Source organism: Cryptomeria japonica, chromosome 11 (assembly GCF_030272615.1).
Source record: "Cryptomeria japonica chromosome 11, Sugi_1.0, whole genome shotgun sequence".
Lineage (NCBI taxonomy): Eukaryota > Viridiplantae > Streptophyta > Pinopsida > Cupressales > Cupressaceae > Cryptomeria > Cryptomeria japonica.
In genome coordinates, this window is record NC_081415.1 from 530,527,667 (window position 1) to 530,599,755 (window position 72,089).

Genomic DNA, 72,089 nt, shown 5'->3' on the forward strand with positions numbered 1-72,089 from the left:
TGTATTAAAGTCCTTAGATGTAAATTCACCTCCTTGATCTGATCTTCAGCATTTGATTTTCTTACCGGTTTCATTTTCTACCATTGCTTTGAATAATTTGAACATTCCAAGTGCTTCTGATTTCTCTCTAAGAAAAGTAACCCAACACATTCTAAAATAGTCATCAATGATTAGCATGAAATATCTATCACCTTGTAAGCTTTTAGTTCTAGCTGGACCACATATATCAGTGTGAATCAAATCAAAAGCATTATTTGATTTTTCTGGAATACTTTTGAAACTAGCTCTAACTTGTTTTCCAAATTGACATTCCTTACATACTGTATTCTGAGGTTTGATAATTTTAGGTAAATCTCTAACTGCCTTAGTAGTACTGATCTTTACCATGCAATCAAAGTTTACATGATAGAGTCTCTTATGCCATAACCAACTTTCATCTATATGTGTAATCAAGTATGTCTTTTCACTATTATTCAAATGAAAGATATTACCTCTAGTCTGATTACCGGTTGCAATTTCCAAACCAGTTCTATTCATGATTTTGCATTTTCCATTTTTAAATTGTAACTGAAATCCTTTCTCAACTAATTGACCAACACTTAAAAGATTATGCTTTAATCCTTCAACATAGTAAACATTGTCAGTGTTATGTGTACCATCAAGAGATATTGTACCCTTACCTTTGATTGAATAGGCTTTGTCATCTCCAAATCTTACTAAACCTCCATTGTATTCTTTAAAGTTCAAGAATTTACCTTTGTCTCTTGTCATATGATGTGAGCATCCTGAGTTGATGATCGATTCATCCTTTACTTCTACTTTAGCTGTTGGGGCTTGTTCTACCGGTTGAACAGTAGGTGTCGGTTGATCTTCTGTTATAGAAACAAAACCCATCCATTGTCTGTCGGATCCTCATCAGAATCATCAGCCACACCTTCATCAGCAATGTAACAAGGTTTGTCTTTATTCTTCTTAAATATGTATCTCTGATATTCAGGGTTAGGCTTGTATGTTCTTCTAGCTTCTTCTCTTAGTCTAGCATGTCTATCAAGGCATCTTGAAGCCATATGACCAATCTTATTGCAGTTAAAACATTTAAAAGGTGCTTTACCTTCATACTTACTTCCAACTGGACCTTTAGGCATTTTCCTTGCAAATAGCGCTTCAAGTTCTTCAAGTTCTTCATTTTCTTTCCTACTTTCTTAAAGTTCTCTTGCATAAAAGGCTTTCCAATCAGATTTGTCAAATGATGGAGCAGATGATGTTGATGCTTTAAAGGCCAAATCAGTCTTTATAGTAGCAACAAGACCAAATTCTTCAATTTCAAAAGCTGAAAGTTTCCCAATCAATGTATCCCTAGTAACTGATGTATTAGGAATTGTTCTTAACTCATTTATAGTAGTAACTTTTATTTTGTATGCCAGTGGCAATCCTCTTAAAACTTTTGAAACAATTTCATCCTCACTCAAGGTTCCTCCACAACATTTAATACCCAAAACAATTTCATTTACTCTTTCCATAAAAGCAGAAATCCTTTCATGTTCTTCCATTTTTAGATGTTCATACCTGACTTGGAAGCTTTCTAATGCAGAGGATGGAGGATCTAGTTGCAAACTTGTAAACTAAAGTGCAATATGGACCCAAACCCCAACACTCCTATGGTGTTTCAAATGCTCAAAGTGCCTCAATAGGGTCAAAACTTGTCTTCACCTTAATCAGGTGTTTCCTCCACCTCCACATACATAAAATAACTTCACCTAACATGTCTCTAAGGTTTTCAAACCCTCAACTCATCAACTGATACAAAAACCCAAATCTAGCCCTTCACTAGGCCTAGTTTCCTAGTAGCCGGCTGGACTGTTTTTGGCTCTTTTCACACACATTTCCCAAAACACCAACCAATGTTATGACTTATTTAGATACAAAATATCAAACTCTATCAACACCCAAAATATTTCCTATTATTGTTTTGGAATAAAGTCTTCAAAAAACTGTTGTCCCTAGTCATCGTGAGGGCTAATTAGGTCACTTTTGTGAAGGAAGTACCCTCCAAACTCACTTCCAAACTTAACCCTTCTATAGAGTCTCTTTTTATGGTCTCAATCCAAGGATTTTCTAGGTTTTAAGTTTTAGTTGCATTCGTAGATACCCAAACTCCAAAAACCTCACTAAATCCACCTTACAACTAGGGCTTTCTCAAAATCCCACCTCCAGTCACTTCTGAGGCTCAACCAAAGTTCAAAAACCTCAAAATGGTGTGTATAGACACTTCAATGCATAAAATACCCTCCTTTTTCAATTAGATTCTCTGCTGCTACACTCTAGCCTTCATTTTCACTCATTTTCAGTCACTTTTCTTGTATTTTCAGTCACTTTGCTTGGTGTACACCTACACTCACATTAATTCCTATCAATAATAGGTTAGGAAATTATTTTAAATGTCAACATGAATCCATCCCATGAGAATCAGAGGCATCATTCATGGAATGGATCCATACATCCTTCAAACTTCACAAAGTTAAAGAGGAAATCACTGTCTTTTTTGGGACAGTCAGCAATAAATACAAATATGATACTTCCAAGACTTCAAAATTCACTTAATACATAAAATAAATGATAAATAAACCCCCAATGTACAAAAAAGATGATCCCTTAACCAAACAATGCTAAGAAAGCATGAATAACACAAAAGTTTGATAGGAAACAAAGTGTTTTTATTGCTTTTCTGGAACAATCCGTACAAATCCATACCAGCATCATCCAACCACACAAAAATGAAGTTAGGGACTTTATAAGACCTTCCCCAACCAACTCCAACTGATCCCCAACTAATTGGATTGATTAAAATGCTAAAATGACTCCTAAACTCATTTCCCACCAAAACTGGAACTAGCCGTTGGAAATCCAATTTTTGAATTTAAACTTCATTTTTAATGCATTCAATCAACTAAACCTATCAAATCAATGGGTTTTAATCATGATCTGATCATTTAAAGCATATTAGACCCTTATTCAACCTATCTAGACTCCTAGGCATCATTAACCCAATTACATAGCATTTTGGTCCTAGGGCCTTTATCAAGACCTTTAGGACTTTTACACATTACATATGATTTATTGCTTTCAAAAGCCATTATTGGCTCTAAAACTCTCCAATCGACTTGATTTTCTTCATAAAACCTTCCTGGCATCTTCATTGTCTTCATGGTTTTGTAGGTTGGCCTGGGTGCTCCTGCACCACTTTCAAGTTTTGCAATCTTTAGTGTGGAATCTCCTTCATTCAATGTTTCCAAATGATCCCAAATAGCTTTAGCAATAGACCTATCTGATAGTCCCATGATTTGTTGATCTGATAATGCACTCAAAAGTGTTTCTCTTGCTTTGCAATCATTTTCCTCATCTTTTGTCAAGTTAGCTAGACTGGGCTGACCTGGTACAACAGCAGTATAACCATTCTTTGTAACTTCCCAGATGTCTTTTCCAATGCAATTTAGATGTGTCTCCATTCTGATCTTCCATATGCCATAGTTGGTTCCATCAAGTTTAGGATTGTCCTTCCTGAAATAATTAGTAGACATTGGATCTCCTCAAGCTGTTAAACTTCTGCAAAAGAGGACTAAGCTCTGATACCAATTGTTAGGTCCCAGAGACAACTGAGACGGGGGGGGTGAATCAGTTGTCAAATAAATTTAAAGCAAAAATAATTTAACCAACTTAATGCTTAATACTGGTAAACCAGTTAAGTATGTCAATAGACAGTTATAATAGTTAATTGCTATACCGGTATGGATTAGTGCATGAAATGTAAAAACAAAGTCATCCACAACACATAACACCAATATTTGTACGTGGAAACCCTATAAGGGGAAGAACCATGGTGGGAAACCTTACCCACAATTAGATGATACTACTGTAGATAGTAAGTGTACATAAATGGGGTCTACACATGTAGAAAGGCCAACAACCTAGAGCTCACTGCTCAATCACAAAATGGGAGTCACACTGACTACAGTTGGATGGTTAAATCCAATAAGAATGTACTGCACAAAATAGCATCTTCATATGTTGAATTTAGTACCGGTGTAATGTTGATATGCTTCCACAAAAACCTAGCTTCACCTTCAAATGATGTCTTTGTGTATAGCTATGCTTAATCTCGCATATACCTTCACACAATCCTTTTTCGCATTCCACATTTGATCTTACAAATAAGATCTTACATTTATACCATAACCTAAGACCAATTTTAGTAGGCCAGCTCTACAAGATATTACAGTAAAAACATTTTACAAACAATATAATATCCGATGCAATAACCGATTGAACATGTCACCTTAATGCATTTACAATAATAATTAATCATCTCCATAGCGTGCCATGTTGATCTGGAACAGATAAATCTGTCAGTGTAACCCTAGACCTATTTGCCGGTAACAGCAAATATGCAACTGTGAATATACCAATGAACAAAACTCCAGGACAAGATGTCCAGACCATGTCTTTGACATTACCAAGTGTTTTCCATGCCATTCCAAGTGTCGATGATCATTATATCTTGTCGGTGTGCCATATACCAATAACTGTGCAATAGTTACTTGCTTGTCGGTGAATGTTGCTAGATCTCCAAAGTGCTAGTGTTTTAGTAGGTGTTGACATCAATGACAAAACCATACCAAAATACCAATAGTATCAATGACCACGGTCTCGAAAATCGCTCACACGAATGCACTACTCCAAGATGCTCCTATCAAACACAACGCAAGTCCAAATATCAGTTCCCTCATCAACATATGGATATAAAAATCAAAATAATCTCAAAAACTTGAAAACTTTGAACAAATCTAAATCAAGTTTCACATCATATCACTCCATCAAATCATATCAACTTGTAATACAACTCAAGTTTCACAAACATATCAACTTGTAACACAACTCAAGTTCCATATCAACTTGTAACACAACTCAAGTTCCATATCAGCTTGTAACACAACTCAAGCTCTACAAATTCATATCAATCATATTCATATCCAAAACTTGAAAAACTTTGAACTAATTTAAATCAAGTTCCACAAAGTATCCAAAATCATATCAAAATCACTATCAACTTACAACATCGCAAAACAAATCAAGTTGTATCAGAACTCATATTGGACATATCAAAGACAACAGACACAGAAACTGGCAAAAATTCACTTATCCCAGCGAACCTGACATTACCTACAAAATTTTCTCATTCACAAAATCCCACTTTATCAACAAATTTTCCTGTATGCACTAACCTATTCTATCCAAGCACCAAACTGCATCTCATGCACTATCCTATTTTGTCTACGCGCTACCTGACCAACCCTATGCGCTAAGAAAACCCTATGCGCTATCATTTTCTTCGCAGGCGCCCTCTAAAAAACCCTATGCGCTAAGACCCTCTATGCGCTATTATATCCCCTCCACACAATACACATTTAAGCCCATGCGCTAGGTTACACCTACGCGCTATCTAACCCTCCCCATGCGACCTCCTACAAGCCCCATGCGCTAAGTTTACCCTACATGCTACCTGTTTTACCCTCTGCGCTAGCCTATGCACCCGGTGCGCTAATCTAACCCGAAGCGCTACCCTAACCTAACTATGTGCTAGCCTAATAATTTCGGACACTACCCTATTCATTAAACCCTATGTGCTACGAAAATTTTTGTATGCGCTACGCTTTAGATGCGATGCGCTAAAACGTAAAATCCGCATGGAAAATTCAAAAAAAGTACCAAAAATGACAAAATCAAATATCCAAAAATGGTCAAAAGGTTGACTTATCAGTGGTCCATATGCGGCGGGCCTCCGATACCTTCGCACGCGCTCGAATCGATGAGTAGAATATGGAATTGGCATGTTGACTCTTCTCCAAAAATCACTCTCTCCAAAGTCAACAAAGCACAAATGAGACAAAACAATGCATTTTTCCCCTTTTATAGGGTGAATTGAAATTAGGGTTTGGAGATGGGGCATGTAGCTTGCTCGCGGTCTCCGTCTAACCCTAACAAACATTATCTATCGGGAGATGAATCAACTTTTCACATTCCACATTGACAAGATTTTAAAATGGAAATAAAATTATCAAATTAAATTAAATTTTCAAAAAAATTGATTCATCTCCCGAGGGGGCATTATCAACATCACTTATCAAATCTGGGGCATGACATGAAAATCTTACAAACAACATCACACTGATCATAATCAAATTTTGACGACACATCATTTTCTTTGAATTAACATGTGCACACATGTCACTTCAAAGAGGGGCAAAATGTAGACATATAAAAATGACCATATTCCTAAATGAATATTTTATGTTCATTCCTCTATTTAATTAAATCCAATTTAATTGAATCACTCACATTCCTCTATTTAAATTAAGTAAATTACTCAATTTATTTAAATTAAATTCACTAAGCCTCTTTTACCATTTAATGGGATAAATCATTTTATTCAATTAAATCCCTTCTATCCACTTTTTAATTAAATAGTTTACCCTAAATTGAATAAATCTAATTTATTCAATTTCCCAAATTGCAACCAAATTGAATTAAATTAAATTTATTTCAATTAAATCCTATTATTCCTCATCCACTTGCAAAATCCTACATCTCCCACTTGCCTTCTAAACCCCCTTCTAGATTCTTCTAATCAATTCTAAATTAGCCTAACCCATCTACTAAATATTGTCACATCCCTAAGCAAGGGGAAGTCACTTCTCAAACCCTCAAAGTCTTTGAAAACCATTAAAGGCTTCAACAACTTAACTTTGAAAGTCTTCCAAACCATTACTGGTTAACTCAACCCTCCAACATGATTAAAGACTTTCTCTAAACTCAACCTCCATGTAACCCAAGGGTCTCATCGAGCATTTATTGTTTTGACCATGGTTATTCCTTAGTCCTTTGCACAAGAGTTCATCCTTTGGATAAAAGATTTATCCATTGGATAATCCTAACCTGACCTTAACCCTTACCACTTAGGGTAACCATGAGGTCTTCTCAGGCATTTAATGTTTCCACCCTCCCCTCTCAACCAGTCATATGCTGACAATTGTCACCATTTCATTGGTGCAAATTGCAAACACTGATTGAAAACTTTCAATCTTGACCTTTGATAAACTCCTTCAATCCTAGCCATCCATTGCCCTATTTTCACTATAAATAGAGCTCTCCCTCCAAAAAAAAAAACACATGCAAGCTCTTAGTATCATACTTATGTTTAATTTTATCACATTTAGTCTCTCTCTTTGCAAATAAGAATTAATCTAATAAACATCTTAGAATAATTCCTTTATCATTAGCTTAAATCATACAACTAATGTAGCATGTTAGGATAGTATTTATACTAATCTTGTCATCTTATAATCTAGTTTGTTGCATTTATAGAATCATGCATAGATAGGATGCATTCTCATGTTAAAATCAACCAAAGCGTCCCTCGTTCTTGCATTTGTCATCCCTAGACCACTTTCCTCAGTGATCTGAGAGCAAAGACATTGGTTTGAGGGACCTTGTGAGATAGAGAACCATGGAACCAACCTTGGGAAGCTGAGTCATCCTTAATGACTCCATAGCTTGCACCAAGAAGTCATGTGGGTGTGTGGACAAGTCCCTTTGAGACCACTTTTTCACATTTTGAGTTTCATAGACCCACTTTTCCTGCACACAAATATTAATACCAGTAAAGCTTAATGCATAAAAGAGAAAGAGAAACAACATCCACAAAACATAAAACAAAGATTTGTATGTGGAAACCTTGTAAGGGGAAAAACCATGGTGGGAAACCTTACCCACAATCAAATGATACTACTACAAATAGTATGTGTATACAAATGGGTTTTGTACATGCAGAAAGGCCAACCACCTAGAGCTCACTGCTCAATCACAAAATAGGAGTCACATTGACTACAATTGGATGGTTAAATCTAATGATAATGTACTGCTCAAAGTAGCATCTTCAATGTTGGATTCAGTACCGGTTAAGCTCTAATAATCACCTTCAAACCTTCCTTGAAGCTTCTTTATGGTCTGCTCATATGATCTTCAATATTCGCACATACCATGTTACAACGCCATAACCTTTTTTCTTCTCGCTCATACTATTACACATCTCACAAATGAGACCTTACATATATACCAAAGCCTAAGACCAAATGTGTAGGTCGGCTTACTAAGAATATTACAATAAAATCAATTACAAACAAGTCAAGATGTGATGCATCATGTCAGCTCAATGCATTTACAATAATATCCAATTAATAAATCATCTCCATAATGTGTCATGCTGATCTAGAATAGATAATGCATGTCGGTGAATAACCTAGACCAATTTGCTGGCAGCAGAAAATATGTCAACTCAATTAGACCAATAACCAAAACCATGTCTTCGACATAACTAGGTGATTTCTAAATGATAACAAGTCATCCTTAGTGTTGGTGAACAATTTAACCTATCGGTGAACAGTATACCGGTGACTGTGCATAAGTCACTGAACTTGTTGGTGAACATAACCAAAGATCTCCAGAAGGATAAGTGTTGACATCAATGACAAAACTAATGCAACACATCTATAATACCAACAATCTCCCCCTTTAGCATTGATGGCAACACAAGATGGAAAAACATCTAAGTGCCAAAGACAAAATGCCAAAAACTAAAAACCAACAATCTCCAAAATAGATTAATACCAGAAATTAAAATACAAATGCAAAGAGTAAATGTCTCTCCCCCAATGAATAATCTCTCCCCAAACAATAATGTTAGTGTTTTTCCATAGATATCTCTCCCCCTTTGACATCAAATGCCAAAGCAATACAAATACTAGAACATACAACCAATTCATATAACCAACTAATATAACCAACTACTCCCCCTAAGAAGTAGCTCTCCTCCATCAAAGTCGGAAAAATATTTCTCTATTAATTATGTTGGTTTGATGTCAAACTTCAACTGTCTAAGTCTCTACCAGTGAGGGTATTACCCCAAGCTGCTCTCTGAGATATTTAAAAGTTTCCTTAGGCAAAGGCTTAGTAAAGATATCTACAATCTACTCTTTAGTATTCACATAAACCAATCTCACTTCTTTTGCTTCAACATTCTCTTTCAGAAAATTATATTTCATAGAAACATGTTTAGTCTTAGAGTGAAATACCAGATTCTTTGATATATCAATTGTTGTTGAATTATCACAATAAATGATTATAAGTTCTTTGCATTTTACCTTTATGTCCTTCAACATTTGCTTAATCCATAATACCTGAGTACAATTAGTTGTTGTTGCAAAATATTCTAATTCTGTTATTGATAATGATGTACAACTTTGTTTCTTGCTCAACCATGAAATCAATCTGCTACCAAGAAATAATGCCCCGTCGATGGTGCTCTTTCTTTCATCTACATCTCTTGCCCAATTTACATCGGTTTATGCACATAAATCAAAATTTTCATCTTTAAGATACCATAAACCAAGATTTGTTGTGCCTTGTAGATACCGAAAAATCATTTTCACTATTGATTCATGATTTTCTTTAGGATTACTCTGAAATCTTGAAACAATACATACTGCATTCATTATATCAGGTCTTGTTTGTGTCAAATATAGTAAACCTCCAATCATAGATTTATATCTTGTCGGATTAACAGGAGTTGAGTCATCCTTCAATGTCATTTTATCAATTGTAGTCATAGGAGTAGTTACCGGTTTAGAGTTTTCTATACCAAATTTCTTCAGTAGCTCTTTTAAGTACTTTGTTTGACATATCAATATACCTTTATCAGTCTATGAAATCTGCAATCCTAAAAAGAATTGTATCTCCCCAATCATAGACATTTCAAATTCTTCCTACATCTTATTAGCAAAGTCTTTACATAATCCATATTTTCCTCCAAAAATGATATCATCAACAAAAACTTAAATAACCAAGATGTCAGCATTAGTCACTTTGAAATATAAGTTGATGTCAGCATTACCTTTAGTGTAACCAAGTTTCAAAAGATATTTGTCCAATCTAGCATACCAAGCTCTAGGAGCTTGCTTCAATCCATACAAAGCTTTCCTTAATCTGCAAACCATATCTTTATCATTTGTTAATGAAAATCCATCAGGTTGTTCAATGTTAACTTCCTTTGTAAGATCACCATTCAGAAATGCACATTTCACATCCATTTGATATACTTTATAGTTCTTGTGTGCTGCAAATGCAAGAAATAATCTGACTGCCTCAATTCTAGCTACCGGTGCAAAGGTTTCATTGTAATCAATTCCCTTTTTCTATGAATATCCTTTACACATTAGTCTTGCTTTGTTTCTGATTACCTTACCATCTTCATTAAGTTTATTTTTGAATACCCATTTAGTTCCAATTACATTTTTGTCTTTAGGTCGGGGAGCCAATGTCCATGTATTATTCTTTTCAATTTGTTCTAATTCATCTTCCATAGCTTTAATCCAATGTTTGTCTCCAAATGCCTATATAACAGATGCTGGTTCAATTTGATAAATTAAACATACCTCTTCATTTGCCAGTCTCCCTCTTGTCATAACACCTTGATACTTATTCCCAATTATCTGACTTTCAGAGTGATTCTATCTTACATACCTGGGTTTGTTCACTTCTTGTTGTTCTTTAGTCACTGTGGAATTCTCTGATGATGTCGGTGTGATTGGATCCACATTCTGTATCGGTGCACTCTGTATAGGTTCATTTATGATCATCTCAACTATCGGTTCAAAATCCATAGACCTTGAATTTCCTCTAAAGTGTTCATCTATCTTCACATTTGCACTCTCAATGATTTTCTGCAATCCTTTATTAAAACATCTATATGCCTTGCTCTTAGATGAATAACCAAGAAATATTCCTTCATCACTTCTAAGATCAAACTTACCAATATACTCATCTCTCCTAATATAACATTTCCTTCCAAATATTCTGAAGTATTTAAGAGTAGGAGTATTACCAAACCATAGTTCATAGGGGGTCTTACCGGTTTCACCTTTGATGTGAACTTTGTTGAAAGTATAAACTATTGTATTCACTACTTCTCTATACACGTGGTAGATTTGCTTCCAATATGATGCTTTTGGATGCATCCAGAATAGTTATGTTCTTCCTTTCCATAATTCCATTCTATTGAGGTGTCCGAGGTGCTAATAATTGTCTTTTGATTCCATTCACTTCATAGAATGTATTAAACTCCTTAGATGTAAATTCACCTCCTTGATCGGATCTTAAACATTTGATTTTCTTACCGGTTTCATTCTCTACCATTACCTTGAATAGTTTGAATTTCCCAAAAGCTTCTGATTTCTCCCTGAGAAAGGTAACCCAACACATTCTATAATAATCATCAATGATTAACATAAAGTATCTATCTCCCTGTAGACTTCTAGTTCTTATTGGACCACATAAGTTAGTATGGATTAAATGAAGAACATTATTGGATTTCTCAAAAATACTCTTAAAAGTTTTTCTAACTTGCTTTCCCATTTGACATTCCTTACATACCGGATTATGAGGTTTTACAATCTTAGGTAAATCCCTTACTGCCTTAATTGAACTGATCTTTACAATGCAATCAAAATTCACATGACAAAGTCTCTTATGCCATAACCAACTTTCATCAATATGTGCAATCAAGCATGTCTTTTCATTGTTATTCAAATAAAAAATATTACCTCTAGTCTGATTATCGGTTACAATCTCCAAACCAATTCTATTCATGATTTTGCATTTACCATTCTTGAAATGTAACTGAAATCCCTTTTCAACTAATTGACCAACACTCAAAAAATTATGCTTCAAACCTTCAACATAATAAATGTTGTCAGCATTGTGCTTACCATCAAAAGATATAGTGCCTTTTCCTCTGATCAAACAAACTTTATCATCCCCAAATCTTACTAGACCTCCATTGTATTCCTTTAAAGATAAGAATTTACTTTTATCACCAGTCATATGATGTGAACATCCGGAATGTATAATCCATTCATCCTTTTCTTCAATTTTAGCTGACAGAGCTTGTTCTACCGGTGGAATAGTAGGTGTCGGTTGATCTTCTTTTATTGCAACAAAATCTCATCCATTGTCTGTCGGTTCTTCATCAAAATCATCAGTAACTTCTTCATCGACGTAGTAACATGATTTGTCTCTACTCTTCTTAAATCTATATCTTTGATATTCAGGGTTAGGCTTATATGTTCTTTTAGTTTCTTCTCTTAATCTTGCATGTCTATCAGGACATCTAGATGTCATATGACCAACTTTATTATAATTAAAACATTTAAATGGTGTTTTACGTTCATACTTACTTCCAATAGGACCTTTAGGCATTTTCCTTGCAAATAGTGCTTCAAGTTCTTCCAGTTCTTCATTTTCCTTTCTGATATCTTCAATTTTTCTTGCATAAAGTGCTTTCCAATCAAATTTGTCAGATGATGATGATGATGTTGCAGATGATGATGCTTTGAAGGCCAGATCTATCTTAATTGTAGCAATAGGACCAAATTCCTCAAGCTCAAATGTTGAATGTTTTCCAACCAAGGTATCTCTAGATACTGATGTATTAGGCATTATTCTTAACTCATTAATAGCAGTTACTTTCATTTTGTATCATGGTGGCAAAGCTCTTAAAACTTTAGAAACACTCTCATCTTCACTTAAGGAACCACCACAACATTGTATTCCTAAAACAATTTCATTAACCCTTTCCATAAAAGCAGAAATTCTTTCATCTTCTTCCATTTTCAGATTTTCATACCTGACCCAGAAGCATTTCAGTTTTGCAATTTTGACAGTGGTATCTCCTTTATTCAATGTCTCCAATTTATCCCAAATATCTTTAGCAGTAGATCGGTCTGATAATCCCATGATTTGCTGATTTGATAAAACGCTTAAAAGTGCTTCTCTTGCTTTGCAATCATTCTCTATATCCTTACCCAATGTTGGTGGATTAGGTTGATTCGGTGTAGGACCAACATAGTCATTATTTGTAACATCCCATAGGTCTCTCCCAATGCAATTCAGATGTGTATCCATTCTGATCTTCCATATACCATAGTTAGTTCCATCAAGTTTTGGATTGTCCTTCCTGAAAATGTTTGTTGCCATAGAATCTCCTCAAGATGTTAAACTTCTACAAAAAGAGGACTTAGCTCTGATACCAATTGTTAGGACCCAGAGGCAACTGAGAGGGGGGGTGAATCAGTTGTCAATTAATTTCAACCCAAATATAACTTAATCAAACTTGATATTTAATACTGGTAAACCAAACTTAATGTCGGTTGGCAGATTAGCAGGTAATATTAATACCGGTAAAGCTTAATCCATAAAATAGAAAGAGAAACAACATCCACAATACATAACACAGAGATTTGTATGCGGAAACCCTATAAGGGGAAAAACCATGGTGGGAAACCTAACCCACAATCAGATGATACTACTGTAGATAGTATTTGTATACAAATGGGGTTTGTAGTGTTGGCATATGTGCAAAGTTTGATGACATGATGATAGTGTATGTTGTCATTGATTGCAATATGCTGAAGTGTGAACCGGTATGATGAAGTGTGAATCGGTATAAGTGAACCAGTATGTTGAAGTAAATAAACGTGCAAGTAAACCGGTATATGCAAAGTTTGTATCGGGGTTTCACCTGATATGACTACTGGTTGGTAATCTCAGCTTCAGGGTTTTCGGTTGATGTATTCCAAGTCTGTGTGATTCAATCGATGACATCCTGTGATGAGTTAGCATTGAAATGAAGATTAGATCGCTTTGCCATGTTAGCCTTGTGCGCATGAAGAATTTCCTTAAGGATCTTGTATAAGAAGATTGATTCTATCTACCTCGATAATGTGCAAAGTCTTAGTAAATGGTGGAGAGCGCGTGATGGGTTATCAGCTTCCAGAAGAAGTGAAGAACGGATGATGCAGAATGTCTTGAGATTTGTTCAATATTGTTTTACCATATGTAATGTGTTTAAATGGTCAAGATTGGAATGACAGTATTGTTAATCTAGATGCTTAGGGTTTTAGGTTTTTGCCACCGACCTAATTGTTGTTTATAAGGTCGATGATGATTTTCATTTGAAGTTGTTGGCAAAGGATTGTATGTGAGGTGATTCTTGCCAGACCAGAGAAGTGAGTAGATACCTACAGAGTGTGATTGCAGATGTAAAGGAACTGAAGTGGATCTTCCTTGGCATTGAGTGATGTTATCAGATCAGTGTATTACCTGTTGACTTCTAACCATTTTAGCAGTTGGAAAATCCCTTTACCGGGTAGCTTTAACAGGCTTTTTGTAAATCCTTTAACAAGGTGACTCAAAATCATTGAGTTCTTCAAATCCTCTTGCGAGGTAACCTTTAACAGGGTTTTAACCTCTAACCGGGTATTTAGCCATCCCTTAACTGGGTGATCCCTAGCGGGATTGGTTCCTAGAAGAACCTGTTGTAAAGTCTTTAACCAGACTAGGCTCCTAACAGAGCGTACTTCAGAAGAGTTCAAGAAAAACTTGTGGGTATTCATCCCCACCGTGGTTTTTCCCACTTGGGTTTCCATGTGAAAAATCAGTGTGTTATGTGTGATGCTTTTTCGTGTGATGGTTTAATGTTTTTTGTTAAGCGGTAAAGCATGTTGATCTAATGGTCATTGTATTTCTGATGTATTACCTGCTTAAGCATATGGGTGAAGTTGAAATGAGATATTAGGTTTTGAGAAGTTCTAAGTGTTACCGGTTTATGTCTTTTACAGTCTTACTATGTTTTACCGGTATTCTCTTGGCTTAGGTTGGTGATCTTGTTTGACAGTTAGTGCATTCTTTGCAATTTAAGCTGTAGGAAAAGTTTTTGTCTGTACTAATTCACCCCCCCCTCTCAATACCTATTGGGTATTTACTGTTCATCATTATTCATCATGCACATGCAGAAAGGCCAACCGCCTAGAGCTCACTGCTCAATCACAAAATAGGAGTCACATTGACTACAATTGGATGGTTAAATCCAATGATAATGTACTGCTCAAAGTAGCATCTTCAATGCTGGATTTAGTACCGGTTAAGCTCTAATAATCACCTTCCTTGAACCTTCTCTATGGTGTTCTCATATGATCTTTAATATTCACACATACCGTGTTACAATACCATAACCTTTTCTTCTCGCTCATACCATTACACATCTCACAAATGAGACCTTACATATATACCAAAGCCTAAGACCAAATGTGTAGGTCGAATTACTAAGAATATTACAATACAATCAATTACAAACAAGTCAAGATGTGATGCATCATGTTGGCTCAATGCATTTATAATAATATCCAATTAATAAATCATCTCCATAACGTATCGTGTTGATCTGGAATAGATAATGCATGCTGGTGAATAACCTAAACTAATTTGCCGATAACAGCAAATATGTCAACCCGATTAGACCAATAACCAAAACCATGTCTTCGACATAACTAGGTGGTTTCTAAATGATAACAAGTCAACCTCAGTGTCGGTGAACAATATATCATGTTGGTGAATAGTATACCAGTGACTCTGCATGAGTCACTAAACTTATCGGTGAACATAACCAAAGATCTTCGAAAGGATAAGTGTTGACATCAATGGCAAAACTAATGCAACATATCCATAATACCAACATACTAGCCTCAAATCCTATTTATTTTCTTTCATCTATGTGATCCTAGCCATTCATAATCCCACCTCTTATTCTAAACCCTCCATTTTTAGGATGATCTCTATAAAAGAGGTTTTTCCTCTCATTTTCCATTACATGTCTTAAGCATACTTACACTCTACCAAAATCATTCCAACAATACATTGAATCACAACTACATCAATTCTTCTTTGAGATATCATGTAAGTGCATACAAATCTGAGAGCAACCATTATCAAATACAAGATCATGGAGGATAGGAGAATAATGGAGACAAGCCTCTCTTGCATGTGAAGGTATAGCTTTTCTTGTTTTATGTTAGTTACATGCATTTGTATATCTATATTGATTTTGTGTTGAATTAGTTGTATATCTAGGTTAGTGGTTGGCTTAGTTAGGGTTTACAAATAGAATTTAAATTCAACATAAACAACTTCAATCTGAATAGAAAAGTGACATACAAAATGTTCCACTTACATAAAAAAATGTTCTACAACATTAGACAATAGTTATCTTATTGAATATCTCCAAAAAATCACAAAAAGTTTCAACTAGATCCAATCTATGAAATAATAATAATAATAACCCCTATTACAACATTACAAGTTCCTTTGTATAGAAAAGGCAAAACATGTCAGCCTAAGACCTAATAACAACTTTTTGATGCAATTTATGGCCTTACTATTACAAAATAGAATTGGGAACGCATGCCCCTTAAAATATTTCATTTTGTATTTAAAAATAAATAATGGATAACATGTTTTCCAATCAAGAGCTCCATGCTTGATGCTTTAACCAGTTGCATGAGCCAAAAATGTTATGCCACTACAAAATTGTCAAAATCTTATCATCTGTTGAGCAAGATTTCATCTTATGATTAAAGTGCAAATATGCCTAATCTCCATACTCATCTTCCCAAGAAACATATGTCTTCTCTAATCACCACTAGAACTCTTGAATTTTGTTGATTTTCTCATTATGACTTGCATATTTTTCATCCAAAATTGCTTTCTTTACTAAAACTATCACAAATCACTTCTAGGGTATACATTTCATCCAATGTGGTGTTGATCAATTCTATATTAAATTCATTATCCAAAACTTTTTCTCTCGTTTCTCCAAGGTTTTTGTTTGACCTTTATCATCTTTGATGTTAGGTATCACCTTTTTCTCAACTAAATAAATCAACTTGAGCTTATCCTCTAAGTGTTTTTCAAGCTTCATCATATAGGCCACTACCTCTTCCACAAATTTCACCATCTCACTCATCTCCTTTATATGTACAGGTTTTTCAAGGTCAAACCTATCTCTTATTGTTTTAATGTTATCAATATCCAATTCATCTTTGTATAAGGCATACTTCAAATATGCATAGGCTTTGGAGATTTCTGCTACCTATTGAATGCTTGGACAACTAAGAGGGGAGTTTAATCTGTTGTCAATTAAACCTTTTAATTATTTCACATATTCGGAATAACCAACTTATTGATTATTTAACCTGAGCAATTGTAAACATGAAAGCACACATATACTCAACAAAATCATACACACAGAATACCAGATATGATGTGGAAAACCCAAAAAGAGAAAAACCATAGAGAATGTTATTTCTCAACATAACACTAGTTAGGGTGACACCAGTTAAGTTGATTTTTACAAAGGTGGCTCATTGCCAGAATACTCATTGCAAGAGGGCTCACTACCCAAAAAGGCTCACTACCGAAAGAGAAAAAAAAAAAGAAAAAAAAATCACCACTGTGATACAACTACCACAAACAATAATGCCAAAATAGTCTTCGATGCCTAACAACATGTTACACACCTTTGCATAACTTCTCACATCAATCATCGGTCGGATTTATCTTTTTCAATCTTGCATATCTTCCATTTTATCATTCATTTAGATCATCCTTTACTTTTACTATCCTCTTGACTACATAACCTTCCAAGTCTACCAAACATAATTTGAAATAGTTATGCACTAAGAATTCTCGTGGTGGAAAGGAATGAGAAGTGGACCACACCACAACATGCTTCATTGAACAAATCAATGTGTTACATAATGCTACATAAATACCATTACACAGTCTCCAATTCTAGATCGGATTAGACCCAAAATATCACTTCTTAACTTAGCAAAAGAATGGAACCAAGATAAACATGAATCCAAGCAATCAACACCATATCTAGAAGATGGAGAAATACATATCACAACCAACACAATCAATTACCAATCAGCACTGAACATCATTTGGAGCATGATTTATGGAGCACCAAAACAATTTGGGAAGCATATTCAGGATCACCAACTCAATAAAACCACATGTTGACATCAATGACAACCACTAATGAAAACCATGACAAACATATCAGCACCATCAACATAAAATTTGTAACAATATCCCCCTTTTTCATTGATGGCAACATCCATCAACAATAAACAAAAAAATTCGCATATTGTATCTAAAGCAGTCACCGGTGAGGAGGGACCTCAAAGAGATCAATCTGGACCGGCCAACAAGAGTAAACACAATGGAAACACAAAGATATGATGGAGGCAATGCAGAACAAATTGATTTATTGCATGAAATTTGATTACATCCAATCGGTAACAACCAGGTTACAACATACCAACACTCAGGCCTAGTAGAATAGGTCACAACTAGGACATTGAATCGAAAGATCTATCTTCTATGTATAGTCTAGCTATCTGATTTTGATTTATTCTAATTGATTACATTCTAATGTATAATTACAAATATATATATATATATATATATATATATATATATCCAAAGGATCCAGTCGGCCCAAAAAAGATCGAAACCCAAAGAACAAGACCTAACATGAAAATAACAAAGGTCGGCCTCCGCCAAGAGATTCCTCCGGAAAATCCAAATGATGAAACGTAGAAGGTCGGTCACATGCCAAGGAACATTGAAATCAATGCCCAAGGCTCTGCAAGCTTCTGAATAGGTTTTGGCATATCACCAAAATAGGTCTCAGGCAACTGGTAACAAGAAACAGTTATGGAAACCAATAGTGATATCTTACCGGAAAGTGATCCAAATATGATGCAGTCAGAAAGAAAGAAAGATGATCAAGTCTTCAAGTAGAATCCAACTCCATAGGATCCGATGAGCCAAAATCGGGACACACAGAAAGGAAAACTCAAACTGCAAACAGAAAACAAAACAGAAAGGAAAATGTTTTTGGTTGATGCAAGATTGTTGTGAACCGGGGATGCTCCTGCATCAATATCTCTACAACTCTACATCATCATTTTCATCATTATTTCCTCTACATCTCCCCCCCTTTGAAATCAAGGACAAAGGCGTGCACATATTCCCCAAAAATAAACTTACTTTTCTCCCTCTAAGAGGAAGCCCCCAAGCATTAGTACAAACAAGAGTGATCATGCAATTTACTGGATCAATGCACATCCAAATGTATGTTAGTTCAAACTAGGAGGGGGTAATACCCCTAACTTATGTCAGAGATACTCAAAAGTATCTTTACACAATGCCTTGGTGAAAATATCTGCAATCTACTCTTTTGTAGGTACATACTCAAGCCTTACATCTTTATCCAACACTTTTTCCCTCAAGAAGTGATACTGAATAGATATATCCTTTGTTATAGAATGTTGTACCAGATTCTTAGAAATTTTTATTGCACTAGTGTTATCACACATAATTGAGATGGGTTCATCAAACAATACACCAATATCATTCAAAGTTTGTTTCATCCAAAGTACCTATATACAACATGAAGATGGTAAAATATATTCAGCTTCAGCAGTGGATAGGGACAAAAAATCCTTCTTTTTACTTGACCAAGCAACTAATCGGGAGCCAAGGAAAAATGTTCCACCACTTGTACTTTTTTTGTCATCAACACTTCCTACCCAATTTATATATGTATAAGCTATCAAAGTAAAATCTAAATCTTTGGGATACCATAATACAAATTTTTTGATTTCCTTTAAATATCTAAAAAAATCTTTTTACTGCAACAACATGTGATTCTTTTGGTTCTTTTTGAAATCTAGTTGCTAAACAAATAACATACATGATATCTAGTTTGGTTTCCATTAGATATAGCAATCCTCCAATCATTCATTTGTACTTGCATTAGCTTTAGGAGATTTATTATCTTTTGATAACTTGCATCTGGTTGTCATAGGTGTACATACCGGTTTAGAATTCTCCAACCCAGACTTCTTCAACAATTATTTAACATATTTAGACTAAGAAATGAAAATTCTTGTGCTATTCTGATTCACTTGCAATCCTAGAACCAACCATGGACATCTCAAATTCCTTTTGCATCTCACCAGCAAAGCTTTTGCACATACCATAATTTCCTCCAAATATTATGTTATCAACATATACTACAACAATTAAGATTTTACCCTTTGAAATAAAGATTACTATCAGCAAATCCCTTTTGAAAACCTTGACCAATCAAATACTTGTCTAGCCTTCCATACCAAGCTCTAGGAGCTTGTTTTAATCCATACAAAGTCTTCTTCAACCTGCAAACAATATCTGTATCATCTCTCAACTTGAATCCTTTCAGTTGTTCAATATAAACTTCTTTCAACTCTCCATTCAAAAATGTTGATTTTACATCCATCTGATAAACTTTGAAATTCTTGAAATTTGTAAAAGCAAACAACATCCTAATAGCTTCCATATGAGCAACTAGAGAAAATGTTTCATCAAAATCATGAGTTTCATTTTTCTTTTCTTCTTTTTTATTTTCTTCTTCTTTTCTTCTATAGGCGAACTCATCAGATTCATATCTTGCTAATTTATCAAAGTCTTTAGAAATGTTTTCATCAACCTTCACATTTGTACTTTCAACAATACTATTTAATCTTTTTTTGTAACACCGATATGCCTTGCTGCTTGTAGAGTATCCTAGGAATATGCCTTCATTTTCTCTGCAGTCAAATTTTCCAAGATTATCCTCATCTCTTTGGATATAACATATGCTTCCAAATACCTTGAAATACTTTACTATCGAAATCCTTCCATGCCAAAGTTCATATGATGTCTTCCCATATCTCTTCAAAATAGTAGTCTATTGAGGATGTATATTGTTGCGTGTATAGCTTCTCTCTAGTAAACTTCTAGTAGTCATGCTCCTTTGATCATTGTTTTGGCTACCTTTTGTATAGTTCTATTCATTTTCCACTACATCATTATGTTGTGGTGTCCTCAAAGCAGATAACTATCTTTTAAGTCCATGTTTCTCACATAAATTATTAAACTCATCATAAATAAATTCTCCTCCTCTACTAGATCTCAAACATTTGATTCTTCTATCAACTCCATTCTCAACTCTTGCCTTGAATATTTTGAATTTTCTAATTTATCTTTTAAAAAATAAACCCATGTCATTCTCAAATGATCATCAATTAAGAGCATGAAAAATATCTCACCTTATATACTCCTTATTCTAGTAGGACCACATAATTTTGTGTGCACCAAGTTCAACAATCTGGTAGAAGATTGTTCCTTTCCTTTAAATGTTCCTTTTGTTTGCTTTCCCTCTTGATGTTCTTTACAAATATTGTTATCCAGTTTGGTCAGCCTTGGTAAATTTCTTACTGCACTAGTTGAACTAATCTTTACCAAATTGTCAAAGTTGATGTGACACATCCTTATGTGCCAAAGCCAACTATCATTGAACTGAGATAACAAATAGTGTCTTGTAACTTCTTCTAGTAGATACTTGTTTCCATTAGTCCTTTTTCTTGATGCAAAAATAGTTATGGATATCACAACCACCATCCTAGAACACAAAATTATATCCATTTTCACCAATTTTCCCAGGGTGAACCCACAATAGTGGGTTACACTTTTTTGCCAGCTTTGACACTGCAATATTCATTTTCAAAATAAACTTCAGATTCAAACATCTATTACTTCTAAACCGTAAGGAATTTGTAGATGATGTGAACTAGTGATTTGTGTCATTTTATGTGTAGATTCTAAAAATATTTTTTTGATAATATTTGGAATCAATTTGCTTCCATTTTTCTATCTCCCTCAAAAACTAGTTTTTTCAAACAAAAAAAACGTTTTTAAAGAGTGATACTCACTCTGTATAGCATAACTTTTTTTTTTGTAATAGATATGAATGTGATTATTTCAAATTTGGTTTTGTAACATCCATATCTATTGTTTGCAATTATTTTTGTAACATTATCTTCAATATTTCATATTTTATTAAGACTTGAAGTCGAGTTAACTATAATTTTGACATATGTCCATTTGATATTACATAACTTGTTGTACATGTAACGAAATTTTATTTATTTTTTTTGTTGGAGAGAGGACTTCAATTCCTAGTGCGTAAATATTTTTCAGAATTTTTTGGGTGACCTTTACTATTTTTCCATAAGCATTGAACAAAGAAGTTCATGTTCGATGAAAACCCTACATTCATAAGAAATAAAATAAAAATATATTAATGAAATTAAATATATTAAAAATTATACTATTTGGAAAGCTTATAATAAGGGCTAAATACTTAAAAAAATAAAACTTCTAAATGAATTCATTTGACCCCCCAAAAGCTAATGTAAAATTGGTTTTTTATCAGCATTTGATAGATGCAAAGGAGACTCCATTGCAAGTATGATTTGGAAGTAGAGAGGTTATATCCAAGAAATTTTGGTCTAAGAGCCTTTGATCTAACTCTCTTCAATTAATTACTTCAAATGGGACCTCTTAAAGCTTAAATCGTTATATTTTCTAAAAAATGTATGATTTTAGAAAAAATTAGGATGTACGAAAAAGTGGGAACCAACTTTGTGAGTTCAACCCCCAACACTCAGGCGATTATGATGCAAACCCTTCATGTAGTAAATATTGTCAGTATTATGTTTTTCATCAAAGGTAATAGAACCAATTCCAACGATTTGAGTTGTTTGTTCAACTTCAAACCTAACAGAACCTTCATCATATTTCTCAAGTTTTACAAACTTACTCTTATCACCGGTCATGTGATCTGAACATCCACTATCAATCAGCCATTCATTTCTATCTCTTCTAGCATGTAAAGCAATAACAACAATTTTAACAGTCTCAGAAGATAATATGTTAGAAACATTGGACCTAGGTACATCCTTTTCTACCAAAAACAAACAGTCACCTTCTTCATAATTTGATTCATCATCTAAAATATTAGCATCATCTTTAACATAATAGGCTTTCTTATTAAACTTTCCTTTACCTTCTCTAAATTTTTGTCTTGTTCCTTTCTTTGGACATCTAGTAGCTATGTGACCAATGTTTCCACATCTAAAACATTTAAGAGGTAACATACCTTTATATTTGTCATTGCCTTTCTTCAGTTAGTTCTCAATATATAACACTTGTTAGGTTGACACCGGTTAAGGTAATTTTTATAAAGGTGGCTCACTACCAGAATGCTCACAGCAAGAGGGCTCACTACATAAAGAGAAAAAAGTAAAAGAAAATCCACCACTATGATACAACTGCCACAAACAACAATGTCAGAATAGTCTTTGGTGCCTAACAGCACATTACACTCCTTCGGACAACTTCTCACATCAATCATCGATCGAATTTAGCTTTTTCAATTTCTCATATCTTTCATTTTATCAATCATTTTGATCATCCTTTACTTACACTATCCTCCTGACTACATGACCTTTCAAGTTGGCCAAACATAATTTGAAATAGGTCTATAATAAGAAATCCTTGTGGTGGAAAGGAATGAGAAATGGACCACACTACAACACACTTCATTGGTCAGATCAACACATTACATAACCCTACATAATTATTACTACACATCCTCCAATTTTAGATCGGACCGGACCCAAAATAGAATTTCTTAACTTAGAAAAAGAATGGAACCAAGATAAACATGAACCCAAGAAATCAACACCATATCCAAAAGACGAAGAAATCTAGATCACAACCAACACAATCAATTACTAGTTAGCACTTAACATCATCTGGAATACGACTTCTTGAGTACCAAAATAGTTCGAGAAACATATTTTGGATCACCAACTCAGAAAACCACATGTTGACATCAATAACAACCATTAATGACAACTATGAAAAGCATATCAACACCATCAACATCACATTTACAACACTACCTTCGCATTTATCTTGGATAGCCTATGGTTAGCAAAATTGCTACCACATTGCCTAGAGCCTGCATTTTGTTTTTTATTCCTTGAATCTACTCCTTCAACTCCTTTATGTCCAAGAGAAAAGCTTCTTTATTTGATGAGAATGCTTCTTCTAAGCTTGAAGGGCTTTTAACAATATGAACATGTGCACTAGATACTTCCAACTCCTTAGTCTTGTTGGCATTATGTGAACCGGTATAAGGACATAATGATATTGTATGTTGTCATTGATGTCAATATGTGATATGAAGTGAACCGGCATATGTGATATGTGGGAAGAGAGAACCGACATATGTGTGAGCCGGTATAAATGCCAAAGTGAAGCGGTATATTTGTTCAAGGTGAACTGACATGTAGTTATGGGAACCGGCACATGGAAGCATTGTATGACTATCGGTTGGTAGGTAGTTTCCACTTCAGGATTTCAGGTTGGAGTACCTCAAGCCTGTGTGACTCAATCGATGATCTTTGTGTGATGAGTTAGTAGTATAACAAAGAACAGATCGTGTTGCCACGTAAGCCCTATGCACGTGAAGGATCTTGCATGAAGAAGACTATCTCTATCTACCTTGGGAATGTGCAAAGTTTGTTAAATGGTGATAACATGTGATGGGTTATCAGCCACCATGAAATCGGTGGATAATGGATGATGGAGAATGTCTTGAGATCGATTCAAGATTGTTGCATTTAATGCAGTATGATTCAATAGTCAGGATTGAACCGTTTGAATTGCTTAACCTAACAGGTTTAGGGTTTAGGGTTTTTGCTACCGACCTGTCTGTTTCCTATAAAGTCGATGTTGTGTTTCTTTCTAAATTTGTTGGCAAAAGTTGTATGTGTGTATCCAAGGGAAGTGATACATGATTCTTGCTAGACCAAAAGAGAGAAGAGATACCTACCAAGTGAATATGCAGAAGGTGAAGAGGAGCCAAAATGGATTTGCATTAGCATTGAGTGTTGTCATCAGATCATTATAATTCATGTTGATCTTTAACCACTTCAACAATTGTGAAATTCCTTAACAAGGTAGCCTTAACCAGCTTGATACAAATCCTTTAATAGGGTAACTCGAAGTTATTGAGTTCTGGGAAGCTATAGAGCTCTGGAGATCCTTTAGCTATTGAGTTCTTGAAATCCTCTAACAAGGTAACCCTAATCGGGTTTAACCCTTAACCGGGTATTATAGCCATCCCTTAACCGAGTGATCCCTAACAAGATCGGTTCCTAGCAGAACCTATTGTAATGTCTTTAACCGGACAAGGCTCCTAACATAGCAGACTTCTAAAGAGTTCAAAAAGTAGCTTGTGGGTATTCATCCCCACCGTGGTTTTTCCCAGTTGGGTTTCCATGTGAAAAATATGTGTGTCATGTGTGATGCTTTTATCTTGTGATGCTTTGTTATTACCTGTTAAGCATATGATGGTTCTGTGTTTTATGCCTATCTATAAAACATATTGAACTAACTATTGTGAAGAGCTTATGATAGTTTACCTGTTCATGCATGAGGGTGTAATGGTACTAAAGTATTGAGCTAAGAGGAAAGCTAAGTGAGTAACTGGTTTATGATTGTTTTAGTTGTTTTGGGTCTTATCGGTTGCACTCTGTTTCAACCGGTGTCACTACTTTCTAGTCATTTGGAGTATTTTATATAGAATTGGTTTTGGACAGTATTTTGTTGGTACTGATTCACGCCCCCCCTCTCAGTACTGGTTTGGTACTATTCGTTCATCATTGAGTTATCAATTGGTATCAGAGCACTCTAGGTCCTCTGTGTTGTAAGCTTAACCGCTTAAGGTAAAGATCCTAGTCAAATGATGAAGAGGGAAGGTCCAAAGTTTAACAGGGAGAATTTTGGTATATGGAAAGATAGGATGAAGATATTCATCAGAAGCATGGGTGCTCAACACTGGAGTTATGTTGAGAATGTCTATGTTGTCCCTATCGGTGCTCTCACTGATGACCAAAAGAGAGAGATACAAGAAAATGGGCAAGTCATGGAAGCCCTTAGTAGTAGTCTATCTGACATTGAGTTTATTGATGTTTAGGACAAGGTAAATCCCAAAGAGGTATGGGATGCTCTTGAAAATATCTATGGTGGTGATGAACATGTAAAACAGGCTAAGGAAGAAAGCCTGAGAGGGAAGTTTGAAGATATGCAGATGGTTGAAGGTGAGACCATCCAGCAGTATGGAATAAGAATCAAAACAGTTGTTGGAGAAATCAAGAGTGCAGGTGGTAAAATAGAAGATTCCACTGTGGTAAGCAAAGTCCTAAGATCCCTGTTGCCAGTCTATGCAATAAGGGTTGCAGCTATTCAAGAGTTGAGATCAATAGACAAGACTAAGGTATCCTTGGACTCCATCATAGCCAAGTTGACAGCCTATGAGATAAATAGTTTTGATGGCAGTGTTCAAAAGACTGAATCAGCATTTAAAGCCTCTACTATACCATCCAGAAAAGGAAAAGAAGCTAGCACTAGTGGTGAACCTAGACAAAAAAGAGAAATGAATGATGAGGAGATTCTGATGGCATTTGAAGCTCTCCCTGCCAGGAGGCTTCCTAAAGGAACCGGTAAATACAAAGGTAAGCTACCTTTGAAATGCTTTTCTTGTAACCGGATAGGACATATTGCTATAAACTGTCCTAATGGTGATAACAAGGACAAACCAGAAAGGTTCAGGAAATTCAAAGGAGGAAACCGAAGAAACTATTTTGTGGCAGTTGATGAAGGTGTCATAGATGTGGAATCAGAAGATGAAGAGAATGAAGACATTGTGTTTGTTGTTGTAAAGGAAAATGTGGTAGACAAGAAGGCTCTTGTCTCCCAGTTTGATAATTCCAATTAGTGGATCATTGACAGTGGTTGTTCTCACCATATGATAGGTGACCGGAGCAAGTTTCTATCCTTGGAGGAGTATGATGGTGGTGTGGTTCGCTTTGGCAATGATGCACCATGCATGGTCAAAGGCAGAGGGTCCATCTCTCTGAATGGAAAGAGTAGTGTTGACAATGTGTACTAGGTTGATGGTCTCAGACACAACCTTCTGAGTGTTACCCAGCTGAATGATAGTGGCCTCACTCTAGAATTCAAGAATGGAGTCTGCAAAATCAAAGGAAAAGATGGTGAATTGGTGGCCACCGGCATGCAGACCAAAGGTAACCTATTTCATTTGAATTCAAATATAAGAACATGTCTTATGGCTAAGTTTGATGATAGCTGGATATGGCATAGGAGACTCTGCCATGTAAACTTTGATAACATTGTGAAGGCTAGTAAGATCAAGGCAGTTAGAGGGTTGCTGGTGCTAAGAAAACCAGATAGTACCTTGTGCAGAGAGTGTCAATTGGGGAAAATGTCTTCCTCAACCTTTAAAGGTAAATCTTTCACTGCTGACAACTTACTTGATCTTGTGCATACTGATTTGTGTGGTCCTATGAAAACTAGAAGTGTGCAGGGTGATAGGTACTTCATGATTCTCACTGATGACTGCTCAAGAATGATGTGGGTCACATTCTTGAAAGACAAGTCTGAAGCCTTTGTGAAATTCAAATCTTTCAGAGCATTAGTGGAGAAGGAAAGCGGTAAAAGGATCAAGTGTCTCAGAACTAATCAAGGAGGGAAATTCACTTCCGGTGAATTCAACAAGTATTGTGAAGAATTTGGCATCAAGAGGCAACTGTCTGCCCCCCAAACTCCACAACAGAATGGCCTAGCAGAGAGGAATAACCGGATTGTGGTTGAAGCAGCTAGAACCATGTTGATTCAAGGAAAGGTAGCTCACACCTTTTGGAGAGAAGCGGTGAGCACTGCAGTCTACACAATGAACCAGGTACTCATCAAGAAAGGTAAGGACAAAACTCCTTATGAGTATTGGACCGGTAAGACACCTGTGGTTAGCTACTTTAGGGCATTTGGTAGCAAATGTTACATCAAGAGGAGTGAACATCAGGGAAAATTTGAAGCTAAATGTGATGAGGGAATATTCCTAGGATATTCCACCAAGAGTAAAGCTCTCAAGTGTTACAACAATAGGACTCAGAGAATTATGGAAAGTATCAATGTAAGAGTTGATGAATCCTCTAAGAAAACTGAGGAAACCGGCAGTGAGCAAGATGGAAATCAACCGGTGTCAACCTTCTGGGAACTGGTTGTCAGTCAACCAAGTACCAGTAACAGTGTTCCTGAACTGATGAATGCTAATACTGATGAAGATGAGGATGAAGAGGAAAAGCAAGAAGAACCAGTAAAGACCATTCCTCGGTATGTCAAGCTGAATCATGATCCTAAGCAGATCATAGGAGATAAGGATGTAGGAATCCTTACAAGAAGAAAAATCAAAGAAAACTCATGTATGATCTCTAAATTTGAGCCTAAATCATTCAAAGAGGCTCATAAAGATGAAGACTGGATCAAGGCAATGGAAGGGAACTTGACCAGATAGAGAAAAATGGTACATGGTCCTTGGTACCCAGACCAGAGCATAAAAATGTCATTGGCACCAAATGGGTGTTCAGAAATAAGCTGAATGAGGATGGCATAGTGATTAGGAATAAAGCCAAATTAGTGTGCAAAGGATATGCTCAAGAAGAAGGAGAAGACTATGGAGAAACATTTTCTCTCATAGCCAGATTGGAAGGAGTTCGTATGCTTCTCGCATATGCAACTTTTAAAGGATTCAACGTATATCAAATGGATGTAAAATCTGTATTCCTAAATGGTGTACTTGAAGAGGAGGTGTATATAGAGAAACCAGATGGGTTTTCCCTATCTGAAGACAGTGATATGGTGTGCAGGCTACATAAAGACTTATATGATCTAAAGCAGGCACCTAGAGCATGGTATGAACGTCTACATTCCCATCTTGTGATGATTGGATTTGAGAGAACAAGTAAAGATAGTAATATCTAATTGAAGTCTGAAGGAGATCAAATCCTGATCTGTGAGGTTTTTGTTGATGACATTATCTTTGGTGGAGATGACAAGATGAGTCATGAGTTTGCTAATGAGATGAAGAAAGAGTTTGAGATGTCACTCATAGGGGAGATTAAGTTCTTCATTGGACTGCAGATCCAGCAAATGAAAGATGGAATCTTTATCACTCAGTCCAAATATGTCAAAGAGGTGTTGAATACCTTTGGCATGGAAGATAGCAAACCTGTTGGTACACCGATGGTGACCGGTTGCAAATTGTCAAAAGAGGATGATTCTGTACTGGTTGATGAGAAAGAATACTGATCAATGATTGGTAAGTTGTATTATGTAATGCATAGTAGACCAGATATTGCACATGCAGTTGGCATTACTGCAAGGTTCCAGAAAAGTCCAAGAGAATCCCACTTGGTTGCAGTCAAGTGGATTCTTAGGTATCTGAAGGGAACAGTTGACTATGGATTGTGGTACCCATACAGCAATGATTTCATTCTGAAAGTATTCACAGATGCTGATTGGGCAAGTAATGTGGATGACCGAAAAAGCACAACTGGTGGTGCATTCTTTCTCGATGGTAGACTGGTCTCATGGATGAGTAAAAAGCAGAGTTGTATCTCTCAATCTATAGTGGAAGCAAAGTATGTTGCAGCTTTCATGAACTGCACTCAGACAATCTAGATGAAGCATGTTTTAAATGACTTCAATATCCCTGTATCTGAACCGGTAAGTATATTCTATGATAACACAAGTGCTATCAATATTTCAAAGAATCTGGTTTTATGTTCTAGAACCAAGCATTTTGAGCTTAAGTATCATTTCTTGAGGGAAAAGGTTCAGAATAAAGAGATTGCACTGGAACATGTTTCCAGTAAGGAGCAGTTAGCAAACATATTCACCAAGCCTCTCCCAAAGACTACATTTGTGTATTTAAGAGGTGAATTGGGGGTACTGCCCCTTCAGGAGGTGAACTAAAAGTATTTGTTCCACATCACTCAGGTATTGCATAGTCAATTTTTTGTTGATTGATGTGTTGAAGGATGCTACTCCTCAGGGGGAGCAACATAATGGAATAGGGATGCTTGTGCCTCCACTTTGGCATTGTTGTCAAAGGGGGAGAAGGAGTGAAGCGGAAAAGATATCTACGGAAAATGGGGGAGAAGATGTGAAGCAGAGAGATATCTTTGTATATTGCCATCAATGTCAAAGGGGGAGATTGTTGGCATTATGTGAACCAGTATAAGGACATAATGATATTGTATGTTGTCATTGATGTCAATATGTGATATGAAGTGAACCGGCATATGTGATATGTGGGAAGAGAGAACCAGCATATGTGTGAACTAGTATAAATGCTAAAGTGAAGCGGTATATTTGTTCAAGGTGAACCGGCATGTAGTTATGGGAACCGGCACATGGAAGCATTGTATGACTACTGGTTGGTAGGTAGTTTCCACTTCAGGATTTCCGGTTGGAGTACCTCAAGCCTATGTGACTCAATCGGTGATCTTTGTGTGACGAGTTAGCAGTATAACAGAGAACAGATCTTGTTGCCACGTAAGCCCTGTGCGTGTGAAGGATCTTGCATGAAGAAGACTATCTCTATCTACCTTGGGAATGTGCGAAATTTGTTAAACGGTGATAACGCGTGATGGGTTATCAGCTGCCATGAAATCGGTGGATAATGGACGATGGAGAATGTCTTGAGATCAATTCAAGATTGTTGCATTTAATGCAGTATGATTCAATGGTCAAGACTAAACTGTTTCAATTGCTTAACCTAACAGGTTTAGGGTTTAGGGTTTTTGCTACCGACCTGTCTGTTTCCTATAAAGTCGATGTTGTGTTTCTTTCTAAATTTGTTGCAAAAGTTGTATGTGTGTATCCAAGGGAAGTGATACATGATTCTTGCCAGACCAAAAGAGAGAAGAGATACCTGCCAAGTGAATGTGCAGAAGGTGAAGAGGAGCCAAAATGGATTTGCATTAGCATTGAGTGCTATCATCAGATCATTGTAATTCATGTTGATCTTTAACCACTTCAATAGTTGTGAAATCCCTTAACAAGGTAGCCTTAACCGGCTTGATACAAATCCTTTAATAGGGTAACTCGAAGTTATTGAGTCTGGGAAGCTATAGAGCTCTGGAGATCCTTTAGCTATTGAGTTCTTGAAATCCTCTAACAAGGTAACCCTAACCGAGTTTAACCCTTAACCGGGTATTATAGCCATCCCTTAACCGGGTGATCCCTAACAGGATCGGTTCCTAGCAGAACCTATTGTAATGTCTTTAATCGGACAAGGCTCCTAACAGAGTGGATTTCTAAAGAGTTCAAAAAGCAGCTTGTGGGTATTCATCCCCACCGTGGTTTTTCCTAGTTGGGTTTCCACGTGAAAAATATGTGTGTCATGTGTGATGCTTTGTTATTACCTGTTAAGCATATGATGGTTCTGTGTTTTATGCCTATCTATAAAACATATTGAACTAACTATTATGAAGAGTTGATGATAGTTTACCTATTCATGCATGAGGGTGTAATGGTACTATAGTATTGAACTAAGAGGAAAGCTAAGTGAGTAACTGGTTTATGATTGTTTTAGTTGTTTTGGGTCTTACTGGTTGCACTCTGTTTCAACCAGTGTCACTGCTTGTTTTAGTTGTTCTGGGTCTTACTGGTTGCACTCTGTTTCAACCAGTGTCACTGCTTGCCAGTCATTTGGATTATTTGCTGTAGAACCAGTTTTGGACAGTATTTTGTCGGTACTGATTCACCCCCCCCCCTCTCAGTACCAGTTTGGTACTATTCATTCATCATTGAGTTATCAAGTCTCATAATTATTAATTCACACTAGGGCCTACATATGATTTTGCTATGACTCATTATGATCACCCTACAACTTATTTATTGTGGCTTCACTGAAGAGAATAGTGTTCACAACTAAGGATGTTTCTAATGGAGCAAGAGTGCTAGTCACCCTTTTTATTATCACAACTCTGAGTTTTTCAATGCCATCAACTATATTGGTCTTTTTGGTATTTGGGGCTAAGGCCCAAATTGCTAAGGTCACAAAAATAAGGCTAAATATTCAACCAAATAAATCTTGTTCAGCTTGCTCCTTTATTTTAAAAATCTATATGTTTTGTTTCCTGATAGTGTCAAAGGCCAAGGAAGTTGTTATGTCCCAATTTGGAGTTCTACTTTCCTTCACCATTTTCTTACCCTATTCAAGAATGATGTTATCAATATTGAAATCAATCTAAGGAAAAACTTGTTTTGCCACTTCTTGCCATTTAGAAGGATCGAATTTATTTATTTCTTCTGCAACCTTTCTTTGGTATAATCTCTTCTAATCCTCATCACAAAATCTTTAAACTCTTGGGTCTTCATAAAATCATCATATGACAAAAAGTTGTGACATGTCAGATCCCTTATGTTACTTGTGTTATCTATAGCAATTTTGAGGTGCTCATCAATTCTTCTTGTTGGCACTATTTTTGTATGGGACCCTCAACCCTTCTTGACACTCAAACCTCTCCTATGGTGCTCTCACTAATAGTTTGAGCTTTGGGTGTAGTGACAACTGGTCTATGTTAACAAAATTGGCAACTTTATTGGGGAGGTTTTGACTCCCACTGGCAACAATTTCCTCACCTCATGTTCAATTGTGTCCAGTATAGACCTCTCAGCTTAGGGGGATAAACTGTTGTCGCATAGGACCCTCAAACCTTCTCAACACTCAAGCCTCTTTGGTGGCACTCTAGTGTAGGATCACCTTGCAGGATTTGAAGACCATTTGAGCAATGAAGGCTATTAGAGGTGTCTATAGGTTCATTGAATGTTTTTGAGTTGTAATAAGGTATTTCAAGACCATTCATTTTATTTTTATTAGCCATGTAAGGCCTTGGTGCCATTTTGTAGTGTGATCTGCTTAGGACCTATTTGGTCAACCATGGTCAAATGACATCCAAAATGCCTAAATGAGGCACGAATTGTATTTTGGATCCTATGTAGCCTATGTTTAAGGTTTATTAAGTTTCCTACTAGGTTACACAGGCAAATGTCATAGGTTGTTAAGTTTTGTGCAAAGTTGTCAAGTTTGGATGATAACTTTTGTTGTCAATTTGTAAATAATCTCCCTGCAACGACTACCTAATTCAAATTTTAGTTGGAGTCAGTTGAGGATGTTGGATATACCTTTCTTAAGGCCTTGGAGGTTGACAAGAAAGGATTGATGAATTTTTGATGAATTTTTGGATGTAAGATGATCATATTCAATAAACACTCAAAAATTTATACAAATTCGTTGTAACAGTGCCTTGTACAGTCATTGTATGGACTCCATGTCCAAGATAAATCATTAATTTGAATAGGCCTCTGTATTGATGTTCATTTTTCTTTAGTCTGATAGGAAAAGACTGAGAAATAAGCGAGATATGTGCATTTTTGTGAAGAGTGGTCTGAAAACCCTCCAAAACCAAGGTTTCCGAGGAAATGCTTTCTTAACCCCACGTTCCTCAAGCCAAATTGTCTCAAATTTAGGGTAATTAGTATGGGAGACAATTAATTTTAATATTTCCAAATTTTCTGAGTGGGTCGTCGAACTGGTGAATTTTGGGATCAAGCCCTAGCTTAGGTATCCTCATGTAACTAGCCAATTTTGACTGTTAAAAATTGTGCAGCAGCAGAAAAAAGAGTGGTGGACCCTATATCATGGTGGATTTGGTGTTTTGGGATGTGTGTAGACCTTTCCTATTCATTTTTGTCATTGGATCAAGTCTTTAGTGTGTGTTTGCTTTGTAAAAGTGGCCTAAAAGCCCTGTTAGGCCTCCTGTAGCAGCAACATTTGACCTAGTTAATGCAAGAGTTGGGGTCTAAGTTTTGGAAGTGTTTTGTGTCACTAAAGGGGGCATCAAAAATTTTCAATATTCTGGGGTTTCGTTAATATAATTTCAAAATTTACCCTTAAAGGCTCAAAACCAAGGCTACTAGGAATAGGCATCTTGTAGAGGACAAGTCACCTTGAGTGAACCTGTACAAAAAAGAGGGTGTTGTCTTGGTTATAATAAATGTATCTAGGGTTGGAAAAGAGGTTCTATAAGGTCCATACCTACTCTGCAATGGTGGGTGAGTTATAATCCAAGTTGGTCATAGGAGGCTACCAGAGAGTTGGTGTCAAGAAGAGACTTGATGTGAGAAGTTGTATCTCCATGAGTTGTTTATGGATTAAATAGGGCCCTATTGAGAAAAGGGGAGTGTAGAGGTGTCCTTTCATGTTTTGGATAGGGTTCTCCAAGAATCTATGAATGTTGAGACCTTAATTGAGGGTCTTGGAGAGTGAGTTTGTGTGAGAGGCCTTTGTTCCTTGGGGCTTTGCATCACATTGGTATCAAAGCAAGTCTAATCATTGGGAGGACAAATTTTGGTGTATGTAAACAAAAGAGAGACAATCTAAGGCTAGTATAATTCCTCCAAGGGGGATGTCTGCAAAGTGGCTAAGAAATTCCAAGAGATGGAAGAGATGGTCAAGATCGAGGTCAAGGAGGCACTCAAGACTGAACTAAAGGCAACGAAGAAAGGAAAAGGGCCAAGTGAGGAGACTGATGAAGAAGAGGAACAAGAGGATAAATAAGAAGAACCCCACAGGTAGGAGATAGAGATACCTGTTGATCAGATACCATTCCTTGAAGCCCTAAATAAAATAGGTAAAGACTCTTTTGAAGCCAAGATGGAGATTCCTACCTATACTAGGAAGATGAATGCTAAAGAACTTGTAGATTGGATAGATGCTTTGAATAATTGTTTTGAGTACAAGGAAGAGGTTGAGGAGAAGAAAATGAAGTTTACAAAGACCAAATTAAAGGGTGTTGCTTTGACTTGGTGGAACTATACTTAAGGTGAAAGGGTGAAGATGGGCAAGAGTATGATTCATTCTTGGGATACGATGGTGACCAAACTCAATGCCCAATTCATGCTTGTTGATTATGAAGTGAATTTGTATAGGAGAATGTAAAACTTGAAGTAGAAGGATTTGGATGTGGCTTCCTACTCAAAGGAATTCCACAAATTGAGTTTGAGATCAGGGCACCGTGAAGATGAAGAGGAGAAGGTTGATAGGTACTTGAATGGACTCCAGTTCAACATTCAAGATGAGATGAGTTTGATGACTCCTAAAATAGTAGATGAATGATTTCAAATGGATCTGAGGGTGGAGGATAAGTTGAGAAGAAAAGGTGAACAACACGATAGGGAAAGAGGAGGCAAGAACTTTAGAGGAAAAGGAAATTTTGGGGGAAGAGGACAATCTCAAAAACCCCAAGGTGAGTCTAGCCAGCAAGAACAAAGTGTAGACTCAGGTTCAAGAGGAGGCTTTAGAGAAAGGAGACCCAATGGAAGGGGTAGGTTTGGAGGACCAAAAAGAGGTCCTAGTGTCATCACAAGGAGATGCTTCAATTGCAACCAAGTAGGGCACACTGCAAGCAGTTGTCCTGAGAAAGCCTCAAACTCTCATGGAGGAGAGAGAAGGAACCAGTTGATTCAAGAAGAAGATTTCCAAAGTGTCAATTCCCCAATTGGAAGTGCAACCTTGACCCATGATGGAGAAATCTTGATGATGAGGAGAACCATGTTGAAGGTGCCTCAAGTGAAAGAACCCCCTCAAAGGAAGATATTATTCAGAACCACATGCAAGGCCTATGGTAAGCTATGTAAGGTAATAGTTGATTCAGGTTCTACTGAAAATTTGGTTTCCACATAGATGGTAGACAAGTAAAAGTTGAAAAGGTTACCTCATGCTAACCCTTATAAGGTGTCATGGTTGAATGAGGGGCATCAGGTCTTATTGGATGAACAATCTTGGGTAGAGTTTGAGATAAGGGAGTATAAGGATATAATATTGTGTGATGTGATTCCCATGGATGCTTGCCATCTATTGTTAGGACGTCCATGGCAATATGATGTGCAATCCCAATATGGTGGGAAAATAAAGTCCTTTCTCATAACCAAAAATGGGACAAAATACAAGATGGATCCTTTACTGAATGAGAGTGAGGATAAGAACATTGGCTCAAGTGTCATGTTAGTAAGTGGAAAAGAGTTTTTAGACATCCTAAAGGAAGAAGGAACCCCTGGGTATGCTCTCATTTTGAAGCCCAAAATAGTCCTAATGTGTCTAGTCACGGTAAGGAAGAAATTCCCAAGGAGGTGCAACAATTGTTGGACATGTATATTAGTATAATGGTGGAGGAAATGCCTAACACTTTACCACCCATTAGGGACATAAGCCATCGGATTGAATTCATACCAGGGTCTACATTGCCAAACAAAACAACCTATAAGATTCCTCCATCTCAGAATGAGGAGACTGCCAAGCAAGTGCAAGAATTGTTGGATAAGGGGTTGGTGAGAAAGAGTCTCAATCCTTGCGTTGTCCCAACAGTCCTAGAACCTAAAAAGGATGGTAAATGGATACTTTATATTGATTCTAGTGCCATCAATAGGATTACCATAAGATATAGGTTTCCTATGCCTAGAATTGAAGACTTAATGGACTGTTTGGGAGGGGCTTGCTACTACTCCAAAATTGATCTCAAGAGTGGGTATCATCAAATCAGAATAAGGCAAGGGAATGAATGAAAGACAACCTTCAAGACAAATGAAGGTCTCTATGACTGGATGGTGATGCCTTTTGGTCTATCCAATTCCCCAAGAACCTTTATGTGCCTCATGAATGAGGTATTGAAGGACTTCATTGGTAAATTTTTTGTTTATCTTGATGATATTCTTGTGTTTAGTAGGACAAAGGAGGAGCATTTGGAGCACTTGAACCTAGTTTTGAAGAAGTTGCATGATGAAAAGTTGATGATCAACATGGAGAAGAGTGTCTTCATGAAGGAGGAGCTTGTCTACCTTGGTTTTGTAATCTCCAAGGGGATTTGAAGATGGATCCAACAAAGGTGGAGGCTATCTTACCATGGCCAACACCCAAGTCAGTAGGTTATGTAAGAAGTTTCCATGGATTGGCAACATTTTACAGAAAGTTCATCAAAAATTTCAATCATATATGTGCATCTATCCTAGACACAATCAAAGGAGGGCAAAAGTGTAAGTTTTCTTGGTCAAATGAAGCAAATGAATCTTTTGAATATCTGAAAAGGAGAGTATCACAGCAACCCATTCTTATTTTGCCTGATTTTAACAAGTTGTTCACAATGGAGTGTGATGCTAGTAATCTTGCCATAGGGGTTGTCTTGAGTCAGGAAGGTAGACTGGTGGATTTATTTAGTGAGAAACTCAATGATGCTAAAATAAAGTACTCTACATATGATTTAGAGTTGTATGCAATGGTAAAATCCCTGAAGAAATGGTGGCATTACCTTTTACCTAAATAATTCATTGTTTATACTGACAGTCATGCTCTCAGTTTTGTGAATGGACAGGAGAAGCTTAATCACAAGCATATGAAGTAGGTTGAACATCTTCAAGCCTACACATTTACCATGAAACATAAGAAGGGGCAGGCCAATAAGGTGGCAGATGCATTGAGTAGGAGGGTTTGCATGATGCAAGAAATTTAGTTGCAAACTATGGGAATTGATTCCCTCAAGCAAATTTACGAGGATGATGAAGATTTCAGTGAGGTATATGAGGTTTGCACTCAATTTTCATATTCTTATCATTTTGATTTTTCTAAGTTTTTGTTGCAGCAAGGTTTGTTGTTCAAAGGGAGACAGTTATGTATCCCTAGATGTTCCATGAGGGAGAACATTATCAAGGAGAAACATTGTGGCAGTTTGGGAGGTCACTTTGGGCTTGATAAAACACTAGAATAGGTGAAAAGGTACTATTTTTGGCCAAAATTGCAATCAGATGTCAGGAAGTTTGTTGAAAGTTGCAGTATATGCCAAAGGGATAAGTGAACATCATCAAATGGAGGTTTATATCAACCACTCCCTATTCCTAATAGACCATGGGAGAGTATCAGCATGGATTTTGTTTTGGGTCTTCCTAGGACTCAAAGAGGGTTTGATAGAATCTTTGTTGTGGTAGATAGATTTAGTAAGATGGCTCACTTTTTTCCATGTAAATGTACTAATGATTCTTCCCATATTGTTGGCTTATTCTTCAAAGAAATTGTTAGAATCCATGGTTTGCCTCTAAACATTATGATTGACACAGACTCTAAGTTTGTAGGCCACTTTTGGCATACATTGTGGAAGAAGTTGGGGACTCAATTGTCCTTTACATCAGCATATCACCCTCAGACTGATGGCCAAACTGAGGTGGTGAATAGATCATTGGGGAATTTTCTTAGATGTCTCACAAAGAAGCATGGAGAAGCTTGGGATATGATCATCCCTCAAGCTGAATTTGCTTATAACAATTCTATCAATAGAAGCACAGGAAGAAGTCCTTTTGAGATGGTCTATGGGATTCATCCAAGAGGTATTCTTGAATTAAGGGATCTATATGGATTGGAAAGAAGAAGTGCTCAAGGAGAGGATTTTGCATTGGCCATGAAAGACATTCATGAGAAGGTGAGAGAAACTCTTTACAAGAACACTAAAAAGTACAAAGAAAAAGCGAATGAGAGGAAAAGAGACTGGTAGTATAAGGTGGGAGACTTGGTGATGACACACTTGAAGAAAGAGAGACTTCCAAATAGGAAGCCAACCAAGTTTTTCATGAAGAAGATTGGTCCTTGCTGGATTGTGCATACATTTGGTCATAATACCTATGAGATTGAACTTCTTCAAGGCTTCAGAATATCACCCATTTTCAATGTTTCAGATTTGTTTCCTTACAAAGGTGATATTTCAGGTTTAGATATAGGTTTGCAATCAGAAGGAGATGGAGGTTGGGTCAAGGATCTACCACCTAACCAACCCTTGAAGTTGGAAAGCATCTTGGACACCAAGGTGGTCAAGAAGACTAGAAAGAAGACTTATAAGGAGTATCTTGTCAAGTGGAGCGTCCTACTTGATGAAGATGCCACATGGATGATAGAAGATGACACTAAAAATCATGGACATTCTGTTGCAGACCTCATTCCTCAAGAGGCTTGAGTTTTCCATGCCCCCAGGAGTATGGTGCAAGAGCACCTCGCAAGCTTTGAAGACCATTTGAGCAATGAAAGCTCTTAGAGGTGTATATGTTGGTATTTTGGTATGGTTTTGTCATTGATGTCAACACCTACTAACACTTATCAACTCTAGCACTTTGAAGAATCGACAATGTTCACTGGCAAGCAAGTGACTTATGCACAGTCACCGGTATCTGGTACACCGACAGGATATAATGTTCACCGGCACTTGGAATGATATGGAAAACACCTGGTTATGTCAAAAACATCATTTGCACACTTTGTCTTGGAGACTTGTTCATTGGTATATTCGTAATTGCATATTTTTTGTTACTGGCAAATAGGTCCAGGATAAGCACTGGCAGGCTTATCTATTCCAAATCAGCACGGCATTGATTTACTTGTAAAATGTTTTATTTTAATATCTTTTAGTAGCCAACCTACTAAAATTGGTCTTAGGTTATGGTATATATGTAAGATCTTATTTGTAAGATCGATGTGCGATAAGGATAAGGAATTGTAAGAAGGTATATGTGAGAATAAGCAGAGCTATACACGCAGACATCATTTGAAGGTAAATCAAGGTTTTTGTGAAGACAATCAGAACTACACCGGTACTGAATCCAACATAGAAAGATGCTAATTTGAGTAGTACATTCTTATTGGATTTAACCATCCAATTGTAGTCAATGTGACTACTATTTGTGTTTGAGCAGTGAGCTCTAGGTGCTTGGCCTTTCTGCATGTGCAGACCCCATTTGTATACACATACTATCTACAGTAGTATCATCTGATTTTGGGTAAGGTTTCCCACCGTGGTTTTTCCCCTTATAGGGTTTCCATGTACAAATATTGGTGTTATGTGTTGTGGATGTTATTGTCTTTTTGTTTCGTGTATTAATCTTTATTGGTACTGCAATTAACTGATAAAACTATCTACCGGCATAAAAGTCTGGTTTACCAATATTAAGCATTAAAGTTAGTTAAGTTGTTTTTGGTTGAATTTATTTGACAACTGATTCACCCCCCCTCTCAATTGTCTCTGGGACCTAACAATTGGTATCAGAGCTTAGTCCTCTTTTGTAGAAGTTTAACAGCTTGAGGAGATCCAATGTCTACTAACTATTTCAAGAAGGACAGTCCTAAACTTGATGGAACCAACTATGGCATATGGAAGATCAAAATGGAGACACATTTAAATTGCATTGGAAAGGACATCTAGGAAGTTACAAAGAATGGCTATACTGCTCCTACTCTCGGTCATCCTAATCCACCTACCTTAGGAAAAGATGAGGAAAATGATTGCAAAGCTAGAGAAGCACTTTTGAGTGCATTATTAGATCAGCAAATCATGGGATTATCAGATAGATCAACTGCTAAAGCTATTTGGGATCACTTGGAAACATTGAATGAAGGAGATTCCATAGTCAAAATTGCAAAACTTGAAAGCTTCTGGTCAGGTATGAAAATCTGAAAATGGAAGAAGATGAAAGGATTTCTGCTTTTATGGAAAGAGTTAATGAAATTGTTTTGGGTATTAAATGTTGTGGAGGAACCTTAAGTGAAGATGAAATTGTTTCAAAAGTTTTAAGAGGATTTCCACTGGCATGTAAAATGAAGGTTACTGATATAAATGAGTTGAAAACAATGCCTAATACATCAGTAACTAGGGATACATTGATTGGAAAACTTTCAGCTTTTGAAATTGAGGAATTCGGTCCTGTTGCTACTATAAAGACAGATTTAGCTTTTAAGGCATCAACATCATCTGCACCATCATTTGACAAGTCTGATTGGAAATCTTTTTATGCAAGAGAACTTGAGGAAAGCAAGAGAGAAAATGAAGAACTTGAAGAACTTGAAGCACTATTTACAAGAAAAATGCCTAAAGGTCTAGTTGGAAGTAAGTATGAAGGTAAAGCACCCTTTAAATGTTTTAACTGTAATAATTTTGGTCATATGGCTTCAAGATGCCCTGATAGACATGCTAGACTAAGAGAAGAAGCTAGAAGAACATACAAGCCTAACCCTGAATATCAGAGATACAGATTTAAAAAGAATAAAGATAAATCTTGTTATCTTGCTGATGAAGGAGTCATTGATGATTCTGATGAAGATCCGGTAGACAATGGGTGGGTTTTTGTTGCTATAACAGAAGATCAATCGGTACCTACTGCTCAACCAGTAGAACAGGCCTTGGCAGCTAAAACTCGAGGTTAAGGATGAATGGATCATTGATTCAGGATGTTCACATCACATGACTAGTGATAAAGGTAAATTCTTGAACTTTTAGGAATATAATGGAGGCCTAGTAAGATTTGGAGATGATAAAGCTTGTTTGATCAAAGGAAAAGGTACAATATCTCTTGATGGTAAGCATAATACTGACAATGTTTACTATGTATAAGTTTTAAAGCATAATCTTTTGAGTGTTGGTCAATTAGTTGAAAAAGGATTTTAGTTACAATTCAAGAATGGTAAATGCAAAATTATGAACAGAACTAGTTTGGAAATTGCAACTGGCAATCAAACTAGAGGCAGCGTCTTTCATTTGAATAACAATGAAAAGACATGCTTGATTGCACACATTGATGAAAATCGGATATGGCATAAGAGACTCTGTCATGTAAATTTTGATTGCATGGTAAAAATTAGTACTACTAAGGTAGTTAGAGATTTACCTAAGATTGTTAAACCTCACAATCTGGTATGTAAGGAATGTCAATTTGGAAAATAAGTTAGAGCATCTTTTAAAAGTATTCCAGAAAAATCAAATAATGCTCTTGACATAATTCATACTAATTTATGTGGTCCAGCTAGAACTAAAAGTTTACAAGGTGATAGCTATTTCATGCTAATAATTGATGACTATTCTAGAATGTGTTGGGTTACTTTTCACAGAGAAAAATCCGAAGCACTTGGGAAGTTCAAACTATTCAAAGCAATGGTAGAGAATGAAACCGGTAAGAAAATCAAATGTCTAAGATCGGATCAAGGAGGTGAATTTACATCTAAGGAATTTAATGCATTTTGTAAAGTGAATGGAATCAGAATACAGTTATCAACACCCCAGACACCATAGCAGAATGGAGTTGTAGAAAGGAAAAATAGAACTATCTTGGATGCAGCTAGAAGTATGTTATCTAAAGCAAATCTTCCACATGTATATTGGAGAGAGGCAGTAAGCACAGCGGTCTATACATTCAACAAAGTTCACATCAAAGGTGAAACCAGTAAGACCCCTCATGAACTATGGTTTGGTATTACTCCTACTCTTAAATATTTCAGAATATTTGGTAGTAAATACTATATTAGAAGAGATGAGTATATTGGCAAATTTGATCCTAGAAGTGATGAAGGAACATTTCTTGGTTATTCATCTAAGAGCAAAGCATACAGATGTTTTAACAAAAGATTGCAGAAAATTGTTGAGAGTACAAATGTGAAGATTGATGAACAATTTAGAAGAACTTCAAGGTATATAGACTCTGAACCGGCAACAAAAATATTGGGAAATGAACCTACATTGAATCCACCGATACAAAATGAAGATCCAATTACACCGGTAGCAAATAAAGACACCCTGGTATGTAAGACTGAATCACTCTGAAGATCAGATAATTGGAAACAAGTATAAAGGAGTTATGACAAGAGGAAGACTGGAAAGTGAAGAGGTATGTCTTATTTCTCAAATTGAACCATCATCAATTAATGAGGAATGTGAAGATAAACACTGGATTAAAGCTATGGAAGAAGAATTAGAGCAAATTGAGAAGAATAACACATGGACATTAGTTCCCCAGCCTAAAGACAAAAATGTGATTGGAACTAAATGGGTATTCAGAAATAAACTTAATGAAGATGGTAAGGTAATCAGAAATAAATCAAGACTAGTGTGTAAGGGATATTCTCAGAAAGAAGGAATTGATTATAATGAAACCTTTGCACCGGTAGCTAGAATTAAGGCAGTCAGATTATTCTTGGCTTTTGCAGCACATAAGAACTAAAAAGTATATCAAATGGATATTAAATGTGCATTTCTGAATGGAGATCTTGAAGAAGAAGTTTACAATGAGCAACCTAATGGATTTTCTTTGACAGATAACAAAGATATGGTTTGAAGGTTAAGAAAAGCTTTGTATGGGTTGAAACAAGCTCCAAGAGCTTGGTATGCTAGATTGGATAAGTATCTTTTGAAGATTGGATTTTCTAAAGGTAATGCTAACAGCAACTTATACTATAAAGTGACTAATGATGACATCTTGGTTATAGAAGTTTTTATTGATGATATAATCTTTGGAGGAGAAGACGGATTATGTAAAGACTTTTCTATTGAAATGCAGCAAGAATTTGAAATGTCTATGATTGGAAAAATAAAATTCTTTTTAGGATTGCAGATTTCACATACTGATAAAGGTATATTCCTAAGTCAATCCAAGTACTTAAAGGAGTTACTAAAGAAATTTGGGATGGAAAACTCTAAACCGGTAAGCACACCTATGACTACAAATGACAAATTATCACTAAGGGATGAATCTACACCTGTTAATCTGACTAGGTACAAATCTATGATAGGAGGTTTATTGTATTTAACACAAACCAGACCTAATATTATGAATGCAGTATGTATTATTTCTAGATTTTAGATTAATCCTAGAGAAAATCATGAATCAGTAGTAAAAAGGATTTTTTGGTACTTACAAGGCACTACAAATCTTGGTTTATGGTATCCTAGAGATGAAAACTTTGAATTATGTGCATACACAGATGCAAATTGGGCAGGCGATGTGGATGATAGACAAAGCACCACCGACGGAGCATTTTTTCTTGGCAGCAGATTAATTTCTTGGTTGAGTAAGAAACAAAGTTGTACATCATTATCAATAGCAGAATCAGACTATGTTGCAACAACAACTAATTGTACACATGTATTATGGCTTAAGCAAATGTTGAAGGACATAAAGGTAAAATGCAAGGAACCTATAACTATCTATTGTGATAACACTGCAACAATTGATATATCTAAGAATCCGGTATTACATTCTAAAACCAAACATGTTTCTATCAAACTAAATTTTCTCAAAGAGAATGTTGAAGCAAAAGAAGTAAAACTAGTTTATGTGAATACTAAAGAGAAGATTGCAAATATTTTCACTAAACCTCTGTCTAAGGAGACCTTTGAACATCTCAGAGACCAGCTTGGGGTCATACCCCCATTGGTAGAGACTTAGACAGTTGATGTTTGTCATCAACCAGCAAAATTAACAGAGAAATCTTTTACTCCGACTTTGATGAGGAAGCTACTTCTCAAGGGGAGTAGTTGGTATATTGAATTGGTTGGTATTTTGTATTTGAACCTGGTTTTGCATTTGCTTTGGCATTTGATGTCAAAGGGGGAGAGATATCTATGGAAAAACACACTATCTTTTGGGGAGAGATTATTCATTTGGGAGAAAGATTAATACTTTGAGATGATAGATTACTCTCTATATCTGAGTTTTTTTATTTCTAGTTATGATCTCTTTTGGGAAATTGTTGGTTTTTGGTATTTGGCATATCTATTTTAGCACTTTCATATTTTTTCCATCTTGTGTTGCCATCAATGCCAAAGGGGGAGATTGTTGGTGTTTTGGTATGGTTTTGTCATTGATGTCAACACCTACTAGCACTTATCAACTTTGGCACTTTGAAGAATCGACAATGTTCACCGGCAAGCAAGTGACTTATGCACAGTCATCGGTATCTGGTACACCGGTAGGATATAATGTTCACCGACACTTGAAATGATATGGAAAACACCTGGTTATGTCAAAAACATCATTTGGACACTTTGTCTTGGAGACTTGTTCATTGGTATATTCGTAATTGCATATTTGGTGTTACCGGCAAATAGGTCCAGGATAAGCACCGGCAGGCTTATCTATTCCATATCAGCATGGTACGCTTTGGAGATGATTTTGTTGTTATTGTAAATGCATCAAGCTGACATGTTGAATCGGTTATTGATTTACTTGTAAAATGTTTTATTGTAATATCTTTTAGTAGCCGACCTACTAAAATTGGTCTTAGGTTATGGTATATATGTAAGATTTTATTTGTAAGATCGATATGCGATAATGATAAGGAATTGTAAGAAGGTATATGCAAGAATAAGCAAAGCTATACACACAGACATCATTTGAAGGTAAAGCAAGGTTTTTGTGAAGACAATCAGAACTACACCAGTATTGAATCCAGCATAGAATGATGTTAATTTGAGCAGTACATTCTTATCTGAGTAGTACTATCTACAGTAGTATCATCTGATTGTGGGTAAGGTTTCCCACCATGGTTTTTCCCCTTACAGGGTTTCCACGTACAAATATTGGTGTTATGTGTTGTGGATGTTATTATCTTTTTGTTTCATGTATTAATATTTATCAGTACTGCAATTAACTGATAAAACTGTCCACCGGCATAAAAGTCTGGTTTACCGATATTAAGCATTAAAGTTGGTTAAGTTGTTTTTGGTTGAATTTATTTGACAACTAATTCACCCCCCCCTCTTAGTTGTCTCTGGGACCTAACAGTATATAGGTTCCTTGAATGTTTTTTAGTTGTAATAAGGTCTTTCGAGACCATTCATTTTTTTTAATAGCCATGTAAGGCCTTGGTGCCATTTTGTAGTGTGAACTTCTTAGGACCTATTTGGTCAACCATGGTCAAATGACATCCAAAATGCATAAATGAGGAAAGAATTGTATTTTGGCTCCTATGTGGCCTATTTGTAAGGTTTATGATGTGTCCTAATAGGTTACATACGCAAATGTCATAGGTTGTTATGTTTTGTGCAAAGTTGTCAAGTTTGGATGATAACTTTTGTTGTCAATTTGTAACTAATCTCCCTCCAATGGCTACCTAATTCAAATTTTAGTTGGAGTCAGTTGAGGAGGTTGGAGAGACCTTTCTTAAGGCCTCAGAGGTTGAGAAGAAAGGATTGATGAATTTCTCATGAAGTTTTGGATGTAAGACAGTGATCATATTCAATAAACACTCAAAAATTTACACAAATTCGTTGTAATAGTTCCTTGTGCGGTCATTGTATGAACTTCTTGTGCAGGCTAAATAATTGATTTGAATAGGCCTCTATGTTGATGTTCATTTGGCTTTAGCTTGAGAGGAAAAGAGTGATAAATAAGCGAGATATCTACATTTTTGTGAAGGGTGATCTGAAAACTCTCATAAATTAGGGTTTCCGAGGAAATGCTTTCTTAACCCCACATTCCTCAGGCCAAATTAGCTAAAATTTAGGGGAATGGTAGGGGATACAATGTATTTTAATATTTCCAAAGTTTCTGAGTGGTTCGTTGAATTGGTGAATTTTGGGATTGTAATAATTTGCCAAGATCTAGAGGCAATAGAAAGCACAAATAAGAGAGACAAAATAAATGATAGGAATAAACTATATTCTATCAAGATGAAAAATATGATCAACTGGATCATTACAAGATGTTCAATGAATGTTTTGATTGTCTATACAAACAATGTATATGAGCCTGCTTATATAGGCAAGGCTATATGGATATGTGAGCACACAAACATGACACGTGGCTCAATAAGAAACAAGGGTAGGTAGGAAATAGGTGTGGGTAGGTACAAGAAACAATAAAATATTCCACATGAGGTGGAATATAACAACAAGATAAGATCAACACCATAAAAGGTGGAAATTCTCCTACACACACTATCCCAATGTGGCACAAACACCCAAGTGTCTCATACCCAAACTACTATGAAATGCATTATCCCAAGTAAACTTAAGTATAGTGTAATAATATCCAAGATGAATAATTATTTACACCAACACCCCCCCTTAAGTGCAACTTAGGGGAATGCACTAAAATCTACAATGCAACTAACCAATGCAAGATGGGTCTCGACTACAAGGCCTGATAGTTCTAATACTTAATATAAGCACAGATCCAATAGCCAACAAGATGAGAGGGGGGGGTGAATCATACAAACTTAATCATCCATAAAAACATCAGATTCAACCTCGGTAACATATATATCAGTCATATAACCAAAAACTATCAAACATGCAAACTCAAAAGCATATGAACAATATAAACCTCATAACACCAGATTTAACGTGGAAACCCAAATATGGAAAAACCACTGTGGGATTTCAGACCCACTAAGAAATATACTCTTCTAGAGTATGCTCGGTTAAAAGCAAATCCTGTTAAAGATTACAAACACATTGCTAGATGTGAACCAGTTAAGGGATTTCCCTCAGATCTGTTAGGATCTTCACTTTGTTAGAATTGACCTTATCAAAGGATTTCAAACACTCAATCAAAATGTCACCTTGCTAGAGGATTTATATATAAGACTGTTAAGTCCACTCAGTTAAGAGATTTTCTGTCACTTTCACCAAATAACAGTAATAAAAATCTATCTGCAACTTCACATCTAAAATGCTAAAGCATATTCCTATTTGTTCAATACAATCTAGACATAGAACTAATCATGTCTATCTGTTGGGCATCTATACTCTGTTATTCTAACAGGTGTTCAAGCTTCTGTGCTCAGTGATCACTATGTAGCATCCATGTGCATACACTTGCCCGCATTCAGTGTTTATCAATAGTTTTCTATTTATAAACAATCTTCTAACCGCTTAATCTCATTGATCACATTTCCCATAATCAATCATAGCCATTAGATCTTCAATCTTGTCTAGGTTCAATGTATTCTTCAATCTGAAAATGTTTTACCCTGCCTTGGAACTTGCATTTTAACCTTGGAACTTGTGTTAGGGTAATGCGGTTCAATCTGAGCTGTAGATCTTCCTGCCAATCTTTCTTTACCATAGATTCTTTAACAATCTTCATACACGGCTTACCAATCATTTAATTCACTCCAGCTCATCAGCTTCTTTCATTAAATATCACATGTAAACATTTAATGCATTCTGTAGAGCTTGGTTGTAACTCGGTAAATACTAAACTTCACTCGGTAGACATTCTGCCTTCATTAACCGATAGTGATAACCTTAGGGTTTACCGACTAGGTTCCTTAGGGTTTACCGACTAGGTTCTTTGCTCGGTAACATAGTATAGTATTAACCTTTACATTTTACAACATATGTATGATGTTAAAACAATCTAAAACATCATGATCTCATCATTGTCTGACTCGATAGTAGTTGCCCATTGAATACCTTATTCATCCCTTTATTCATCATATTATTTCCTGTGTCTTTTACCGACTTCTTTATAATCTTCATATCATACTTCTCAAGATATGGCAACATCATACTGAATTAGAAAATCAATTTCTTGACATCAATGACAAAATAATAATATCAAGATAGTAAAACATCTTTAATCAGTTATGTCCATAATCATCAACAACCTTCTTAATATCCTTATTGAAATGTCAACAATCTTTCATTGTCTATTATACTGTAATATTGCCAACAATATCCCCCTTTGGCATTGATGGCAAAACCTATTGATTTGACCTTTAAAAGATTTAGATTGTTGTGATTCTTAAAATGCTGAAATGCTCTCCCCCATACATTAGACTTCTCCTGTTTTCTCAATTTTTTATTTCAATCTGTAGTCTTCTCTCAGTCTTCTCCCATATATTAGTCTTCTCCCCCTTTGGTAGGTCTTCTCCCCCTTTGACAAAAATGCCAAAAAGAAAAGAACTAAAACATAATTTGTTTCTGTAAGAAGTTATTTCCTGCTATTGTGTATCAACTGAGTCTCGGTCAAAGCATTTGTCTTCAATTCCTGTTCCCTGCACACCTTTAGAAAATCTCCTAAAGTGTGTAAATCAGCAACAACTCCTAAAAGGTATTCTATAGAGTCATCGAATTGATGCTTTCACCGAACTCGGTCAGTGAATGGAAGATAGGGGTAGGACCCCTAACTTACTTCTGAGATATTCAAAAGTGTCCTTTAGTAGTGGCTTGGTGAAGATATCTACTATTTGCTCCTTTGTGCTAACATATTCCAACACCACTTTCTTCTCTTGAGCTTCTTCTCTAAGATAATGATATGTGATAGATATGTGCTTTGTCTTAGAGTGCATAACAGGATTCTTTGAAATATTAATGGCACTAGTGTTATCACAGAATATAGTTACTGGCTTAGTAACTTTCTCATTTATACCTTCCAATAGTTGTTTGATCCATGCTATATTGGTGCAATTCAGTGTTGTAGCAACATATTCAGCTTCTGATGTTGACTATGAAACACATCCTTGTTTCTTGCTAAGCCAACTCACTAGTCTTTCCCTAAAAAGAAAACTCCTCCACTTGTGCTTTTCCTGCCATCAATGTTGCCTACCCAATCAGCATCAGTATAAACTTTTAAATCAAACTCATTTCCTTTCTGATATAATAAGCCATAATCTTCAGTGCCTTTTAAGTATCTGAAAATTCTTTTGATTGTCGTCATGTGTGTTTCCTTAGGATCTGCAGAAAGTCTTGCAACAATACCTACTGCATGGGCTATATCTGGCCTGCTGTGAACAACATATTGCAACTTTCCAATCATAGATCGTAAAATTGTCTAATCAACAGATGCAGATTCATCATTCTTTGATAGTTTACAGTTGGTAGTCATAGGAGTACTTTCTAGTTTTGAATCCTCCATTCCAAATTTCTTCATGATTTCCTTTATGTACTTGGATTGAGTAATGAAAATCTCATTTTTCATTTGCAGTATTTGTAAACCTATAAAATACTTTATCTCACTGATTAATGACATCTCAAATTCTTTGCTCATTTCATTTCCAAAGTTCTTGCATAAAGAGTCATTTCCACAAAATATAATATCATCAACAAATATAGCTGAGATCAGTATTCCATTTTCATCATTCTTCATGTACATGTTGTCGTTCTCACTTGTCCTTATAAAACCAATCTTAATCAAATAAGAGTGCAATCTTTCATACCATGCTCTTGGCGCTTGTTTCAAACCATATAAAGATTTGTTCAATTTACATACCTGTTCTTTATTATTGTCTTCAACAAATCCTTTAGGTTGTTCAATGAAAACTTCTTCTTCTAATATACCATTTCGAAATGCAGATTTGACATCCATTTGATATACCTTGAAGTTATTGAAAGCAGCATATGCCAACAATGTTCTTACTCCTTCAAGTCTAGCAATAGGTGCAAAGGTCTCACCATAATCGATTCCTTCTTCTTGGGCATAACCTTTGCAAACTAGTCTTGCTTTGTTCCAAATGACCTCACCCTTTTCATTTAGCTTGTTTCTGAAGATCCACTTTGTATCGATTACATTTTTGTCCTTCGGTCTTGGGACCAGTGTCATTCTTCTTGATTTGAACAATCTCTTCTATCATAGCATTTATCCAATCTTCACTGTTAAATGCCTCTTTCACTATTCTCAGTTCAAATTCAGATATCAAACATGTATTCTATCTCAGTTTGTTCCTTGTCATCACTGGATCATCCTTATCTCCTATAATCTAACTTGGTGCATGATGTCTTCTGACATACTTGGCTAATGCAGGCTCGGTAGGCTCTGTATGATCTTCTTCATCACTCGGTAACTGGATATTTTCTTCATTTTCTTCAATAGTTATCAAGGTAGGACTTCTTGGTTGCACATAGACAAATTCTTCATAATCTTCTGATTCTTTGGAGTTTCCTTCATCATTTCTTTCTGCAAATTCATCAATTTTCACATTTGCACTTTCTACTATTTTGTTAGATGATTTAATCAGACATTTAAATGCTTTGCTTCCAGAAGAATAACCTAGAAACATTCCTTCTTCACTTTTCTGATCAAACTTGCCACTTCTATCATCTTTATGAACATAGCATCTACTCCGAAAGATTTTGAAATAACTTACATCAGGTTTCTTGCCATACCAGCTTTCATAAGGTGTCTTCAAAGTACCTTTCTTCAATTGAACTCGGTTCAAGGTGTAAACAGCTGTGCTTATTGCTTCTCTCCAAAATGTTTGTGGCACCTTCTTCTCAATCATTAGTGTTCTAGCACAATCCACAATAGATCTGTTTCTTCTTTCAGCTATTCCATTCTGCTGTGGAGTTCTCGGTGCAGAAACTTGTCTTTTAATACCATGATCATTGCAGAATAAGTTGAATTCATCAGATGAAAACTCTCCTCCTTTATCTGATCTGAGACATTTTAGTTGTCTTCCTATTTCATTTTCAACTCTAGCCTTGTACCATTTAAACAATTGAAAAGCTTCTGATTTTTCTTTTAAAAACATTAGTGACATCATCCTTGAGTAATCATCCACAAATAATATGAAATATTTATCACCATAATAACTCTGAACTTTCATAGGACCACAAAGATCAGTGTGCACTATATCTAAAATTCCTTTAGAAGTGTGAGACTTACTTGCAAAGATAGATCTTGTCATCTTACCCATCTGGCATCCTCGGCACATACCATTCTCAGGTTTTTCAAGACTCTGTAGACCTCTTACTCGGTGCTTCTTACTTATTTTGATCAGATTATCAAAATTAACATGACAAAACCTTTTATGCCATAACCAGGTATCATCTATCTTTGCATGCAAACACTTATTCTGAGTTGAGTCAAGGTGAAATGTGTTACCTTTTGTTTGTGTCCCGGTAGCAGCTAACTTTCCATTCTTGTCATGAACTTTCACAATTCCTTTTTCAAACTCTATTCGGTAACCTGTGTTGTTTAGTTGTTCTACACTCAACAAATTATATTTCAAACCTTCAACCCAATAAACATCATTGTATCTTGCATTATCAAGAAGTGTTATAGATCCTTTACCTCTTACCGGACATGGTGCATCATTAGCAAATCTAACATAGCCTCCATCATAATCTTCTAACATAACAAACTTGTGTTTATCTCATGTCATATGATGTGAGCATCCACTATCTATAATCCAAGAATCATTAGTGTTTATGTGAGATATTAAGGCTTTTTCTTCATACCTTTCTTCATCTGATCCATCCTTGATAGCCACATAAACTACTTCCTCTGTATCAGTCTCATCTGATTTATCATCATTAGATTCCTCATCAGCTATTAAGCATGTCTTTCTATCTCTTCTTCTGAAGTCTCGGTGTCCTCTGTAATGGTTATCTTTCTGTCTGTCATCTCGATAATCTCTTTTTTCAGTAAAATCTTTGTCAGGACAGTTAGAAGCCATATGTCCAATCTTATCACAATTGAAACATTTCAAAGGTAGTTTTCCTTTATACTTACCTTTGCCTCTCGGTAACCTTTTGGCCAATAGTGCTTCAAACTCTTCTTGCTTTCTAATTTCTTCATACAGTTTGTGTACTTCTTCCATGTTCTTTCAAAATCTTTCACTTGCTCCACTGTGATCTCCTTCAGAGTACTTATACTTTCTTTCATTGTAATCATTAGATTCATTAAGATGAAAAGAACTAAATGCAGATTCAACTTTATTTACCGAAGATCCATTGTTATCAAAATTACTTAACTCAAATGCATGTAGCTTACCAATAGTAGCATCCAAGAAAACTGGCATATTGGGTACAGACCTCAATTCATTGATTGCAGAGACTCGGATTGCATAGGCAAGTAGAAGGGTTCTTAACAACTTACTTGTTACATCCTTTTCTTCAATAGTTCCTCCTGCTCCTTTGATTTGATTTACAATCTCCTTTAGTCTTGTACTGTACGGGGTTATGTTCTCACCTTCATTCATCCTCATAGATTCAAGTTGTCCTCTTAGACTATCCACTTTTTCTCTTTGAACATGTTCATCTCCACCATATACTGATATGAGCTTAGTCCACATTGCTTTTGCATCAGTATATCCTTCTAGATCATTAAACTCTAAGTCGGTCAATGCAGATGTTATTTCAATCATTGCTTGAATATGTTCTTGCTTTGCCTTTATCTCTTCCATTGTCAATGGATATGTGCTCGGTGTGATGAAATCATTCTCCAGATAGTAGACAGCATATTCTCCAATTCCTGATAGATGCAGCTTCATCCTTTTCTGCCATGTAGAGAAATTTGACTTATTCAGCTTCGGTGCATCCCTCTTATACATCTTTGGATCTTTAACTCAAGTGCCTTTAAACTTTCCTTTCGGAGTCCAATGCTCTGATACCAATTGATAGTTCTGATACTTAATATAAGTGCATATCCAATAGCCAACAAGATGAGAGGGGGGGTGAATCATACAAACTTAATCATCCATAAAAACATCAAATTCAACCTCGATAACATATATATCAGTCATATAACCAAAAATTGTCAAACATGCAAACTCAAAAGCATATGAACAATATAAACCTCATAACACCAGATTTAATGTGGAAACCTAAATAGGGAAAAACCACTGTGGGATTTCGGACCCACTAAGAAATATACTCTTCTAGAGTATGCTCGGTTAAAAGCAAATCCTGTAAAAAATTACAAACACATTACTAGATGTGACCCGGTTAGGGGATTTCCCTCAGATCTATTAGGATCTTCACTTTGTTAGAAGTGACCTTATCAAAGGATTTCAAACACTCAATCAGAATGTCACCTTGCTAGAGGATTTATATATAAGACTGTTAAGTCCACTTGATTAAGAGATTTTTTGTCACTTTCACAAAATAACAGTAATAAAAATATATCTGCAACTTCACATCTAAAATGTTAAAGCAGATTCCTATTTGTTCAATACAATCTAGACATAGAACTAATCTTGTCTATCTGTTGGGCATCTATACTCTATTATTCTAATAGGTCTTCAAGCTTCTATGCTTGGTGATCACTATGTAGCATCCCTATGCATACACTTGCCCGCATTCATTGTTTATCAACAGTTTCCTATTTATAAACAATCTTCTAACCGCTTAATCTCATTGATCACATTTCCCATGATCAATCATAGCCATCAGATCTTCAATCTTGTCCAGGTTCAATGTATTCTTCGATCTGAAAATGTTTTACCCTACCTTGGAACTTGTATTTTCACCTTGGAACTTGTGTTAGGGTAATGCGGTTCAATCTGAGCTGTAGATCTTCCTATCGATCTTTCTTTACCATAGATTCTTTAACAATCTTCATACACGGCTTACCAATCATTTAATTCGCTCCAGCTCATCAGCTTCTTTCATTAAATATCACATGTAAACATTTAATGCATTCTGTTATAGCTCGGTTGTTACTCGGTAAATACTAAACTTCACTTGGTAGACATTCTGCCTTCATTAACCGATAGCGATAACCTTAGGGTTTACCGACTAGGTTCCTTAGGGTTTACCGACAAGGTTCTTTGCTCGGTAACATAGTATAGTATTAACCTTTACATTTTACAACATATGTATGATGTTAAAACAATCTAAAACATCATGATCTCATCATTGTCTGACTTGGTAGTAGTTGCCCATTGAATACCTTATTCATCCCTTTATTCATCATATTCTTTCCTGTGTCTTTTGCCGACTTCTTTATAATCTTCATATCATACTTCTTAAGATATGGCAACATCATACTGAATTAGAAAATCAATTTCTTGACATCAATGAACAAAATAATAATATCAAGATAGTAAAACATCTTTAATCAGTTATGTCCATAATCATCAACAACCTTCTCAATATCCTTATTGAAATGTCAACAATCTTTCATTGTCTGTTATACTGTAATATTGCGAACAAGGCCATGTTAGGTACCCATGTACAAATGCAAATGCAATCTCCCATAAATGGAGAAAGAGAGAAAAACCCAATGGGAAATTACTCCCCCCAAAAGAGATATGATGAAAGCACCCAATGCTCTCAATGATGAAAAGAAGAGACCATGAAGCCCCCCCTAAATGTCGAATCTCCTGCAAAGATGGTCCAATGATGTTGACCAAAAAATACCTCCCCATAAGGAAGAATGAGAACCAATGCTACACCAATAATGTCAAAGTGTGACAAAACTAGGTACCAAGTCGATGATGATGAATAACTCACTGCAACAAAAAAGAAGATCAAGCATGGAGACAACCTGCTTTGACCACCTGCTTTGACCATCATCTGGATACTTGTAAATGGCAGAAATACTGGTACAATCTAAGTCTCACGGGAGCCATGCACAAATGTGTACAATCTAAGTCTCAACTGAAGCCATGCACCAAGTCTCACAAGATATTCCTAATCTACGTGTACAATAGGATTACATAAAATGTCAACAATGACAAGATACAAAGAGGTGTGGCACTTTATGATAGTGCGAGTACATCATTGCTCATGCAAGAGCATACAACATGATAGTGCAAATTTGGAAACATGGAAATGATGCCACCAAGAAGCCCTATAGAATACTGTAGAAAAAGACGCCTCTGATTGGGATGTGGCCAAGAGATATAAAGGAGCAAATCGACCCCCCCCCCTTGACTATCGGTTGGAAGCACTGCAAGACAGGTATGAAGTGACAAGAAAAAAATTGTGTTCCCAATTTTTCTCATTCCATGATATTTTTGTTTTTTAAAAGATTTTAAAATCTTTAAAAAAAATTATTGTGCCCAAAAAAAACTTTATTAAACAATAAAGAAAAACATAAAAAAAGGCAATTTTTTTTCATTTAAAAAAAACTTTAATAAAAATTTATTAAAGGAAAAAAAACTATAAAAGTTTTTTTTTTTATTAAAAAAACTTATTTAAAAAAATAAGAAAAAGTAAAAAAAAATTATTTATTAAAAAACTTTAAAAAAAAAAAGAAAAAGAGACCATGTGGGGTCAGTAGGGCAACCTGCGTCACCCGCAGGTACTCTGTGTAGCAAGGCCTACGGGTGGCCGCAGGTGGCCTACGGTCACCGCAAGTACACTTGCGGGTTCGTACAGCCTGCGGACCAATAAGGACCCCCCCACCCTAAAAAAAAATTTGATTTCTTAAAAACAAAACCAAAAAAAATTCCCCCCTTAATAAAAAATTTTGATTTTTTAATTTTCCAAAAAAAAATTAAAAAAAATTCAAACCTGTACCTGCAAGTCTGTATGGCGGGCAAGGAGGGGAAATTTTTTCAACTCGGGGTAATGGAGGCCAATTTTGATGAATTGATAGTCGATATTGGGGTTTTTGGACCTTATGAGCACAATTGCGATGACGGATTTGGCCAAAAATGCTCCAAAATTGTAGATCGGTGCCAGGACAAGTCACCACCCTCCACCTTCAAACGGCTCTAGATTTGGCCTCGGATGTCGGATTTGGACAAAACAAAAGGTGATTCTTAATTTATAAAACCTCCTCAATCCAATGGTGACCTCAGATCTAACCCAACAAGCTCCAATAATAACCTGCAATAGAAAGCTCCAAAATGTAAACCCCAAATTTCTCTCAATTGGCAAACCAATGACATTCTAATGGCTCTGATACCATGTGAGAATTTGCCAAGAACTAGAGGAAATGGAAAGCACAAATAAGAGAGACAAAATAGATGATAGGAATAAACTATATTCTATCAAGATGCAAAATATGATCACCTAGATCATTACAAGATGTTCAATGAATGTTGTGATTGTCTGTACAAACAATGTAGATGAGCCTGCTTATATAGGCAAGGCAATATGGATATGTGAGCACACAAACATGACATGTAGCTCAATAAGAAACAAGGGTAGGTAGGAAATAGGTGTGGGTAGGTAGGAGAAACAATAAAATATTCCACATGAGGTGGAATGTAACAACAAGATAAGATCAACACCATAAAAGGTGGAAATTTTTCTACACACACTATCCCATTGTGGCACAAACACCCAAGTGTCTCATACCAAAACTACTATGAAATGCATTATCCTAAGTAAACTTAAGTATAGTGTAATAATATCCAAGAGGAATAATTATTTACACCAACAAGGATCAAGCCCTAGGCTAGGCATCCTCATGTGACTAGTCGGTTTTGACTGTTAAAAATTGTGCAACATCAGAAACAAGAGTGGTGGACCCTATATAATAGTGGATTTGGTGTTTTGGTATGTGTGTAGACCTTTCCCATTCATTGGTGTCATTGGATCAATTCTTTGGTGTGTGGTTGCTTTGTAAAAGTGGTCTAAAAGCCTTGTTAGGCCTCTTGTAATAGTAGCATTTGACTCAATCAATGCAAGAGTTGGGGTCTAAGTTTTGGAAGTGTTTTATGTCACCAAAGGGGGAATAAAAAGGTGTCAATATTCTAGGGTTTCGTTAAGATAATTTCAAATTTTTTCCCTTAAAGGCTCAAAACCAAGGCTACTAGGAATAGGTGTCTTGTAGAGGACAAGTCACCTTGATTGAACCTATACAAAAAAGAGGGTGTTGTCTTGGTTATAATCAATGTCTCTAGGTTTAGACAAGAGATCCTATAGGTTCCATACCTGCTCTACAATGGTGGGTGAGTTATAATCCAAGTTGGTCATAGGAGGCTACAAGAGAGTTGGTGTCAAGAAGAGACTTGATGTGAGAAGTTGTATCTCCATGAGTTGTTTATGGATTAAATAGGGCCCCATTGAGAAAAGGGGAGTGTAGACATGTCATTTCATGTTGTGTACAGTGTTATCCAAGAATGTGTTAATGTTGAGACCTTAATTGAGGGTCTCGGAGAGTGATTTTGTGTGAGAGTCCTTTGTTCCTTGGGGCTCTACATCACACTCTCACTATTAGTTGAAGCTTTTGGTATAGTGGTATCTAGTTTGTTGTTGCATGAGACCCTCAACCCTTCTTGACACTCAAACCTCTCTGATGGTTCTCTCACTAATTGTTCAATTGTTTGTTGTAGTGTCAACTAGTTTGTGTTAACAAAACTAGCAACTCTACTAGGGAGGGTTTGACTCCCACTAGTGACAACTTACTTGTGTCATGGTTTATTTAGTCTAGTATGAACCTCTCAACTCATGGGGCTAAATTATCATCACATGGGACCCTTAACTCTTCTCAACACTCAAACCTCTCCAGTGGTGCTCTCACTAACAATTCAAACTTTTGGTGCATGGTAACTAGTCTATGTTAACATGCATAACTAGCACTATCATCCTAGAAGGTGAAGACTCAAATTATTCAACCTCTTTCCCTACAGGCTCCTCTACTACATCTTTTTCATCAATGATCACAATTGATTTTTCTTTCTTTTGGATCAATGATCTTTTTTGCCGCTTAATTTTTCTCTTTGGGGACACCAACAGCTTGATATGGCTCACTGGGCTCCTCACTTTTAGCTCTAACATATGGTTTGATCATAGAACTAGGATCTCTCTAAATTATAGCCCTTTGATCCTCAGTTACCATTAAGTAATCATCATTCACTAACATCTTTGAATTCTGACAATTGGGTCTTCCTCATCGACAGAAGATCGTAGGAAGTAAGGTTTTTCTTTTTTATCAAATTCTCACCCTAATGATCCCAAATCATTTACTTCCTTTATTCATTACCTCCCCAATTGTGAGGAAATTCCTATTTACATCCTCATCAACAAGACATCATTAATTAATAAAGGCCTATTAACACTAGCCCTACCTTGATTTATAAAACTATCAAGATCAAAAGTAATTATAGGGAATTCAAAGGTCATTATATATGTTTGTAAGATTGGATAGATTTGATCTAGACCATATTTGTTGGTAGCCAAGAAATCAAAACGATTTAGGGAAGTGGTGAAGAAAGAATATTTCTTTTGATTTCTCAAATGAGTCTTGTATGAGTCCAAATTATCTTCAAATATGTATTCCTTTTAGGCACATATCTTTGCAGGATATGGGGCTTGATAGGGAACCCATATATTGTGAATGAAGTTGTGTAGGCAACTTGTATAAGTGCCAATCACCCTAGATGTGTTGATTCCATGTTGCGGATTCCTCTCAATAGGCCTTAAAAATTCCCTAATCTCCTTGGGAATCATCTCTGACTGGCCTCTACTATGTGCATAAATTTGGTGTAGTATGTCATGTACTCAGCCCAGTTGGATATGCGCAATGGAGTAACCTAATGTCCTAAGCAGAGGTTCATTTAATTATCAACCAAGGACGTGTCTTCTTTGATAATTTTGGTATTGTATGTGGACTAAGGAATCCTTATAGGTTTTTCTATTAGTTGTCTATAGTAAACAAAGTCGAAACAATAAATCTAATTGAAAACATAACAATGTTGGAAATAAATATAACTAGACAGCAGTGGTGGCGCGCAAACTGGTTTTTTGCAACAACAGTAGCTACATGTAGACAAATTTAAACTGATGAAATTAAATATGCTAAAACAAAACCTATCATCAACAACTCACTAATAAAATTAAAGCATAATGAACAATAATCTAAACTATTGCAAATCTAAATTACAATGGAGTCACAATTCCTCAAGTGGCCCTTGCTTAAGTGGATTAAATATGTCATTAGCATTCAACATCTAGTCTACAAGCTTCATTTATCAAATTATCATCTTATTGCAAATAAAATATTACATGTACATATATCAGACTTGCTAATTGAACAAGAACACCATTAACAAGACTTAACACTAACTGGATACTCTCTCTATCTCACAACTCAACAAGATCTCATATTTACACATGAGGCTTGAGAGTTAGATTAATTACAAAATCAACAACTTATTACAAATTTAATTTTTCCCATGACAACAAGGAGATAAATTATTCTACACATGATTGATAAGAAAGATCTAACTAAAATGAGTTGAGAGAGTTCTAATCATGGAGAAAATGTGGTTGAAAATGTGGAGAAACATGTCACAATGACTTATTATTCATAATTTATTATTTCCAAAATTTTCTTGATGATTCCTTGTCTTCAATAACCTCCAAATCCATGAGATAAACAAGAGGTAGAAGAGTCCAAATTGAATTAGAATTCATTCCTTAATTGTTGCCTGAAAATCTACCATTTTGTCTTCGTCAACTTTTGGTGAATACTATGCATTAACTATTGCAAATAAGCTCAAACTATTTGATGCAGAGGGTTCGGTGTTGTTATACCACTTGCTTGGTTTTTCTCTCACAAGGGTCTTCACTTTGTTCCTTCCAATGAACCAATGCCTTCAACCTTCCCAAGGTTTCAAGTGTTTTCCCTAGATCCTTCCCAAGGACCTCTCCACTCAGGGCAACTCACAACTGACAAGGAGTCTCCTACTCCTAGGGTTTCGACCCTTCAACCAAGGATACCTAACAATTCCAAACCCCAAGAAATGGGATCTTTACTCAAATGGTGAAATATGACATGTGTGGATGGAAACCCATGCTATACAAGGCATTTACATTCATCTAGACCTCTCAATCAAGTTCTACAAGACCCCAAAAGCATTTTGTCCCCAAGAGACCTAGTGAGGGCTACAAGCAATTAGGCCTACTCTTTGAGTTTTTGCATAGTCACTTCCAAATTCCCTGAATAACACCCAAAATAAATTATAGATTTAGATACCCTAAAGGATTTCACAATTTGGCATCTAGTTTTGAGTACGGATGGTCAAACCCTACTGACCCTATTTAGGCTCTCCTAGCTGGTATTGAGAATTAGGCTCTCAAAAGCTTCACCAGTCATAAAGGAAGGAAGGATTAACACTTTTCAAGGCTCTACAAATGTCCAAGGGTCCTTCTCATGCCAAGTTTGACCATCGTTCAATCTGTTGTCCAAGGTTTTCACCCACTTCTTCTGCTGCACAGGCTTGCTACATGAGCGATGTCAAGCCTAGGGTATCATCTTAAGAAAGGCAAATGACACTTCTTGTCTCCAAAACCACCAGGAAAATTTAGTATACATTTCAAATCAACATCCCCCAATGTTTCAGACCGATCCCATAGATAAATGTTCATATGTGTCTTTGTTTGCATTCAAACCCTGGTTTTGAGGGTTTTCTTAGGCCACTGAGAAAGAAAATTCAGTTCCTTCCAAACCTGAAGGCCTCAAGACCTCAAACCAACTCCAAATGAAAGCTGAACCTCTGATACAACTTTTAAAATGTTTATTTCATGCCCACCATTCATACAAAACTATACAAGAACAGAAAACTCAAGAAGAATGCAGGAAATTGCAACAACAGTTTGTTTTGAAGACAAGAATTTCATTCAATATCATCTCTAACCAGTTGGCATCATTTTTCCAAGCTTATATCACACCAAGTAACTCCTCCAACCACCCCCAATATATACAATCAACCAACTAACCGTTGGGATAACCATATTTTAAAATCTTGCAAGAAAAGTTGCTTAAGACAATAATGCAACTTTTGTCTACTTGATACAATTCAGTCTTGCCTTCACACCAAAGGTCAAGAATGAACACACCATGCATTTAAGACCCCTAAACACCAAAAATACATATAAAATTCCCATACAAGGCCTTTGACCAAGTTGACACACCTTGGAGCCTCAAGGCTTATTCCTGTCTAGACCTAATCAATAGGCCTTCAAACACACACATCACACATTTTATTCCTAACCATAACCATAGATCAAAATGGTGTAGACACGTGTCAAAAATGAAGTAGACACATTGTAGACACCTGTCAAAAATGAAGTAGACACATGTCCTAGTGCCCCTGCACCACTATTTAAAATGTTTTTAGATGTCCTTGTAACCTTTCCAAATCATTTTGAATATCTAAATTTTGTTAAGAAACGAGTGAGATATGCCCGTTTTACTAAAATTAGTTTTTTTTTTCTATTTCAGCACTTTCAATCAACAGCTACATCTGTCAATTACCAATGTGTTCCTTCTTCTTTCTAGCTACATGAATGAATCAAATACCTCACAAAAAACATGCTAATACTCCCAAAATATTTTGCATTCAACAATAACCATTTATTATAATATTTTACTGGATTATTTAACATTAACCAGCTAGACATGTAAATGCTAATCAAACACCATTAATCCTAGTTAATGCTCCATGAAACCAAGGTAATGTTTTCACTCACCCCAACTAAAATATTTATTTTCCTCGAGCAAAGAGTAGACATTGGTTAGACATAAAAGCTTCTACCATGAAATCCTATAACTTGTCTCACCTTCTTCATCATCATATAGAAAAATTACTATCTCTCCACATTCTCTTTCCATATTCTCTTTTTAATCAATTCTCAAGATAATATGAATAAAATCTTGTATAATTATTTTGCAAACATGGAGTAGGGAAAGATGATTAAGACATATAACAATACCTTCGTAAAGTTTACTCTCTTTTTACCACTTGTGATTGGTATATTCTTTGTCTATCTTTGTTGCAACTCTATCATATTTTCATGTTATTTGGTATCAACTCCAATTCTTCATAGGCCTTGTCATGTGTGCATACTTTATCATTATAGAGGAGTGTGTTTTACATAACTATGGTGTATTTCCCTCTGCTCTATCTTTGTCTCTTCAAATCTTCTTGTTTTATTCCATTCCAAACTCTTCGCATTACCATTCTTTCTTTTCTTTGTTGTCTCTTCATAGGAAAATCTATTTTCATTGTTCTTTTCAATTGTTGATTGTTGCAATTGAACATTTTACAATATGAATTCCTTTTGATATCTTGTAGTTTGTTGATTTTGAAATTCTTATCTCTTTTCTTTTTCTTTGCACTTGTGTAAATGATCTTTTACTTGCTATCCATTCCTCGTATTTTCAAAGTTATGCGACCTTGATGTCCACTAAGGTTCTTAGATTATTCTTCTTTATTGTCAATTGCAATTCCTTTTTAATATAATCATCTTTTGGTATTCCTTCCCATTGTCTTAACAGTGCTTTCTTTTATGGTATAGCTACCCTTAAATACTCTTCTCTTTTGTCACTTTGAGGCAATAATGAAAAAGGGAAAGTAATTGAAAAGAATTTCAAATGAAGAAAACATAGTCATGAATCTAGAAGGTAAGAATGAATATATACAACTATGACAAGATCATCTTTTTTTGGTGTAGGACAATAATACAAAGCATGCAATTTTTCCCCCAGCTGAAAGGTCATTTGTCCTCGAATGATAATGAATGAACGAGGGTGGAAAAATAAATCACTTATGAAGCATGTAATTAGAAAAATAAAAAATGATAAATATATTATAATGCACAGATAGTTAATAACTAAAAATCATAAATATTACAAATAAATGGAAATTATAAATGTAAGTATCTTTGGTGATTTGAAAAGATGCAAATTTGGTGAAGAGATGAAAGTACAGGTCCCTAAAGAGTTGATTTTATAGGTCCCTCTAAGTGTGCTACATATTTGGCATTCATAGTTGTTGTAGGTTTATTGGAAGTTGGTGTGACTATTTAGTCACACTATAGTTGTTGCAATTAACTCAAAAAAAAAATGTTGCAAACTTGTTGAAATGACTTTGATACAACTTTAAATGCAGCCCATTTATCTTGAAATAGAATGTGAGTAGATCAACTAGACTACACCATTTGGATATATATCTTGGATTCCATAAACACCCAACTACCTAATGAAAACTTTTATGCAAATACTCTCTTTCAAAATTGACGACATGACTAACTCACATCTTGAACCCAAGGTAAGACTGAGAGGAGGGGTGAATCAGTCCAACACAAAAATTAAATGCAGCACATAAATAATTGAACTTCAACACACATCCAACACATGAACACCAAGATTTATACGTGGAAAACCCAAATAGGGAAAAACCATGGTGAGCACCTACCCACCAGAATATATCCACTATGAATAGACACAAATAAAAATGGGAGTTCATTTCTTCAGACTTGCACGCCAAGGCTAACTACTCATGGGGCAAGATACAAAGAGGACTTGCAAAACCTAAATCTAATTGCACTCAAAGCAAGATACAGAAAATGATGTGAAAAAAAGGATCTCCTAATCATGAAGTTGTCCTTGAACTTTGCATCAAGCAACCAACATCAACACACACACAACTCTAATTTCATCTACCAACACTCGGTCTCAACTTTCTGTCATAGCCTTAGCACAACTTGCATATGATAGTTCTAATACTAAATGTAAGTACAGATCCAATAGCCAACAAGATGAGAGGGGGGGTGAATCATACAAACTTAATCTTCCATAAAAACATCAGATTCAACCTCGGTAACATATACTTTAGTAATATAGCAAAAACTATTAATGATGCAAACTCAAAAGCATATAAACATCATAAACCTCATAACACCAGATTTAACGTGGAAACCCAAATAGGGAAAAACCACTATGGGATTTTGGACCCACTAAGAAATATACTCTTCTAGAGTATGCTCAGTTAAAAGCAAATCATGTTAAAGATTACAAACACATTGCTAGATGTGACCTGGTTAAGGGATTTCCCTCATATCTGTTAGGATCTTCACCTTGTTAGAAGTGACCTTGTTAAAGGATTTCAAACACTCAATCAGAATGTCACCTTGCTAGAGGGTTTTACAAATAAGATTGTTAAGTCCACTCGATTAAGAGATTTTCTATCACTTTCACAAAATAACAGTAATAAAAATCTATCTGCAACTTCACATCTAAAATGCTAAAGCAGATTCTTATTTGCTTAATACAATCTAGACATAGAACTAATCTTGTCCATCTGTTGGGCTTCTATACTTTGTTATTCAAGCAGGTCTTCAAGCTTCGATGCTCGGTAATCACTATGTAGCATCCCTGTGCATATGCTTGCCCACATACATTGTTTATCAACAGTTTCCTATTTATAAATAATTAGCTAACCGCTTAATCTCCTTGATCACATTTCCCATTATCAATCATAGCCATCAGATCTTCAATCTTGTCCAGGTTCAATGCATCTTTCGATCTGAAAATGTTTTACCCTGCCTGGGAACTTGCACATATTTCTTGGAACTTGTGCCAAGGTATTGCGGTTCAAACTGCATTGTAGATCTTCATGCGGACTTTCCTTTGCCATAGATTCAATAACAAACTTCATGCACGGCATACCAATCATTTAATCAGTTCCAACTCATCAGCTTCCTTCATTAAATAACGCATTTAACCATTTAATGCATTCTGTTATAGCTCGGTTACAACTCGGTAAATACTAAACTTCACTGGGTAGACATTCCGCCTTCATTAACCGATAGCGATAACCTTAGGGTTTACCGACTAGGTTCCTTAGGGTTTACCGACTAGGTTCTTTACTTGGTAACATAGTATAGTATTATCCTTACAATTTACAACATATGTATGATGTTAAAACAATCTAAACATCATGATCTCAGCATTGTCTGACTCAATAATAGTTGCCCATTGAATACCTTATTCATCTTCTTATTCATCATAATCTTTCCTATGTCTTTTATCGACATCTTTATATTCTTCAAATCATACTTCTCAAGATATGGCAACATCATACTGAATTAGAAAATCAATTTCTTGACATCAATGACAAAATAATAATATCAAGATAGTAAACATCCTTAATCAGTTATATCCATAATCATCAACAGCCTTCTCAATATCCTTATTGAAATGCCAACAATCTTTCATTGTCTGTTATAATGCTATATTGCCAACAATCTCCCCCTTTGGCATTGATGGCAAAACCAATTGATTTGACCTTAAAAGATTCGGATTGCTTTGATTCTGAAATGTTGAAATGCTCTCCCCCATACATTAGACTTCTCTTTTCTTCAGTCTTCTCAATCTGTCGTCTTAGTTTTCTTCCCCTTAAATGGGTCTTCTCCCCCTTTGACAACAATGCCAAAATGTAAAGAACTAAAACATAATTTCTTCTTGTATGAAGTGAATTCCTGCTGTTGTGTATCAACTGAGTCTCGGTCAGAGCATTTTGTCTTTAATTCATGTTCCCTGTGATATTTCCTATAATATTTCCTGTAAACCTTTAGAAAACATCCTAAAGTGTGTAATGCAGCATCAACTCCTAAAAGGTATTCGATAGAGTCATCAGATTGATGCTTTCACCGAACTCAGTCAGTGAGTAGAAGATAGGGGTAGGACCCCTAACTTACTTCTGAGGTATTCAAAAGTGTCCCTTGGTAGTGGCTTGGTGAAGATATCTACTATTTGTTCCTTTGTGCTAACATACTCCAACACCACTTTCTTCTCTTGAGCTTCTTCTCTAAGATAATGATATTTGATAGAGATGTGCTTTGTCTTAGAGTGCATAACAAGATTTTTTGAAATATTAATGGCACTAGTATTGTCACAGAATATAGTTACTGGCTTGGTAACTTTCTCATTTATACCTTCCAACAATTGTTTGATCCATGCAATGTTAGTACAATTCAATGCTGTAGCAACATATTCAACTTCTGTTGTTGACTGTGAAACACATCCCTGTTTCTTGCTAAGCCAACTCACTAGTCTTTCTCCTAAAAAGAAAGCTCCTCCACTTGTGCTTTTTCTGTCATCAATGTTGCCTGCCAAATCAGCATCAATATAAACTTTTAAATCAAAATCATTTCCTTTCTGATATACTAAGCCATAATCCTCAATGCCTTTCAAGTATCTAAAAATTCTTTTGATTGTTGTCATGTGTGTTTCCTTAGGATCTGCAGAGAATCTTGTAACTATACCTACTGCATATACTATGTCTGGTCTGCTGTGAACAACATATTGTAGTTTTCCAATCATGGATCAGTAAAGTGTCTCATCAACAGATGCAGATTCATCATTCTTTGGTAATTTACAGTTGGTAGTCATAGGAGTACTTACTGGTTTTGACTCCTCCATTCCAAATTTCTTCAAGATTTCCTTTATGTACTTGGATTGAGTAATGAAAATCTCATTTTTCATTTGCAGTATCTGTAAACCTATAAAATACTTTATCTCACTGATTAATGACATCTCAAATTCTTTGCTCATTTCATTTCCAAAGTTCTTGCATAAAGAGTCATTTCCACAAAATATAATATCATCAACAAATATGGCTGAGATCAGTATTCCATTTTCATCATTCTTCATTTACATATTGATGTTCTCACTTGTCCTTATAAAACCAATCTTAATCAAATAAGAGTGCAATCTTTCACACCATGCTCCAGGGGCTTGTTTCAAACCATATAAAGCTTTGTTCAATTTACATACTTGATCTCTATTATTGTCTTCAACAAATCCCTCAGGTTGTTCAAAGAAAACTTCTTCTTCTAATATTCCATTCAGAAATGCAGATTTGACATCCATTTGATATACCTTGAAATTTTTGAAAGTAGCATATGCCAACAATGTTCTTACTCCTTCAAGTCTAGCAATAGGTGCAAAAGTTTCACCATAATCAATTCCTTCTTCTTAAGCATAACCTTTGCAAACTAGTCTTGCTTTGTTTCGAATGACCTCTCCTTTTTCATTTAGCTTGTTTCTGAAAATCTACTTTGTACCGATTACATTTTTGTCCTTCGGTCTTGGGATTAGTGTCCATGTGTCATTCTTCTTGATTTGATCAATCTCTTCTATCATAGCATTTATCCAATCTTCACTGTTAAATGCCTCTTTCACTATTATCGGTTCAAATTCAGATATCAGACATGTGTTATGTCTCAGTTTGTTCCTTGTCATCACTGGATCATCCTTATCTCCTATAATCTGACTTGGTGCATGATGTCTTCTGACATACTTGGCTAATATAGGCTCGGTAGGCTCTGTATGATCTTCTTCATCACTCGGTAACTGGATATTCTCTTCATTTTCTTCAACAGTCTTCTCGGTAAGACTTCTCGGTTGAACATTGACAAATTCATCATAGTCTTCTGGTTCCTTGGAATTTCCTTCATCCTTTCTTTCTGCAAATTCATCAATTTTCACATTTGCACTTTCTACTATTTTGTTAGATGATTTGATCAGACATTTAAATGCTTTGCTTCTAGAAGAATAACCTAGAAATGTTCCTTATTCCCTTTTCTGATCAAACTTGCCATTTCTATCATCTTTGTGAGCATAGCATCTACTTCCAAAGATTTTAAAATAACTTACATTAGGTTTCTTATCATACCAGATTTCATATGGTGCCTTCAAAGTACCTTTCTTCAATTGTAATCGATTCAGGGTGTAAACTGTTGTGCTTATTGCTTCTCTCCAAAATGTTCGTGGCGCGTTCTTTTCAATCATCAGTGTTCTAGCACAATCCACAATAGATTTGTTTCTTCTTTCAACTATTCCATTATGTTGTAGAGTTCTTGGTGCAGAGACTTGTCTTTTAATACCATGATCATTGCAGAATAAGTTGAATTCATTAGATGTGAACTCTCCTCCTCTATCTGATCTAAGACATTTCATTTGTCTTCCTGTTTCATTTTCAACTCTTGCCTTGTACCATTTAAACATTTGAAAATCTTCTAATTTATCTTTTTAAAACATTACTGACATCATCCTTGAATAGTCATCCACAAATAATATGAAATATTTATCACCATAATAACTTTGAACTTTCATAGGACCACAAAGGTCAGTGTGCACTATATCTAAAATTCCCTTAGAAGTGTAAGACTTACTTGTAAAGCTTGATCTTGACATCTTACCCATCTAGCATCCTCGGCACATAGCATTCTCAAGTTTTTCAAGACTCAGTAGACCTCTTACTCAGTGCTTCTTGCTTATTTTGATCAGATTATCAAAATTTACATGACAAAACCTTTTATGCCATAACCAGGTATCATCTATCTTTGCATACAAACACTTGTTAAGAGTTGAGTCAAGGTGAAATGTGTTACCTTTTGTTTGTGTCTCGGTAGCAGCTAACTTTCCATTCTTGTCATGAACTTTGACAATTCCTTTCTGAAATTCTATTCGGTAACCTAAGTTGTTTAGTTGTGCTACACTCAACAAATTGTATTTCAAACCTTCAACCCAATAAACATCATTGCATCTTGCATTGTCAAGAAGTGTTATAGATCCTTTACCTTTCACCGGACATGGTTCATCATTACCAAATCTAACATAGCCTCCATCATAATCTTCTAATATAACAAACTTGTGTTTATCTCCTATCATATGATGTGAACATCCACTACCTATGATCCAAGAATCATTAGTGTTTATGTGAGATATTAGGGCTTTTTCTTCATACCTTTCTTCATCTGATCCATCTTTGATAGCCACATAAACTACTTCCTTTGTATCAGTTTCATCTAATTTATCATCATTGGATTCCTCATCGGCTATTAAACATGTCTTTCTATCTCTTCTTCTGAAGTCTCAGTGTCCTCTGTAATGATTATCTTTCTGTCTGTCATCTCGGTAATCTCTCTTTTCAGTAGAATCTTTGTAAGGACAGTTAGAAGCTATATGTCCTATCTTATCACAATTGAAACATTTCAAAGGTAGTTTTCCTTTATACTTACATTTGCCTCTCTGTAACCATTTGGCTAATAGTGCTTCAAACTCTTCTTGCTTTCTGATTTCCTCATACAGTTTGTGTACTTCTTCCATGTTCTTACGAAATCTATCACTTGCTCCACTGTGATCTCCTTCAGAGTACTTATACTTTCTTTCATTGAAATCATTAGATTCATCAAGATGAAAAGAACTAAATGCATATTCAACTTTATTTACCGAAGATCCACTGTTATCAAAGTTACTTAACTCAAATGCATGTAGCTTACCAATAGTAGCATCTAAAGAAACTGGCATATTAGGTACAAACCTCAATTCATTGATTGCAGAGACTTGGATTGCATAAGTCGGTAGAAGGGTTCTTAACAACTTACTTGTTATATCCTTTTCTTCAATAGTTCCACCTGCTCCTTTGATTTGATTGACAATCTCCTTTAGTCTTGTATTGTACTGAGTTATGTTCTCACCTTCATTCATCCTCGTAGATTCAAGTTGTCCTCTTAGACTATCTACTTTTGCTCTTTGAACATGTTCATCTCCTCCATATACTGATATGAGCTTATCCCACGTAGCCTTTGCATCATTGCAACCTTCTAGATCATTAAACTCTGAATCGGTCAATGCAGATGTTATTTCAATCATTGCTTGAATATGTTCTTGCTTTGCCTTTATCTCTTCCATAGTCAATGGATAGGTGCTCGATGTAACAAAATCATTCTCCAGATAGTATACAGCATATTTTCCAACTCCTGATAGATGCAGCTTCATCCTTTTCTGCCATGTAGAGAAACTTGACTTTTTCAGCTTTGGTGCATCCCTCTTATACATCTTTGGATCTTTAACTCAAGTGCCTTTAAACTTTTCCTCTAGAGTCCAAAGCTCTGATACCAATTGATAGTTCTGATACTAAATGTAAGTATAGATCCAATAGCCAACAAGATGAGAGGGGGGGGGTGAATCATACAAACTTAATCTTCCATAAAAACATCAGATTCAACCTCGGTAACATATACTTTAGTAATATAGCAAAAATTGTTAATCATGCAAACTCAAAAGCATATAAACATAATAAACCTCATAACACCAGATTTAATGTGGAAACCCAAATAGGGAAAAACCACTATGGGATTTCGGACCCACTAAGAAATATGCTCTTCTAGAGTTTGCTCGGTTAAAAGCAAATCATGTTAAAGATTACAAACACATTGCTAGATGTGACCTGGTTAAGGGATTTCCCTCAGATCTGTTAGGATCTTCACCTTGTTAGAAGTCACCTTGTTAAAGGATTTAAAACACTCAATCAGAATGTCACCTTGCTAGAGGGTTTTACAAATAAGACTGTTAAGTCCACTCGGTTAAGAGATTTTCTGTCACTTTCACAAAATAATAGTAATAAAAATCTATCTGCAACTTCACATCTAAAATGCTAAAGCAGATTCTTATTTGCTCAATACAATCTAAACATAAAACTAATCTTGTCCATCTGCTAGGCTTCTATACTCTATTTTTCAAACAGGTCTTCAAGCTTTGATGCTTGGTAATCACTATGTAGCATCCCTGTGCATACACTTGCCTGCATACATTGTTTATCAACAGTTTCCTATTTATAAACAATTAGCTAACCGCTTAATCTCCTTGATCATATTTCCCATGATCAATCATAGCCATCAGATCTTCAATCTTGTCCAGGTTCAATGCATCTTTTGATCTGAAAATGTTTTATTCTGCCTGGGAACTTGCACATATTTCTTGGAACTTGTGCCAGGGTATTGCGGTTCAATCTGCATTGTAGATCTTCATGCCGACTTTCCTTTGCCATAGATTCAATAACAAACTTCATGCACGACATACCAATCATTTAATCAGTTCCATTTCATCAGCTTCCTTCATTAAATAACGCATGTAACTATTTAATACATTCTGTAGACACCTAAAATTGTCATGTCTAATTAAATAAATATTTTATTTATTTAATTACTTTAGCTTAATTCTTCTATTAATTAAATAAATTTTTATTTATTTAATTAATTCATTTATCCTCTTCTAGCCTTATTTCTCATTTAAATAAATACATTTATTTATTTAAATTATCCCTTTCCTAAATTAAATAAATATTTTATTTATTTAATTGCCCTACTTCTTCTATTAATTAAATAAATCTTTATTTATTTAATTAATTCATTATCTTTTTCTACACATGACACATGTCATTCATCTCTTATTTCCTACACTACCTACCCCTTTCATTATTTTGGTATTTCTTATACCTACCCTCTAATCCTAGCCGACCTCTCTTTTTACACCTCTCAATCTTAACCCTCCATTTTCTATTGTGTCTTCTATTTTAAGGAGATGCTTTCTTCATTACCAAACCCTAATGACTAATTTTGGAGGACTTGGCTACACTACGATCCTACTTGCAACCACATTCCGTTCTTTGTTGAGCTCTTGTGCATACAAAAATCTGAGAGCAAGCATATCAAACAAGATCAATGGAGATAGGAAGAATGGAGATCAAAACCCTAGTGGACATGTGATGGTATAATCTTTGTGATTTTTTGAGTTATTTTGCATTGTCTTAGGTTATCTTCATATGTTATGGTGGATCTTTGTTCATTGTTAGGCTAGGGTTTGGTGGTTGAATCCATTTTAGTCTTTCAATATTGTTGTTTATTGCTATCCATTTTCACCATATACATTTTGGCACGCCCGGTGGGACTCTTGTCCCTTTGCATTTAACATTTTGTTGCAGATTTTGCATTTTTGAAGTTGCAGATCGGACGATTTCGACGACATTTTAGGTTTTTTTCGCGTCTGCGAGTGTTCGGATCGCGTTTCTGTATTTCAGAGGCGTCTGTGACATCTTTTATCGCGTCTGTGTTTCTGTCATTTTCTATTTTTGCAGGTTTCCGAAAGTCGCGTCTGTGATCCCGAATCGCGTCTGTGAACCCTCTGATCGCGTCTGCAGAATAAAAAGGCGTCTGTGT